General features: G+C 32.4%; 3 protein-coding genes and 1 long non-coding RNA gene across 8 annotated transcripts; 3 read left to right on the top strand and 1 right to left on the bottom strand.

The window, feature by feature from the left end:
- The first annotated feature begins 12,560 nt into the window (after window positions 1–12,560).
- LOC110671660 (pentatricopeptide repeat-containing protein At5g25630) lies at window positions 12,561–19,771 on the top strand. 4 transcript variants are annotated; one of them, XM_058129903.1, is made up of 6 exons: window positions 12,561–12,746; window positions 14,004–14,131; window positions 15,188–16,099; window positions 16,663–17,539; window positions 19,243–19,516; window positions 19,633–19,771. In XM_058129903.1, exons 2-6 carry the CDS (start codon window positions 14,027–14,029, stop codon window positions 19,703–19,705), a joined length of 2,241 nt encoding a protein of 746 aa, XP_057985886.1. In that variant the 5' UTR covers window positions 12,561–12,746; window positions 14,004–14,026; the 3' UTR covers window positions 19,706–19,771. The 4 variants fall into 4 exon arrangements, with proteins under 4 accessions (XP_057985886.1, XP_057985885.1, XP_057985888.1 ...); XM_058129902.1 differs by having other exon boundaries at window positions 13,925–14,131; XM_058129904.1 differs by lacking the exon at window positions 12,561–12,746 and adding an exon at window positions 12,853–12,871.
- On the bottom strand, window positions 17,854–19,865 carry LOC110671661 (uncharacterized). The gene is made up of 3 exons (XR_009141369.1): window positions 19,726–19,865; window positions 19,267–19,377; window positions 17,854–18,953 (listed from the first exon to the last, which is right to left on the bottom strand). It is a non-coding gene; the product is annotated as an uncharacterized LOC110671661 (long non-coding RNA).
- A 9,125-nt stretch (window positions 19,866–28,990) lies between these two features.
- LOC110660533 (sulfite exporter TauE/SafE family protein 3) lies at window positions 28,991–33,069 on the top strand. 2 transcript variants are annotated; one of them, XM_058129900.1, is made up of 12 exons: window positions 28,991–29,304; window positions 29,584–29,743; window positions 30,221–30,421; window positions 30,506–30,570; window positions 30,714–30,741; window positions 30,851–30,933; window positions 31,017–31,103; window positions 31,218–31,268; window positions 31,500–31,721; window positions 32,204–32,297; window positions 32,449–32,589; window positions 32,707–33,069. In XM_058129900.1, the coding sequence occupies exons 1-12, from the start codon at window positions 29,089–29,091 to the stop codon at window positions 32,790–32,792; spliced, it is 1,434 nt and encodes a 477-aa protein (XP_057985883.1). In that variant the 5' UTR covers window positions 28,991–29,088; the 3' UTR covers window positions 32,793–33,069. The 2 variants fall into 2 exon arrangements, with proteins under 2 accessions (XP_057985883.1, XP_057985884.1); XM_058129901.1 differs by lacking the exon at window positions 30,221–30,421.
- Window positions 33,070–34,109: 1,040 nt separating this feature from the next.
- Window positions 34,110–38,087, top strand: LOC110660526 (uncharacterized). The gene is made up of 6 exons (XM_021818870.2): window positions 34,110–34,419; window positions 35,218–35,345; window positions 35,675–35,778; window positions 35,877–35,964; window positions 36,205–36,266; window positions 37,631–38,087. The coding sequence occupies exons 1-6, from the start codon at window positions 34,307–34,309 to the stop codon at window positions 37,781–37,783; spliced, it is 648 nt and encodes a 215-aa protein (XP_021674562.1). The 5' UTR covers window positions 34,110–34,306; the 3' UTR covers window positions 37,784–38,087.
- Window positions 38,088–62,133: the final 24,046 nt, after the last annotated feature.

The following is a 62,133-nucleotide window of genomic DNA, read 5'->3' as shown; positions in this document are numbered from 1 at the left end:
CCTTAATGAAAATTGTGTCATTTTATGTCTATTTTCATCCCCAATTGGTGGCATATCAATTGGACTTGTAAAATTTCCGTTTTGGTCCTTCAAAGTTGGCTTGGTCATGCTGCTAGCAGCATGACCATTCAACCTACGAATTTGACTTTCATTCTAATAATTCCCACACATCTCCTTTGGTTATTATTGACCATTTTTCACTTCACAATAGGTCAAACATGCCATTTACTCATTTTTCAAAATTTTGCCTCAAAACCCTAGGCCTCCAAACCCTAATCACACTAAAATGTTGCATTTGATTGATTCCATGCATACATACATGTTTCTTTATCTCAAACAAGCTCACATATGTATTTAAATCTATCAAACCATGCAAATATACCCCTATACACATGCTGGCCGAATTTCAATTTAGTCCCTCACACATATTTTTTTTTTATTTTAAGTTTATTTACAAGTAATTCAAGCTAAAAACACAACAAATAATCTCAAACTTTCAAATTGATGTGTTTACCTCAACTTGGAGTTTCCTCTTCCTCAATTCCTTCCTTTTTCTCTTTTATTTCCTTGCTCAAACTTCTTTTCTAATTGCCCAAATAAGGTTTAATCAACAAAATTAGGGAATTTATGGGAGATTTTTAGGGTTTATGGAGCTTGAAATCAAGCTTCAATGGTAGATTTTGAGAGAGGGGTGAGAAGTGACGGGAATGGAGAAGAAACCAATTTGTTTGTTCTTTTCTTTTTGTTATTTTATGTCTTAGGAAGACCATAATTCTAATTAAATAAATTTTTAATTAAAATACTTATGGCATCATGCATGTGTCACCACATGATGTCATTACCTTTTTAACTTTTTCATTTTCCTTTTTTTTTTCTATTTATTTTTCTATTAGTTCTTTAATTTAATTCTCGATTCCGAAATTTTCTTTTCTCCGATTTTATTTGACCGTTAGGTCAGGAGTCAGCTCTCGGGGTCAATTGACCAAATTGCCCCTCGTCGGTTCATCCCGGTTTGCAAATAATTCCATATTTCTTCCGGCTCCCTGACCTAATTATTTGACTGGCTTAACAGTTCTTTATCGTGATTTTCTCTTTTCCACTGTGTTCATAAGGGTCCTAAGGACCGCAGCGTCACTTTTTACGGTTCGAAATTTGAGTTTAAAATGACTTCGCAGTCGTTCCCGAGAAGGTCACCCATCGTTGTGACTCTCGGCTCGTTTAACTTCTTATGTTCTGTTTTTCTTGTTTATACTTAACTAATTGAACATTACTAATTATTTGTGTTTATGGCTTCTCTAATTATCTTAAGTGTGGTTCTAATCCCCTTAATTATTCGGACCGACACCGGTCATCGGAATAAGTACTGGTAAAATTTCTGGTAATTACTGGTAAAATTTCAGGTCATTTTGACCTTCCTAGCTCGAGTTATGACCAAATGAACAATTACTGTTCATTTGGTCAGTTTGTGCAGTAGCAGCCTGCTCTCATTTCACTTTGGTCAATTGGTTCACCAAGTTTTGGTCAGTTTTTGGGCATGGTTCCTTAATGAAAATTGTGTCATTTTATGTCTATTTTCATCCCCAATTGGTGGCATATCAATTGGACTTGTAAAATTTCCATTTTGGTCCTTCAAAGTTGGCTTGGTCATGCTGCCAGCAGCATGACCATTCAACCTACGAATTTGACTTCCATTCTAATAATTCCCACACATCTCCTTTGGTTATTATTGACCATTTTTCACTTCACAATAGGTCAAACATGCCATTTACTCAATTTTCAAAATTTTGCCTCAAAACCCTAGGCCTCCAAACCCTAATCACACTAAAATGTTGCATTTGATTGATTCCATGCATACATACATGTTTCTTCATCTCAAACAAGCTCACATATGTATTTAAATCTATCAAACCATGCAAATATACCCCTATACACATGCTGGCCGAATTTCAGTTTAGTCCCTCACACATATTTTTTTTTTATTTTAAGTTTATTTACAAGTAATTCAAGCTAAAAACACAACAAATAATCTCAAACTTTCAAATTGATGTGTTTACCTCAACTTGGAGTTTCCTCTTCCTCAATTCCTTCCTTTTTCTCTTTTATTTCCTTGCTCAAACTTCTTTTCTAATTGCCAAACAAGGTTTAATCAACAAAATTAGGGAATTTATGGGAGATTTTTAGGGTTTATGGAGCTTGAAATCAAGCTTCAATGGTGGATTTTGAGAGAGGGGTGAGAAGTGACGGGAATGGAGAAGAAACCAATTTGTTTGTTCTTTTCTTTTTGTTATTTTATGTCTTAGGAAGACCATAATTCTAATTAAATAAATTTTTAATTAAAATACTTATGGCATCATGCATGTGTCACCACATGATGTCATTACCTTTTTAACTTTTTCATTTTCCTTTTTTTTTTCTATTTATTTTTCTATTAGTTCTTTAATTTAATTCTCGATTCCGAAATTTTCTTTTCTCCGATTTTATTTGACCGTTAGGTCAGGAGTCAGCTCTCGGGGTCAATTGACCAAATTGCCCCTCGTCGATTCATCCCGGTTTGCAAATAATTCCATATTTCTTCCGGCTCCCTGACCTAATTATTTAACTGGCTTAACAGTTCTTTATCGTGATTTTCTCTTTTCCACTGTGTTCATAAGGGTCCTAAGGACCGCAGCGTCACTTTTTACGGTTCGAAATTTGAGTTTAAAATGACTTCGCAGTCGTTCCCGAGAAGGTCACCCATCGTTGTGACTCTCGGCTCGTTTAACTTCTTATGTTCTGTTTTTCTTGTTTATACTTAACTAATTGAACATTACTAATTATTTGTGTTTATGGCTTCTCTAATTATCTTAAGTGTGGTTCTAATCCCCTTAATTATTCGGACCGACACCGGTCATCGGAATAAGTACTGGTAAAATTTCTGGTAATTACTGGTAAAATTTCAGGTCATTTTGACCTTCCTAGCTCGAGTTATGACCAAATGAACAATTACTGTTCATTTGGTCGGTTTATCTTGATGTGACCGCTCTCATTTCACTTTGGTCAATTGGTTCACCAAGTTTTGGTCAGTTTTTGGGCATGGTTCCTTAATGAAAATTGTGTCATTTTATGTCTATTTTCATCCCCAATTGGTGGCATATCAATTGGACTTGTAAAATTTCCATTTTGGTCCTTCAAAGTTGGCTTGGTCATCTTTGCCAAGAAGATGACCATTCAACCTACGAATTTGACTTCCATTCTAATAATTCCCACACATCTCCTTTAGTTATTATTGACCATTTTTCACTTCACAATAGGTCAAACATGCCATTTACTCAATTTTCAAAATTTTGCCTCAAAACCCTAGGCCTCCAAACCCTAATCACACTAAAATGTTGCATTTGATTGATTCCATGCATACATACATGTTTCTTTATCTCAAACAAGCTCACATATGTATTTAAATCTATCAAACCATGCAAATATACCCCTATACACATGCTGGCCGAATTTCAATTTAGTCCCTCACACATATTTTTTTTTTATTTTAAGTTTATTTACAAGTAATTCAAGCTAAAAACACAACAAATAATCTCAAACTTTCAAATTGATGTGTTTACCTCAACTTGGAGTTTCCTCTTCCTCAATTCCTTCCTTTTTCTCTTTTATTTCCTTGCTCAAACTTCTTTTCTAATTGCCAAACAAGATTTAATCAACAAAATTAGGGAATTTATGGGAGATTTTTAGGGTTTATGGAGCTTGAAATCAAGCTTCAATGGTGGATTTTGAGAGAGGGGTGAGAAGTGACGGGAATGGAGAAGAAACCAATTTGTTTGTTCTTTTCTTTTTGTTATTTTATGTCTTAGGAAGACCATAATTCTAATTAAATAAATTTTTAATTAAAATACTTATGGCATCATGCATGTGTCACCACATGATGTCATTACCTTTTTAACTTTTTCATTTTCCTTTTTTTTCTATTTATTTTTCTATTAGTTCTTTAATTTAATTCTCGATTTCGAAATTTTCTTTTCTCCGATTTTATTTGACCGTTAGGTCAGGAGTCAGCTCTCGGGGTCAATTGACCAAATTGCCCCTCGCCGGTTCATCCTGGTTTGCAAATAATTCCATATTTCTTCCGGCTCCCTTACCTAATTATTTGACTAGCTTAACAGTTCTTTTTCGTGATTTTCTCTTTTCCACTGTGTTCATAAGGGTCCTAAGGACCGCAGCGTCACTTTTTACGGTTCGAAATTTGAGTTTAAAATGACTTCGCAGTCGTTCCCGAGAAGGTCACCCATCGTTGTGACTCTCGGCTCGTTTAACTTCTTATGTTCTGTTTTTCTTGTTTATACTTAACTAATTGAACATTACTAATTATTTGTGTTTATGGCTTCTCTAATTGTCTTAAGTGTGGTTCTAATCCCCTTAATTATCCGGACCGACACCAGTCACCGAAACAGTGAAATCTACCAGGCTATGCAAACGGGGTGTTACAATCTCTGTCAATAGCATTATAACTACAATTGCAAGATGACAGAGTACCCGTTATGCTGTAAAAGAGATAAACTTTGCACAGCAATCCGCTAAACCAAGTTATTACAGTCCAATCTAATACCACAAACGACACTTGGCATTCCACTAATAACTTAAAGGTCAATATATAAGACATCGCTTCCTATAGGTAAAACATTCCAACATTCACATTCTCTTTGCTATTATTCTTTTCAGCTTTAATTCATCTCTTCCGATAACTAACTTAAGTATCAAAGGCCAAGTGAGAAACATCCCTTAGCCTCTGACCTTTTGTTATCTTGTAGAAAAGGAGCACATGTACCCTTCGGATCCATTTGAAAAACAATCGGATAAGCTTTATAACCACTTGTCTACCACATCCGACACCCGTATACCCTACAACATACCTTTGGACACTACTCCATGTGTTAATCATTAGTAGTACCTCCTGTACCACTAGTTATCACTTGGCTCTGCTCTAGCTTCTAGGGTTGGTGAAATGGTTGATAGGGATATGGTAGTAATAGTCATATCTTCTCTTGTACCTATTTTGTAGTATGTTATGTTGACTTATCTTCTTGTTTCCAACTTCATTAGAAATTATATATATTGTAACCTTTACACATCAATATAGTTGACTGTTCAACAGTGCATATGGTGTTACATGGTATCGGAGCAAAAAAGCATTAACATAACAGCCCTTAAAGATGTCATCTTCTGCTTCTTGAAATAGTTCCTCTACCATAGTAACTCATTATGTCACCCAAACCTTAACACTTTCTTTACCTAATACTGCTCACTTTTTGTCCATAAGACTTTCGTCCAATAATAACTTCTTATGGAAGGCTCAAATTATGTCATTGCTTCATAGCTAGAATCTTGAGAGCCATGTTTTAGGACCTCCTTTTTCTTTACCTAAAACATTTGATGATGGTTCTTCGAATCATAAATATGTAGTATGGTTTCATCAGGATCAAATCATATTAAGTTGGTTATTTTGCTCAATATCTGAACCTTGTTACCTTAAATAATTGGTTTAAGCACGGCAAGGGAGGTGTGGTAAAAGTTAGCCACCATCTTTTCTTCTAGATCTTGAACTTAGGTGCAACAATTAAGAAAACAGTTAAAGCACCCACGTATAGGGAATAATTCAATTGATCTGTATATGCAACTTGCTAAGTCACTAAGTGATCAATTAGTGATGCTGTAGTGTTCTGTTCCTAAAGAGGCACTAATTAGTGACATACTTGAAGGCCTGAGGCCTAAGTACAAACCTTTTACATGAGCAATAGACGCTCATAATGCTCCTTTATCATTCAATGATCTCTATGCATTGCTTAAGTGAAGAAAATTAAAAATGGAATATTTCCAGCTTAATTCTTTGGTCCAGCCTGCCCATCTCATAGCAAAGCCTCCACAAGGATGAGGCCAAAATAAATTATCATCTTGATCTTTACCTTGTGCGTTCTTGGGGTATAGTAAATTGCTTAAAGGGTTTTATTGCTTAGATACTATTAATGGTAAGATTCACATCTCACACCATGTTTTTTTCTATGAACATGATTTTCCATTCTCAAAACAAGGTGATCATATGGCTCTAACTGCTTAACGAAACACATAACAACACATTGCATTACTGCCTCTCCCACCAATTATTATACCAAATATCACCACTTCTACCCATGTCCAAAATCTTGCAATCTGTGCAACCTGTAGCTCATCCAACTCAGTCCGTGCAATTAGGAATCCTAAGACCTATCCCTTTCCAAATTAACAACTTCTCTCCACCGAACTTACAAATCCCAACATATGACATGACTCCCACCTCCGCTCCAACATGTGATCCAACTCCACTTATCCAAATTGTAAAACATTTAGCCATAACACACATGTGTCCCACTCAAACACAACAACTAGCTCATCTACCAGCTCCACTTATCCAAACAATAATACCTATGTCCACTACCCATATGGGTCTTACTTTAACACAACAGCTAGCTCCCCTCATGCAAAGTCCCACCTCAACTCGTCCTCCTATCTCAAATCCTATCCCAATATCATAAGACTATCATGAACCTTTAAGTCAATCCTTTTATCTTATCCACCAAAGTTCCACACCTCCAACGTGTCCCACTTGTAATTTAACTCCTTCCTAAAATGGTTTACCTCTTGCCATTAACCTTACCAAACATAACCAATGACCACCTGTCCAAATACGACAACCTCAATCCTAACCAACCCAAGCTCTAAACATTCATCCAATGACCACTCGATCCAAGATTAAAAGTCTAAAATTGAAACTTTATGCTGTTGTTACCTCACTTCCTTTGGTTCCCACATGCTGTGAAGCCTCTTTTGATCCCATATGGTGTGAGGCAATGAGTGATAAATTTTCGACCCTACTTTCAACAGGACCATGGGAGCTTGTTCCTAGGTCACAAGTATATAATGGTGTCAGGTGCAAGTGGGTGTATTGTATTAAACAAAATTTTAATGGTGCAGTAGATCAATACAAAGCTTGACTTATTGCAAAGAGATTTCACCAAAGATCAAGAATAGACTTTGTTGAGACTTTTTCGTTGGTGATCAAACCAACTATACTTTCAATTATTCTCTCTATTGTAGTTTCCCATAGTTGGCCAATTAAACAACTTCAATGTCTCTAATGCCTTCCTCATGGAATAACCACCTAGTTTATGGACGTTGACAAACCTAATCATGTGTCTAAGTTGAAATGCTTATTTTATGGTCTATGTCAGGCACAATGGTATTGTAAATCATTCCTTTATCTTCAATTTCAAGCATCACTTATAGATTCATCATACTTGTTCTATTATTTTCAAGGTTGAACTCAAGTATTTTGTCTTGTGTATGTCGATGATATACTACTCAAGGGTAATGATGTCAAATTTTTATACAATGTTGTTGCCACTCTTAAGCAAAAATTTCTACTCAAAGATCTTAGCATTATTGATTATTTTCATGGTTTTGAAGCCATAACTACACCCAATGGCTTGCTTCTCACTCAAAGCAAGTACATTGGCAATCTTCTCTCTAAGGCTACCGTAACCACTTGTAACTACATCTTTACCCCTGCAGTAACTAAAGTGAAACTTCATTTGAAAGATAGTGAAGCAGCACTGGATCCTCATTTATATCATAACATTGTTGATGGATTACAGTGTTGGTCCTTTACTCGGCTTGACATTAGGTATTTGGTGAATAAAGTCTCCCAATTTCTTCAAGTTCCCTCGTTGAATCAATGGACAACTATTAAGCGCATTTTGCACTATCTGAAGCATACTCAAACATATGGTCTTTCTTTTTTTTTTTTTTTTTTTAACAAAGTCATGTAGTCACCACATTAATATCTACACTGATGTAGATTGGGCAAGTAACATCGATGACAGAAAATTCACTTCTGGCTAGGTGATCTATATGGGCAGTAACCTTGTGTCTTGGTGTTTCATAATGAAAACCATCGTTGCAAATAATTGATTGAAATTGAATAACGAGCAATTGGCATTGCAACTACTGAAATAACATGGCTTCAATCTCTACTTCAAGAAATTTAGTTTCGATTGCCAATAACTCATTTCTTATTTGTCTCAAAAACTCACATTCTCGTCTCTTTTCTTCTCTTTCTTTTTCTATATTTTGATGTTTGGTCAATTGGATGAAAGTGTGAAATGAAACCAGGAGAGACAAAGAGATGATGCATGTCTACATATAAAGAGAGCACATGGATATGTAATGTAATGCAAGAGAAAAATGTTTTTTCTTTCTAAGAAAAATGAAAGAATTTTTAGAGAGGCTATGTGTGGAGGAAGAAATATAAAGAACGCAAAAATTATAATCGTTATTCTCTGTTTTCTCATGTATTTCATATGGTCATTTGATTATAGGAAGGAAGTTTGTAAAATCATCCTCATAACTCACATTGAATAGTTTATCAAAACAGCATCTTTATCCCTTTGATCTCACTATTTTTTGACAAAACTTATTGATTATCATTTTAATAAACTTGACTTGATTTAGATCTATACTCCTCTTTTCCTTCAGTTTTGTTAGCTTGCACATCTCTTTCTTCCCTTTTTTTTCCTTACTGATAATGTTCTTGAATTATAACTGTAAATTAAAAAAAAAAAAAAATCAAAGCTGGAAATTCTGAGTCCTCAATGAATTTTTTTGTTTCACCCATGTTGCATTGTCCGTATATCTATCAAGATCAGTGTTGCTTGGAGAATAAAAGATATGCAGCAGGTGAAAATGAGAAAATCATCCATCCTGGGCTGGCATAGATCTCACGAGACCCGCCCACTATTACTACAAAAAAAGCTCTGCCCCTTTTCCTTCACCACTAGGGAGTGTAAGCAATCTCTATTAGCACTAGACCGAATTGATCGTCTCATGTACAACGTCCATCAATGATGGTTCATTAATGTCCATAGATCTACACTACCTCTTTTGTCCTTCAAAGGTTGAAAAGATTTATTACAATTCAGAAGTCTAAAATCTAACTGCTCAACTAGCAGATGTTAAACTTAATTAGTGTTTTTTATGTGATTTTATTTATAAACATCTTAATATACTTTTATCAAAAGTTCAAAAAGTATTACTCTTCTCTTTAAGGTTCAATATATATTTCATTTAATTTAATATTAGTTGATTTTTCAGAAATTATAAAATACTTAAAGTGATTGTAATAAAAATAATTATAAAAAATATAAGTCCACGAGTTTTTTTTTTTTTTTTGCATGGTAATATTTGTATTTTAATTTATGTTAAAACATAAATAGGAATAACAATGGATAAGATTTTCACTAAAAATTACTATTTTTGAATTCAGTTAATAATTTTAATATGTAAATGGCTAAATCACTAAAAAAATTAATCCCTTATAAGTTTTTCTTTTTTATTTTAGTCAAACCTTTTAATTTTATCAATTCTGTCTTTAAATTTTTATATTAGTTTCAATTTTAGTAATTAACTTAATTAGATTATTTAATTAAATAATTTAAATATTTGTCTGCATTATTAATATTAGTCAATCTTATTAAATTTTTTATCATGTTAGCAATGATTCTTAAATAAATCAAATATATAATATTATTTTACTAAATCAAATATTTATCGTTTTGTAAGTTATAATTAGATTTATTTTAGTTATATTATTTATTAATATTTCATGTTTAAACATTTGAATTTTTCCATTTGTTAGGCCTTAAATTCGAGATAAATAATGAGAAGTGTGTCAATTAAAAGTATGATGGAGAAAGAAAAATTAAAAATTAAAATTAAAATATTAGATATATTATTCAATTGTTATAATTTTTTATCAATTTGTTAAAATTAATGAAAATATTAAAATTGTTGAAGAAATTAATAAAATTAAATTGATTAACTAAAATTGATAATGAATAAAAAGATTTGAATTATTTCAATTAATGAATACAATTGTTTTTAAATAAATTTATTGCTAAAATTGAAAACAATATAAAAAATTTATGATTAAATTGATAAAATTAAAAGATTTGACTAAAATTTATAATTGATATAAAGATTTCAATATTTTTTTATCATTTAGCCTACCTAAATAATATATGAACCCAATTAAAATTTATTTTAAAATAAATGTATTCATCTCAAGTCTTATTATCATTACATGAATATTGTTTAAATCTATTCTTAATAATTTATAAAACTATCTTTTATTAAGCAAGTAGGTTTTCCTTAGTGCAGCCACATAAAATTTCAAATGAATTACATTTATTGATGACAATTTTTTTTAAAAATAAGCTAAATTGAATTTATTGAATTTCATATAGTATTTATAGAATATTAATTTTTCATACAATGATAAATTATTTATGATATCCTATAAGGTTTTAATATATAATTGCTATTTAATTTTAATTTATTTTTTTAATTATAACCCAAAAGAACTAAAAAAAATATTGAATAGTACATAATATATTAATTTAGCATACTAAAATTAAGAAAAAGAATTTAATATACCAATATTAATATATATAAAATTATCAATTGCATAACATAAATTTAAGTTTTTTTTTCAAAGAAATTTTTAGTAAATAGTATACAAAAGAATAGTCAATAGTATACTTGTTAAATTTTATATTAGCTGGAAATAGCAATTAATATCTACTTCCCTAAACTGTGTCACTTGATTTTCTGGACAACCCTGCTGTTATTGTGGCCAATGGTGCTACTAGTGAGCTCTCTCGAGGCAACAATGAAATGCATACTTTTGATCTGCCTTCGAGAAGTGGCAAGTCAAAATAAAGCAAATTCATCACCAAATAAAAACCAATTGTCCCTTTACATTATGATTTTCAACAATGCCTCATAAAAAAAAAATTTATCTATAATTTCAATTTAATTATCTAATTAAATTCCAAATTTCACTCATAAATTAACTTTGACCTTTTAATTTTAAATAATTTAATTTAATTACCTAATTAAAATTTAAATATCACTCGTAAATTAATTTTGACCTTCTAACTCTAAATTATGGTAAATTATTTTAGTATTTCCTAATCAGTTGTAATATATAATTATTATTTAATTTAATTTTTTAAATATAATCTAAATTTTACTCTTTAATTAATTTAACATTTTAAATTCAAATAATCTTACCATTTATCTATGAAAATTAAATATTTAAATGAGAAATTAATTATTTAAATTTTTTTAAAGATGCCTGATTATTAGAGGTAATGCAACATCAAGGTGATTTTGGGTATTTTACTAAATAAACAAAATATTATAAGTAAAGTACAATTACTTTCTAAATATAATGTTTCCTTATTAAAATTTCAAAAAATATAATTTTTTAATCCATTTTTCTTAAAAATAACAATAATTTTATTAATTAAAGATTGATTATTAAAATGTAAAAACTTTCATCAAAATTTGGTCAATCTCTTAAAAAATTATGTTGTGAAAATTTAGTGTTTTAATTATAATGACTAAAAATTTAAATGTTTACATTTAATTTCAATTAATTGATCTTTTAATTTTATTAGTTTTATACTAATTTAAAAAATTGATAATAATTATAACTAGCCAATTAAAATTATAAATATATAATCCTCTTCTTGAATTATATGGCAATAGTAATTGTTGCTAATTGGGAATTGTAACTATTTCTTTTTTATTTTTTTAATTGGAAGTTAATTATTCACTAACTCAAAAAGTTGAAAATCAAAATCTTGAGAATTTATAAGAGTTAATTGTTTTTAATTTAGATAGTTAACTATAAACTAATTTTTAAATTTTAAAAAATCAATAATTATTTTTTATATATTTATAAATAATTATAATATATAATAATTATTTAATTTAATTTTAAAATATTTTATATATTAAAATTGTTATTAATCACATGCAAAAGCATGATTATTACCTAAGATTAGAGAGGTAAAGTATCCGCGAAAATCACCCTATTCGAATCCGAATCCTATTGATATTATTAAAACTCGAATCTTTTCTTGATTAATATTTATTCTCAACTACTCAAATATGTCTCAAGCTCGAGTATTATTATTAAAAAACCTGAACTCATTTAATTTTATATATTTTAATTAATAATTTACATAAAAAATTATTTTGATTAATAATTTATATTTGAAAATTTTAACAATTTCATAAAATATTTAAATTTTATTTTATATAAAATAAAATATATAAAAATTTAAAAATATTAATATAAAAAATATATATTTTATATTTAATTAAATATTTATATAAATAGACCTAGCTAATAGATACCCAGTATATAAAATTTGAATTCAATCCAAATTTATTATGAATATTATTTTTTAAATTCGATTATATAAATCTCAAACTTATTCTATTAGAATTCAATTGAATCAAAAGCTCTAAAAAATTTAACCCATTGCCATCTACCCATTACTATAAAAAAAAATAAAATAAAATAAAAATACACCCGTTTCATTGTTCTATTACAACTAATATTCTAAATAATTATAAAATAATTGGGAAAATGGGAAAAAGATAAATGAGAAAGCAATTTCTCAAAAATCTGAGCACCTCACTTTTTTGGGCTTCCTTATCGGCTGTTCTAGAATGCAAATACTTTGTGGACAATATGTTTATCAGGACACCATTCACTGTTCTGTACCTCTATTTTTCCTTTCTCCATCTCAAATTCAAAGTTCATCCCTCTCTCTCTCTCATTTACACTATCTGCTAGTGCTGAACTCAAAAGCTACAAGGTGACGACCTTATGATGTCTCTTCTTTTATTTTCTTTCTTTTTTTTATTTGTCCCTTCCTAACCCACAAGCACTTCTTGGTTTCTTAAATGGCTGTTGTGACTTATTTTCTTAAAGTTGAAGTGGGTAATTCTCTGATTCTAAAATTGTTGGAATTTACTTTTGTCCTTGAATTTAAACCTTTTGTATATTTCCTTGAATTGTTACTGCTTCCCTTGAAGCTCTTCTTTCTTTTGATTTGTCTATTCTCACTGCTTTGTTTTGCTATTGCTTTGATTTCCTTCTCTGTGGACGTGCTGACGTGCTGATGTTTTGGAGGATTCAGATTTTGTTTTGGTTTATGGGTATTAGATTGACAAAATGATGCATTACAATATACCAGATGATTTGTTGGATTAGGTTCTCAAATTCATGAGTCTCTGTTTAATTGATTGCTGCGATTATTTCTGACATTGGAAGTAAAGCTATTTCAATTTTTCGGCCTGACTTGTCATTTCCTGTTTTTTATTGAAGAGAAGTCATGTTCTCATAATTGCTCATGGAATTCTGCAAATCTTAAAAAAGAGGATTTTATGTGAACAGCATCATTTATTAACTAATAAATTTGAGGATTGTTTCAAATCTTAAGCATGGTCAAAACTTATGGAAGAAACCTGTTTGGTGGGTTCACATACTTGATCAATTAACATTTAGTTTAGCTGCTGGATTTTATGAATTTAATATGCTTTTCTGAAGGTAACACACCAACACTTAATGACTTGATTAACAGCAAGGTATTGTTTTACTCTGGATTTCAGCGTTTTATTCTATTGTCCTTTTCACATTCAAAACTATTTTTTTGCTTTGCATTAGTTGATGATATGTTGGCCCAGCAGCAGCACTTATAGTGCTTTTGTTTGAGTTTATCAGTTTTGATACTTTCATGTTGAGGAATTTATTACTTGTTTTGTTTCATGATCCTTTATTCTCTAGTTTGACTTTTATGCTAGTTTTAATTATGTAATTACTATAGGCATGAATAACACAGTGATTAGCAGATCATTATATTTATTTTTATTTTATCATTTGTATGAAGATTGAATGGTGCTGTCTTATTTCATATGTATCAGCATTTCATGTCTACAACTATATTATAATTGACCCATTCATTTGGCTTTTTTTTTTGTTTGAAATTTCCAGGAGAATTATGAAAGTCAACAAAAACTTGAGCTATAAGTTTTGTTTGCAGTTGGTCTAAAATAAAATTCAAAACTTTCAGGTTGACAAGCACGTGTGGACCATATGGGAGAATTTGGAGACGAGAAGGCTGTGTCCAGAACCTCCGGCAAGAATGAAGTGGAAACAACCGCTATCAAGAAAGGATGGGTGCAAACATCACCAATCAAGGTACATCTAACTATATACTGATATGTTTATCTTACATCCATCATATACTTGTGGGTATAGCTTTACTGGGTAAGACCTTTGACTCGAGAAATCAATTTTTTATTTTCTCATTGTCATTTTGCCTATACGTTTAGGTAGTGAGGAATCCTCAACATGGATCAAAGTTTGTAACCTTATTCCCCTACTACTGGCAAAGCCTCTAGTACTGACCATAATTCTAATATAGAACCTAGTGGAATTCAGTTACATGAAAAGAATTTCTAATTAAGATACACTTATTCCTCATTATTGAATGATATCTTTCTCTTCATTGGATTATTTCCACTTTTGACATTCTGTCTTCCTTTTACTTGCTGGGAATGTAAAGATGTACTTTGGTTTTATGTAATCATCACATGCTATATCTAGAGAATTATTATGAAATTAATGGATCTTAAAATTGGGGAAAAAAAAAAAAAGATCCATACTACTTTTCAATGACAAGTTAGCAACTAAGAAATATGTGACCGCATTATTACCTACACCACAGATGGTGAGATGGACAGCTGGAGAGATGTGAAAAGATGGTACCATATGTGTATAGGAAAATAACACAATTAGTTTTATTAAGGAGCTATAGAAACAGAAACTATTTTATTTATTAAATATTTATAAAATGATTTAGATTAGATTTGCGATTGCTTAGGTTGTTGCTTAAATGTCAAAATTTTCATCAAATGCTAGTTAATCATGTTGCCATAAAATATTAAGAAAATAATTCGATAGCATTTATTAAGACCACTTTATAGGTGTATGTCATAAACAGATGTCTAACAATTTACAATTTGCTCTTTTAATCTGCCTGAAATGGAAAAGTTAGACCAGAGATGATACCTAATATCCTATGGTTTTTCTATAATTGAAGTTCAAATTTAGATGTATTAGTGAGTCACTGCATGTGATCCTAATTTGTATTGTCCTACTGATCAATAGTTTTTGTAAGAGCAGTTAATAAGAAACTATGGAAGAGTTTGGATTTGTTCAAAAATGATAATTGTTTTTTCTTTTCTTTCTTAGGAGAATAATCCAGATTATAAGAACAAATTTCCTCCAACTTCAAAGTCTAGGGAGTATCAAAATGTGGGCAGTTGTGTGTTCTGCATGACCAAAGATGGTTGCAGAACTGTGCGATCAAGGTCAAAACTAATGAATATTCTGGTAGAAAAAGGAAAACCCCAGGAAGCAGAATCCATTTTTGATAGTTTAATAGATGGAGGGCATAGTCCATCTCTAATAACATACACGACACTCTTGGCTGCCTTGACCATGCAGAAGCGTTTCAACTCCATACATTCGATCATCTCACATGTGGAAGAAAATGGAATGAAACCTGATTCAATATTTCTTAATGCTGTTATAAATGCATTCTCTGAATCTGGGAACATGGAGGAAGCCATGGGAACCTTGTGGAAGATGAAGGAGATTGGAATTAAACCTACCACTAGCACTTACAACACTTTAATCAAAGGGTATGGCATTGCTGGTAAACCTGAAGAATCTGTGAAACTGCTAGACCTTATGTCCCAAGAAGGGGATGTCAAACCCAATCTCAGGACTTATAATGTTCTTGTCAGAGTGTGGTGTAACAAGAAGAACATTGCAGAGGCATGGAATGTTGTGCATAAGATGGTAGCTTCTGGGATGCAACCTGATGCGGTTACTTACAACACCTTAGCCACAGCTTATGCTCAGAAAGGAGAGACAAATCTGGCTGAAGAGATGATCTCAGAAATGCAAAATAATGGTTTGCAGCCTAATGAGCGAACTTGTGGGATAATTATAAGTGGATATTGTAAAGAAGGAAGAATAAAGGGGGCATTGAGATTTGTGTACAGGATGAAGGAACTTGGGGTGCATCCTAATCTTGTTGTTCTTAATTCACTGATCAAAGGCTTTGTGGATATTATGGATAGAGATGGGGTTGATGAGGTGAGCTCTGAGCGTTGCTTAACATTAATCTTTCATATTTTTCTTTGTGCAACATTTATTGATTACGCAAATACTAATTGGTAACTAAAACTGTTATGACTCTTTTATAATTACAATTTGAGCTCTCAAATATTTACCAGTGTGAAGGTTGGCACATTTGATCAATGCAGTCATTTGCCTCAGAAAATATTTTTGGTTGTTCACCAAAATTAGTAGTTATATAGGTTATGCATAATAGTGCAAGGAATTATTATTATTATTATTATTATTATTATTATTATTATTATTATTATTATTATTATTATTATTATTATTATACATTTTAGCAGTGATTTTAACTTTTTTCCTTGTGAAATCACAAAAAGCATTTATAAAAAGTAAGGGGAGGAAACTATATGGGGACAAAAAATCAGATCACCTAATGGAACCCAAATGGTCCCAAACACAGGATAGTGAAAAAATAACTTACCCTTCTTAAAGGTTTTTGTTTGATCTTTTCCTAGAGAATTTATGCCTTCTGAGAAAGCAATGATGCTATGTTAATATAGTATACATCATTTCAGGTTCTCAAGTTGATGGGAGAATTCAATGTCAAACCAGATGTCATAACATTTAGTACTATCATGAACGCATGGAGCACAGCAGGATATATGGAAAAGTGCAGGGAAATCTTTGATGACATGGTGAAGGCTGGTATAGAACCTGATGCACATGCATACAGCATCCTTGCTAAAGGTTATGTACGTGCCCAAGAACCTGAGAAAGCCGAAGAACTCCTAACAACCATGATTAAATCAGGATTCCACCCAAATGTTGTGATTTTCACAACTGTGACTAGTGGATGGTGCAGTGCTGGCAGAATGGAGGATGCAATTAGAGTTTTTGACAAAATGTGTGAATATGGAATTTCTCCTAATTTGAAGACTTTTGAGACATTAGTTTGGGGATTTAGTGAAGCCAAGCAGCCATGGAAAGCAGAAGAAATTCTCCAGATTATGCCAGCATTTAAGGTAGAGCCTGAGAGATCCACCATGCTGCTAGTTGCAGAAGCGTGGCGTGCCATTGGACTGACAAAGGAGGCTAACAAAATGCTTAGCACCATAAAAAGAAAGGAAATGACCAGTAATAAAGATACAGCTGAAGAAGACATACCGGTTGACAGCCTAGAGAAAGTCTACGAAAAGCAAAACTCTGGTGTCTCACATTCCAATCTCTTACGGATACCGAGTACTGTTACAAGTGATCAGAGAGGGTCTACTGCAGCCCTTAGAAAAGGTAGAATGGTGCTGAGAGATGCTGAATTTTCAATGGCATACTCTTGGCTTGCTACGAAATCCATGTGTATCTCTCATACTTGTCAATTTGGAGCAAGGTCACCAATCATTTGCCATAAGCAGTACCAAGGGCAGCATGGTATGTATGGTCAGCTTGCACAATCAGGTACAGCAGTGTTCTTGAACTGAAAGGAAAAGAAATTGTCCTTTCTTTTCTTTTTTTACTTTTTATGGTGTAACTTTGTTCACATTCCTTACTGAAAAGAAATTTGTCATTATATTTGCCGTAGATAGTACAGGGAGTTCATGATATCTGAGAATTGTTGCCTTTCCAGGCTCAATGATAATGCAAGTCAAATTTTTATTTTGTATTTGCTGTTAATTTTTAGTTATTTGAGGAAAGGAAAACCAAAAACTTGCTGCCAGACAATTTGTGTTTCTCCCTCCCTTTCATATCCATTTAAGTGGCATGAGCTGGAGTTGCATAGCTAAATGGTTTATAACCTCATAACATTTACATTTCATATCAACATGAATACCTCGGCCATGACTATGGCTTATAATTAAATCAGACTCTGATGCATCACTAGCAAATGCATACATAGCAAAATATCCATGAAATTCACAAATCTCCAACAAATATAAATCATCATAAGAAAGGAATTATGTAATGAAATCCTTCTGTTTATACACATTTATGGGATACACATCTTGGAAGTTTCTTATCGACCTTTGCTTTATTTTCCATGAAATGTTGATGCTTCATGGTCTGAGGAGGGAATTCTGCTGATATGCCATACCAAAACCACAACAGTAAGAGCACCAGATAGATGTGCAATATGATTGACACTCTGAATAGGGTAGCCTCCATGAAAAGTGCCTAAAAATGTTGCTGAAGATTGGGTTGCCTTCATTACTTGTAACATAAGATGTTTAAGTTAAATCTCCACCAAACAAACATAAGAATGCATGCGTTTGAAGTCAGTTTGATAGTCAATGGTGATAATCAGTTTAATTAAATGACTGTTTTAGTTTTAGGAACATCAACCATGGCCAAAGGCTCAACTTCATGTCTTCTCAAAGGAGCTATCAGCACTTGTAATAAAGCTCAGATTGAACAATGCATACATTTTACTTCCCCTCGCATCCATCTTTCGTGGGAAGAACAATTGTCAGCATACACTTTGTCAACTCCCTGGGACTTGCTTGTTTCTTATAATTTGTAATTCATATGGAAATTCTAATTTGTAAAGGTACCGGAAGTGCTCACCATCTCTAACAAACTGGCCTAATATAAGCACTTCAAGGATCTTTTTCAAGTTCCATGTTATCTACAATAAAGAAAAGGAGGTTAGAAAGTTCATGCATGATGCATTTTAATTTCAAATAGACATGTGCATTCAAAACATTAGTTACCTTTACAAGGACACTGATCACAAATAATCCAAAAACAGCACAAGAAGCTCATACAGAAACTGCATTTCTCAGTAAAACTAACTGTGAAACAAGGTTTGCTCCAACAACTGTCAGAATATAGGAAAGCCACAATGTAAAATTCCCCTCTTCTTCAACAAGTTTCCCTGTTCGTGAATAATGGTGCAATTAATCATCATATACTTGATTCAGACAGCATCATGTTAAAAAGGAAAACAGAAACTCTATTATTGACTTACACTTGGGCTCCGTTTGGGATTGTGGTTGGGAGGTCAAAAAGCCTCTTTTTGGAAAGCGTCATTTTAGATTTTGTTGAAAAATACTTAATTAGTTATTTTGAAGTTCTAATAAATAAAACATGTCAAATTTAACTTTAAATCAATTTTTAATAGCTTCTAACTAATAGATTTAAGGAGGTATTTTTCTTAATGGCAGCTCCAACAATAATGTCAAACACACCTTTCAACAGCATGAAGACCTCACCAGCTAGCATGGAAGAATGTTGCTGTCACAAACAGGTATCAAGAAGGCCAGTTGTGAAACATATTCAGAGATTTGATGCAACGCGACCTGTGCAAAAAAGGAAAAACAGAAACTCTATTATTGACTTGCACTTCTGGAGACCCTCAGAAATAGTTTCCATATGGCCACAAAAATTCAGCCTCAAAACAACTTCCAAGTCTCTACAAATAATCGCAAATCAACATATGTAAGTGCAGACGTTACTATATAAAAAATGAAACAGAACTACTCCTTAATTATGCGGCTTAAATGATTTCTGTGGTTTCTCTAATTCTTGTTCTGCAACTTAAATTTCCATATAAGATGGATTAGGTGTGAAAAACAAATCGTCAATTTAGTCAGCAGAATATTCAATAGCATGGAATCAATAGCATGAAAGCAAGATAGTTAAAGTACCTGAAAAAAGTGATCTGCAAGACATATTCCAAGATTGAGAAGCATAATCCTGAAGACACCATTTGCGTGTTTCTCTGGTTCCCTTCTCCCTTACTGGCTTATCAAGTTCGAGTATAGAAATAACAAACAGCTGCTTAAATATCACCTTGCTCTACACAGAACTGACCAAGCTTCAAGTGCATTCATTTTAATATAAAGCCTAGACTCTCAAAACTCTGTTCATATCATTAAAACTCATGAACTCTCACGCCAGGTGTTTGTAAAAATTCCCAAGAGAAAATATCTCTCAAGTATAAACACTCAAAGAGTCAAGACTGAAGAGGACCCAAGAGTTTCTCGTTAATCCAAATGAAAAAGCAGCTTAGGTAATTGTTTTCAGATAGCGAAATAGCCTTACAAGAACAGAGCCAGAATTCACCTGAGCCATTCATCGTGCACAGAAAAAGCGAGATCGGACAGCAGAGAAAGAAGGAAGGAAACATGAAGAATTCGCAGTGGGGATCAGTTTTGGATAAGCGGATAGAGAAGCAGAAACGGTGGGAGACTTTGAGAAAGGGCTATAAGAAGCCATGGTCATGCAAGTGCATGAATAACAAGGTTTCACCATCCAAAGTTGCTGCAACTTAAGTTGAAGGAAAGAAACCAAATTCCCGCATGATTTGTTTTACACCAGTTTTTGGACCACCGAAGTTTAGTAATTTAGGCCTGTTGTGTGGAGATTTTTGGGCTCTAATTACTGTTGTTTAATAGGTCCAATAGGTTGGCTGGGCCTAGGACAAGGGTGGGCTGTTGCCTCTTGCCCTCTTTGTAAACTATGTTTAGAATAGATTTTATTAAAAGCAATGTAAAGTTTTTTTTTTTTTTTTTAAAGGTTTTGAAGCATAAATTTATATTTGAGATTATTCATGATTTTTAAAATAAGGTTTATTGAGATTTTTTAAATATTTTTATTTTTTAATCTATAAAATTAATAAGTTGAGAAGGTTTTCAATTTAAAATCTCTAAATCCTTTTAAAAATATTTACTCTTTCAAACAATAAAAAATTATAAAGATTAAAAAGTTAAGAAAAATCATATATATATATATATAATTCACACAAATGATTCAATCACTTATTAATAATATCAATATAAATATTTAATATACATGAATGTTAATTTAACAATTATTATGTAAAATTAAACTTATATTAAATGTAATATTTATTTTAATCAACAAATCAAGACTTTTGCCTCTATGCTCTGCTCCTGAAATATATCTCTTTCCTTTCAACCACTGGAAAGAAAATTTCATGATTTTGATTTTGATCCATTATATATATATATATATATATATATATATATATATATATATATATATATATATATATATATTAAATTTTACAAAATTTAATAATAAATATTTAGTTAAAATATTATTTATGAAAATAAATTTATTATAGCAGCGACTTACCCATATATTGACTGTCTATATTATTATTTATTTGTAAAAAAAAATAATAATAATAATCATGAGTAAATATACTGAGAATTACCAAGTGAAATACGTGTGGCTCGAATAATTTCACACAATTAAATTTATTTTGTATTTATTAATTAAAATTAAAATTTTAATATCAAAATATATTTCTTTTTCTTTTTTTAAATACATGGTCTATTGAGAGAACACTTTAGCAAAACAATCATATAATTTTGCTAGATTTGATGTGGGTTTTGCAGTTTTCTTTTTCCCCCTAACAAAGGCATGCTCCTTTCTTCTCTTTTTCTGGGAATGAACGCAGAAGAAATCAAATAAAAACAATTATTAAATGGGCACTTTAATTTTTTAGATAATGGCCACTTTATTACTCCCAAAATATCCCAACGTACAACATCTTCCTTTTATCCTAGATTTTAAATTTCACTTTAATAGAATTTTTTTTTAATTCATTTTTTATCAGATTTTTTTAAATATATAATATTTTAAAATTCTATCGAGTTTCATATACATACATAAGAGTCTAACCCTTTAAATCTATTATTTTTCTTTATTAATTATATTTTTTTTTATATTTAAAAAATTATTATTAAGAATATTTCTAGTAAATATCTAGTTTATTTATTCTCTGTTTTATAAATTATAACCACAAGAGATTTTTATTGATCATAATAATAATAATAATAATAATAATAATAATAATAATAATAATAAAGTCATAAAAGATACCTTACTAAAAAGGAAAAAAATCTGCACATTATCACACTTACTTACGCTATCGAAATCCACATTGCCAACTCCTTATTATATTATATTATATTATAAACATAAAAATAAAAAATAAAAAATAAAAGGTGAACATAAGCAAACGAGCTAAAATATTAACCGATCATTTATATAAATTTAAATTAAAAATAAATTAATATATAATTTATTAAATATTTTTTTTAAATTTAATACGATATTAGATCTTAATTTGAATTATAAGGTTGTAATTTCAGTCGATATAAGATTATACAATTGAATTTATATTAGATTAAATATAAATTAATTATCAAGTGATAAGTATATAATTACACTTAATTATTTTAATATACAAAATAAATCAATCACTTATATAATCCTAAATTAAAAATCACAATCTTTCTCAAAATTTAACATATAGACAATAATATTTCTATCCATGTTTGCGCATTCTCTTTTTATTTAATTAATTAATTAATGTATGGTCAAATTTTATGGAACATGGCTACATTTATTTTAAAATTTAATTAAATAAAGATAATTTAGAAATTAATATTCAAAATATAACAAAAAGTATAATTTAATCTCTTTAATTACAAAAAGCAAAATAAATAAATTTTAATTTGTATTTTTATTAATTGAATAATTTTCATTAAAATTTACAGTTTAATTTATCATATTTCATAAAAAGTGTAGTTTTTAAAGCTTTTATATTTCTAATAACTTAGTCCATTTGAATTGACTGTTACTATTTATAGTTTGTTAATAGTAAAAATAATTTTTAATGAATTAAAAATAAAATATTTACACTAATATTATGATACTAATAAGATTATATATATATAAAGTAAGCTACTTATTATTTTATTTTCTTACTATTTTAAAGGAAATTACATTAATTATAATTTTGAATAAAGTTAAAAATAATTAATTGAGATTTACTTGAAATGATGAATTTATATTTTTTAAATTTATTATATTTTTTAATTAACAAAACTCATTAAAAAAATAAAAAAGGAAAACTTTGGACCATGGCACCTTCTAGTCCACCCTACTACTCTCCACATTTTTAGAATTATGAAATTATGGGTGGGTTCCAAGCTGGTCTGTTTGTGTGTGGGAAATGTACCAAGAAAAATCAAATAATTTTTAATAAATTAATGGGCATTATTTTAATGCCAAATAATAATAATAATAATAATAATAATAATAATAATAATAATAATGGGCAGGTCAGACTTAAACAGCTGTTATTATATAAAACAAGAATGGAAATTAGTTGAATATGCCTTCAACTTCAAGTGATCAAATGTGAATATACCTAACCTAATTTTAAAGCACATAGTTTTAGTTTTGGAGAATCTCTACATCCAAATCACATTGCTAAATTTAAGTTTTGACTTTGAAACACAATAATTTGGATCCTCAGCAAAAAAAAAAAAAAAAAAAAAATCATTTGATGCCATCTAATATGATTATTTATTGAATGGTGCACTGAAGAATGCCATAAAAAAAATAATCATTTTCTTGACATTTTTTAATATTTATTTATTTATTTATTTATTATGGTAAATGAAATTGCTCTGTTGGAGTGAAATGGCAAAAATTAAATAAAATTTGATTTTTCAATTAAATTTAAGATTCCATCTTGTAATTTTTGAATAAAAGAAAAAATTCTCTTATTTTAAAAAATAAAAATAAAAATAAAAATAAAAATAGCTAATGGAAACATGGTGGTTTGGAAGGGATCGAAGTCGACACACCAAGAGGATGCGTGAGAAATTGTTAAAGCTGACAAAGAAAGTGACCATCAAAAGTAATCTTAATCTTATCCTCGCCGCTGAAACGTTGACAATCTGCTTAATAGTATCAAAATGGCAAGATTTTAATTTCAAATTTCAAATAAAATTAATTTAAAAAAATTTATTAATCTTAAATTTATTTGATTAGACAATTCATAATTATCCGATAAAATAGAGATCACAAAGGATTGAAATTGGTTAATTATAGATTCCAATTATTTTGAAATGATAATTAATTCAAATTATTCTTTAAATTGAGCTAAAAAATTTAATTAAATTTATTATTTGTATAAATTAAAAACCATTCATGTTTTAGAAAAAAAATATTATTTTAATTTTTAAATTAAAATATTAATTAATTAAATTATGTAAATGACTCAGTTTTTTAGTCTATCCCATGCCTTCAAAGTGTCCGAATTTTGACACTTTTCTACAGATGCGCATTAGATTTAGACAAGTATTAATATAGTGTCGGATGCATAATAAAATGAAATCCCTAAGGTCTTATTTAACGTTGTGTTTATAGGTTTAAAATTATTTTGTGAAATAAAAATATTATTTTAAATGTTATTAAAAAATAATTTAAAAAAATAATTTTATTATTTTAGCATTTTTATAACTAAAATTTATTAAATTTAATTTTAAATTTAAAAAATTTTAATTTTAAAAATAATTTTATATTATTAAATTAAAATATATAATTAAATAATTTTGTTTTCAATTATATAAGCAAAACTATTTTAATATTAATGCATATATTCTTTTAATTTGTAGCTTGAATTTATTTTCCAAATGCCAAAATTGCATGTCTAGTCTTATTTTATTTTTCAAATCAAGGAACTAAAATAGAATAATTATCAAAATAATTAAAAAAAGTATTGATCAAAATAATGTGAAATTTAAACTAATTATAAAAAAGTGTGAGGCTGCAAGAGAGGAGAATTATGGACTTGGGTAATAAAGCATTTAATTATGGGCATTAGTTGAGATTAATTAAAAAAAATGATCACCTGTTTGATCTTAATTAAGATTAAACAATTATATAATTAATCTAAATTTTATAGTTATATAAAATTATATAATTAAAAAATTATATAATTAGTTAAGATTAGTTAACAAACAATTAATATTAAACTTTTTCTAACTAATCTTAACTAATTAATTGATTAGATCATTTTCTTAATTTGTCTAAAAAATTACTGTGATTAAAAAAATAATTTAAATGTATATTACCAGCACTTATAAATTAGGGTAAATTGTATAGCTAAAATTTAATGCCTGCAATAATAAGGTATCAAAATTTTATTTTGTAATATAAAATATTTATCTTTTAATTTAAATAATATAAAACTTTTTATTACTTTTAATAACAAATTTTTAGATTATTTTTATTGTCAGAAAAAAAAGCTTTTAATAATTTAATATTTCATTTGTAAAAAAAGTTAATTAATTAAAAATAATATCTTATAATTAAATTTTTTCTAATTTTTTCATTATTTTGATTTAAATTATATAAATTGTCACTTTAATAATTCAAAATTTCCTACTCAAAACTATTCATTTATAAAAATATAATTTTTTTAATTTAATAAATATTACATTATCATAAATAATTTAAAATTGATTATTAAAAATTATTGAGAATTTTTATATTATTTAAATTAAAAAGAAAAATTTTATGTAAATTTACAGCACATATAAATATTTAAACATAATAATATTATAATAAAAAATTAATATCAGGCGTGAAGCTAGATCTTACATTCCTTGCGCTAACAGCTGCTGGGGTGTGGGCCGAGTGGCTACGGAGGAGACACAGTGAGCTGTCAATTGTCAGACCAATTCATCCGCATTTCATTACTCAATTTCCTTATACAGACACAGAAACAGTTCCACGGAAGCTGGAATTTTCTATAAGCCCATTGGACATAATAATAAAAATAAAAATAATATAATAATAATAATTTTTGCTACAATTTGATAACTAGTGGGTTTTATTAAATAAGGCCGCTGGGATATCAGAATCATTGCTTTGATCCACTGTCATCTGCTTTGTTATATAGCCACACGTAATTATCTTACTGTAATGATTTGATCTAGGGAGCTCACCAGAGCCTAGAGAGAAAATTTTTTTATGGGTCTTCTGGAAAAATGATATCGAAAACATCACATCACATCACATCGTCTTAATATAATAGTATATGAATAATTCATATTTATATACATTTTAGGCTCTGTTTGGGTGGGTGAAAGAGGAGTAATTAATGGAAAAATAAAGAAGGGTAAAAAAAAAAAAAGATAAAAAGAGTTACAATAAAAAAAATATTATGCATAAAAAGAGGTGAATTAATGAAAAAATAAGAAAAGGTAATGTATATTTTTCATATTTGAAAAGAGGTGAAATAAATAATTATTAAAATTATAAAAATATATTTTTTTATTAGATAATTTATTAAATGATAAACTCATTATGATAAATCTTAAATTTATAAATAATAATGATTCACTATAAATAAATCATAAAATTAATAAATCAAAATAATAATTCATAAATCTAACAAAAATTGAATAAAAAATGAATTATTTAAAAAAAAATGATAATTGAAGCATAATAATTGAAGCAAAATATTAAAATAACAAATAAAAAAATTATAATTGAAGTATAATAATTATAGCAAACTATTTAAAAATAAATGATTAAAAATATGAGAAAATATTTATTTATGGTTTATTTTTAATTATAATTAGATTTTTAATAAAAAATTAAGGATCTGATAGAAAAAAAAAAAAAAAAAAATTTTTTTCTCTCTTCTTCTCTACCCCCCTTTGAAGTGTAAAAAAAATTAGAGAGAGAGAGGGAGGGGAGAGATCCTATTTTTACTACTTTTACTTTTATTTAATAATAAGCATCTTCCCAAAGATAATAGTATATTACTTTTCCTCTCCTCCTTCTCCTTTTTACTCTCCTGTTTAATATAAAATATTTAATACATATAATTTTAAAATTTTAGAAATTATTAAACTAATAATTTAATATCATAATTGTACTGCTAAATCACAGGAGCTGAGCTCTGGCCATTTTTATTTTGTCGTTTTAAAAGAAAAATATTTTTATCAAAATTCATATTAAATATCTTTTACATAGCACTTCATGCAATGTTTTAGAAAAAATAATCTGTCCGTGTTTTATTTTGACTTTCTGATGGACAGTTACAACCGCGTCCTAATTTTTGTACGACTAACGCTGAAAATGAAAATTTTAAAAAAATTAATAAAAAATTTATTGAAAATATGTAATTGTGATAGTCTTTTTTTTTTAGAAAAATTTATTAAAATAAATATAAAATTTCAACTACAAATCATTAAAAATAAATTCAAAATTTTTTTTTTCCAAATTTTAATTTTTATTAATTATAAATTAAAAATATAAATTCCTGTAATATTATACTAAACTTTTATTTCTTTCATATGCTAAACTTTTATTATTAAATATTTTAATTCTTATTTTTATATTTATGACATATAAATTTATTAAATAAATAAGTTGTGTGCATACACATGAATAAAAACAAGTGATTTACTATGTTAATAAAAATATTAAATTTAGATGTTAATTTATATATTCAATCTTAATTATATATCTAAAATAATTAGTTTAAATTAGAGATGACAATAAGTCGAATATTTATAGGTATTTAATCCAATCGAACCTTAATAATACAGATTTGAATAATATATAATCTAGTTTAAATTTAAATAATAATATCTGTGACGAGTTTCAGTTGAGTCTGAATTTTATATGTCGGGTAGTTGAGTCTGAATTTTATATGTCGGGTATTCATACCCAAATTCATGTATATAACTAATTAATTAAATATAAAATAAATATTTTTATAATAATATTTAAAATTTTTTAAATTTTTTTATGTTACAATAAATGGTACATATCAATTGTTATATTATCTTTATATTTATTTTATATTATAAAAATAGCAATAATGACCTATTATTTTTGGGTATTATATTTTTTATTTTTATCAAAGTAGTGAGTATCATACATTAAATTTCACCAAATAATTTCTCTTTTAACACATATCTTCTGTTTGAATGGAGGGAAATAAAAAAAAAAATTAATTTCCTTAAATTTTCTTATTTAAGTATTAAAAGAAAAGAGAAAGAAAGATAAAGAGGATAAATTCCATTTTTTAATTTCTTGTAATTAATCTAAAATATTTCCTTTCAAATTAGAGAAAGATAGAGAAAATTGAGTATTATTTATATTAAAATATTAATTTTTTTTATAATATAACAATAAAAAAGTATAATAATTATTTTTACTAATTTTTTTTAAGAAAAAACTACATCTTTTCATATTGTACTCATCCATCCAAATAACACAAAGCAAAATAAGTGTTTTTTTTTTTTTTTAATTTCTCATATTTTCACTATAAAATTAAGTACCCAAACAAAGGATAAAGAGAAAGGAAAATCCTCTGCATGCTTGTATTATATATCTATAATTTTTTTAATTCATAAAAATTATTATTATACAATATTATGAGATTAACATTGAATTATGAAAGTATTAATTTAATATAAAAATGGTGGTGGGTGGTGGTGGCTCTTATTAGGAAAACGTTGGCTAGTGGGTGGCGTAATGCAAATTTCTCATTAATCATTTATTGGCATCCAAACAAGCTTATTTAAGTAGGCAGATTCATTCGCTTGCTCTCTCCTCTCTGATATAAAAATGGTGTAATGTTTGTTTCTTTGTTCATTAAAGAGATAGGCATAGATAGAAAAAGGAGAGACTTTCTCACAGAAAGCCTCCTAAGAATATTCACAATTTTCTTTTGCTTCTTGCTGCTCAGTTGCTGTCTCCAAATCACACACTTTTCCTTTTCTCTAAATAAATTTTCTTTTTGATCTTGTTTTCCCGGAAAACTTTCTCGGTCATAACTGTTTTTTATCCAAGGATCAGCATATCTCGCGGGAACCAATCACACACGCATCGTTACTTCTTTGTCGTCGTCGTCGTCGTCGTCTTTTCTATTTCCCTTTTTGTTTCTGTGGGTTTCTTCCAAGGCAAACACCTTCAGAAGCTATATTACGTGTAAAAGAAATTGCTTTTTTTTTTTCGTGGGATTACTCTTTTGGAACTGAAAAGATCAGGAAAGAGAAAACTTGTGATCTGTTGTTATAGATAATAGCTTGTCAAGTTTGAGGTGGTTGAGAGTTTGAGCTAATCCCAGTGAGAAAGCAGAAAGGATTTTTTCTTGTTTGAGAAAATTCAGGACAAAGAGAAAAGGCGTGCGTAGTGGGTGCTAAATTCAGGATCTGATGGCTGAGTTTGGAGGGAAATGGCAGGGTTTGAGATCAGTGTTAATGCTGTCCTTCAACTTTCTGTTAGCTTTCGTGCTTGTTTCAGCCGAGAGAGGCTTGAAGCGAGAATTTGCTAGAGTCCCTGAAACAGAGGAGGGTCTATCAAGCTATTTTCTTAAAGCCGCTGATTTCTTATGGCAGCCTGATGAATCGGGGTATCAACACGTTTGGCCGGTAAAATTCTGATACTGTTGTCCCTTATCAAGAGTATTTTGCTACCTTTCTCTTTCATATATAATTAGAATCCTCAGGACCCATTTGTTTCTTAAATAGTTGTTTGAGGTAGTATGGGTTAATGCAAGATGTACTTTTCTTTATAGATTATGTGATAAAAAGTGTTTTTTTTTTCCCCATTTTTTTTATGGAGATTGGGGAGTGTTAAAATAAAGGTTACCTTTTGGCCTAACTAATCTTGTTTTGTTTTTATTACTAATCAAGAGTTTTTGTGCACAGGAAATGAAATTTGGTTGGCAAATTGTTTTAGGTACTATTATTGGATTCTTTGGAGCAGCATTTGGAAGTGTAGGCGGCGTTGGTGGGGGTGGCATTTTTGTTCCCATGCTAAGCCTAATTATTGGGTTTGATCCCAAATCCGCAACAGCAATCTCCAAATGTAAGACACTCTGCTATGCTATCTTTGCAGTAGGAATCCCCATTTCATTTTTTTTAATTATTAATAAGAAAAGGATTCTCTCTCTTTTTTTTTTTTTAATTTGCTTCATTCGAGATGCATAAAGGTAACTAAAAAAAAAACACATAAAAAGATAGGTCAAAAGAAAAAGTGAGGGGTGGAAATAATTTTTCCGAAAGGAATATACTCTTATTTTTAAGGATTTTTTCCCCTTCATTTTTCATTAGTAAATGTTAATTTCATTTATTTTTTTTTATTTAGGGTTTAGTACGGGTGTTTGGTCGATCTACTGGATTAGTTTGCTAGTTGAATTATTAAGCCGTTCATCAGTTTTGTAATGTGTGTTGAACAGTGATGTGTGGCACTATCAATTATTGGGAGTTCTAAATTTTCATGGTATCAGAATTGAACTGGACAGTTGTAATAAGTGATGAATTATGGTTGTTTTGTTTTTGTTAGGTATGATTATGGGTGCAGCAGCATCAACTGTTTACTATAACCTTAAGCTAAGGCATCCTACAATTGACATGCCCATCATTGACTATGATTTGACTCTGCTCATCCAGCCAATGCTCATGCTGGGAATTAGTATAGGTGTTGCTTTTAACGTTATATTTGCAGACTGGATGGTCACAATACTGCTTATTATTCTCTTTATGGGTAAATTTTAGTTGGACTTCACTTGCTTTTGCTAGCTATTCTGCTCTTGTAAACCCCTTTGTGAGCTAATTTCATGATTTGCAGGTACATCAACAAAGGCATTCTTCAAAGGTGTTGAGACATGGAAAAAGGAAACAATAATGAAACAGGTAATTTTATTTTACTTAGTTTTGAATTCAAACATAAAGTTTGGTTCTGGAGCAACTTCATAGTAAAACACAGAGAATCCTGTGTGGTTGCAGTTCCTATTATATATTTTCTAATTGCATTGTTTTTTTTTTCCTCCCATTAGGAGGCAGCTAAGCGTTTAGAGACAAATGGTGAGTTGAATTGCTGTTGCTTTGATTCTTTGAATGGCCATAAAGTGATCTCTAATAATTTTATAAAAGCTCTGGGACTCGGCTTATATTTGTTGTCCTGTTGTATCAGGTACTGGAGGGGCAGAAGTGGAATACAAGCCTCTTCCTAGTGGCCCAACCAGTGGCCCTGAAAAGGACACTAAGGAAGCAGAGGCAAGTCTTAACTCTTAACCCCATCAGATGGAATTAACATCAGAGAGTTCTCAAGACTAATTAATGAAGGGTGATTACTGCAGGTTACTATTCTTGAAAATGTTTATTGGAAGGAACTTGGGCTTCTTGTTTTTGTCTGGGTTGCATTCCTCGTATTGCAGATTGCAAAGGTTTTAATTTTCTGCTTTTCTCATTAAATACTTGCTTTATGCCGTTTTTAGTGGCAATATATCATAGCAAGGGCCAAGTGATAAGAAATCATTTTTTCCCTTTTTGTGAAACAGAATCATACGTCTGCTTGTTCAACAGAATATTGGATAGTAAACTTGTTGCAGGTACGTCATATTGATACAAGTAATAATTCATCTCTGTTTATTGTGTGCATAAATGTTTTTGTCTCTTTTTGTACTCGCATACCATGCGCCACCTTGTGAGAGATGGAGAGAGCTAAGGGAGGTCTTGCATGATTGAGATTTAGTGTCCGAGTAATATTGCATTTAGTTCTTATGTTTTAACAAAAGAAATCTGAGAGAGCTTGTTCGGTGTGTCCATTTCATGTTCCACAGATTCCAGTTTCTGTTGGGGTGACACTGTATGAGGCAGTGAGCCTTCACAAGGGAAGAAGAATAATAGCATCCAAGGGAGAAGATGGCACAAATTTCAAAGTGCACCAGCTTGTACTTTACAGTGCCTGTGGTGTACTGGCTGGAGTAGTTGGTGGGCTGCTTGGACTAGGCGGAGGTTTCATCATGGGTCCACTATTTTTGGAGTTGGGAATCCCGCCTCAGGTGAGCCAAAAAAGTGAATGAATTGGTTTTTGATATAGTTCTGAACTTGATTATTTGAGTCTCTCTCTCTGTTTTTTTTTTTTTCAAATCTCAAATGTTTTGCCTTGGCACTATGCATGATCAAGATTTTCCTTGTATTGTATTGCCTTCAGATGTTAATTTTACCATCCATCTTGTGATTTGACAATGTGGGGCATGGGCATTAATAACATGTGATAAGATGTTAAATTATACAGGAATTTTTTTTCCTGACTTTCTGGTGTTTGTGAACATATTATGAACTTACAACTAAACAAATTTGTCGAGTGCCCTAGACAAAGGGAAGTTCTGCAATAGCAACATGTTTACATGAACTTATGTGAATTTACCTTCTTGTTATTTGAAGGATGATATGTTCTGTCATTTGACATTGAAAAATAGAAGGCAAATGTGTCGTCATTGTGATTATGTAATCGTTAACTGCTTAATGACTTGTTACGCAGGTGTCAAGTGCAACAGCCACCTTTGCAATGACTTTCTCCTCATCCATGTCTGTTGTAGAATACTACCTTCTGAAACGTTTTCCAGTTCCTTATGGTAAGTTAGAGCCCACAGGGCCACACCACCTAAACAACTTTGCCTGTAAAGAAACAGAATATGTTAATCTTGTCTCAGGAGATTGGGAAAATAGTTGTTTTTATCTGTGTGTAAACTCGACCGGATTTACATATTCGATTTTTTCTGGCAGCTCTTTACTTCGTAGCTGTGGCTACACTTGCTGCCTTAATAGGACAGCACATTGTGAGAAGGTTGATTATTGTGTTTGGAAGGGCATCCCTCATCATCTTCATTCTTGCTTTCACCATATTTGTTAGTGCAATTTCACTAGGTAAGTTTGGTATTTTCTTCCCAATTATTTTGATTGGAAGAGTTGCGCTTTTCAATAAGTTACGGAGCTATTAGATCTCCATGGATTCTCACAGAGGTCTATCGCTTGTTTTGATAGGTGGTGTCGGCATATCAAACATGATCGGGAAGATAGAACGTAATGAATACATGGGATTTGAGAACCTCTGCAAGTATGAGGGGTAGAATATAGCATTTTTCTTTACAATTTTTTTCATATTACTTTGTTTCTGTGTTCAAGGTTCCCAGATGCTGTAATTATTTGTTTAAGCTACAAAAACATGCCTCATGCTTTGTAAAAGTTATTGGGCTTAGGTTAGGCGGAGAAAAGGATGATTACCAACCTGATTTTAATTCTCTTCTTAGAACTTTATTGTATAAGCTTTCCATTCATACCTTTTTTGATTTGTTACAATCGGCTTTGATAAGATTTGAAATTGTGACTTTAAAGTTCTAGAGACAACTCAAGTACCATTGAATTAAAACTCATTGGTAGCTTTCAATTCATACTTTACAATTGCTTTTTGTGACAAAATGTGGCAGTAGTTATGATGAGGAGTGGAAGGCATGACTGATTGGATTTTTATTTATTTATTTGTTCCCTTTTCCTTTGACCTGAAATTACCTTTAAAAAATGTGTCAACAAACCGATTTCTGTTGATTGGGTTGAATATTTGTAGTTGCAAATGGTAGCAACAACCATCCCAGGAAGTAAATGTTTTCCTCAAATGACCAAACATTTGTGGTACGCAAAAGGGTATTCAGATCCTCACCATACACTTCCTTGGCCATCTATAATAGATGCTTATTTTGATTTGGCTCGCATTGATTCATATAGGCTGAATGTATTTGCGGGCCTAGAGAATTGCATGAATGTCCAATTTGATTTTTCAACTTTATAAAATGTAACTATTAAATCTATAAACTTTATAAAAGTGTAATGAAAAGTTAAAGTGGGTATAAATTTTGCTCATTTACTAATTACAGAGATTAAATAATTATATTTTATAAAATTTAAGTTTTAAATGAGATATTAAACGATCATGTAAAGGTTAGAGTTCAATATTTTTTTTAAAAAAAATATTTAAAAAGTAATTCATTTGAATTAAATAAGATTAAACTTTACAACTTTATTTTAGATTTATTAAATCTTTTATAAATACTTCATAATATTGATAACAAGTCATTTCATTTCAATAATACTAAAATAGATGCTCTTTTATTTTTTTTTTAAATCATAAAAAATGCAATTTATCTGATCATAAAAAATACAATTTATCGGATGAGTCGAAATGAATGAGAAATGATGTATATGTGAGAACGGTACACTGGATAATTTTTCCAAATTAAATTAACAAAGTTGATGAATAGATGATGACTCAAGTCGTGTTGTCTTCATTTTGGGCCAATCACATAACCCTACTAGGGCCAATTTTTTCCAAACTTGTACATGGTTCAAACTTCAAAAGTGTTGTCGTTTTCTAAAGCTGAAAGTGCCTTGGCCAAAACAGCGTTTGGATTACGCACAGCGCTAGTGGCGTCCAATTCCGCTTCTTCTATTCTCCAAAATAAAATAGAGAAAACCCTAACGAAACAGCATTCAGAGATTGGGAATTTTGATTTTCAAAAAGGACACCGAAAGTGAGAGAGAGAGAGAGAGAGAGAGGAAGAGGTGCAGAAGGAGAAGGAAAAAAGGAAAAATGGTGTTCTATTTCAAAGCTCGTCCGGAGGTAGGAGATTACACCATTTTTATGGGTCTCGACAAGTACGAGAACGAGGAGCTTATCAAATACGGTTTCCCCGAAGACATTTGGTACTTCTATCAAATAATTTATTATTTTTTAGAAATATTCATTGCATTTTTTAATCTGTTTGCGTTATAGCTATTTGGTTTTGTGATTTTTGGATTTTACTTCTTAATCACCTTTTCTTTTGGCGAAATTTTTATTTTTTATGATGTAATAATCTTGATTACATTATCAAATGTGATGTTTTGATTCAATTTACTGAGGTACTGACGTAATTGCCTCTTTGTTTTTGTAAGATATTGACATTAAATGGTTACCCTTTTAATCTTTTATCATGATTATTAAAAAATTCAGGTTTTAATAATAGTTTTTTAGCTGGTCATTCTCTTATTAACTAGAGATTAGATATAAGAGATGGTGAAAGGGACATAATTTAAGGGAAAGTAGTAACTCTATCAACTCAATTTCAAGCCTTTCATTACAAAGCGTCCAATAATTGAAAAGGGAAGTGATTGAATTAAAGAATCAAGGGAAAGAGATTACAACATTTCCAAAAGCCAGAAGACAAAGTTTGGAGTAGGAAAATTTTTGGCTTGTAATTAGAAAACTGAGAATCTTGGAAGCTATAAATGTCTTTCTAAACACATGGGCTTGGATCATTTTGAACCTTGGGGCACATGCCTGCATTCATGTTCAAATTACAAGTAGGAGTCGAATCTTGGGTTCCTCTTATCTGGTTGTTTTAATGACTGCTTTTAGAGGACTTTTTGTTCGTTAGTATTCATACCTGCTCTCCCCTTTCTCTCCGTCCCATTGGCTAAAAGAGTAAAAGACCCTTTCTTGATGTTGTTTATTTGTTTCAGGTTCCATGTGGACAAAATGTCTTCTGCTCATGTTTATCTAAGACTGCACAAAGGACAGACAATCGATGATATAAGTGAAGGTTTACTTGAGGATTGTGCTCAGCTTGTCAAAGCAAATTCAATCCAAGGCAATATTTCTAAAAATTCTTCTCATTGTACTATGATTCCATTAATCACCCTTCTATACACATATAGTCTATCAAGTAGCTTCTACTCCCCCAGTGTAGTTTTTTCTGCTTTATAATTAATCATAATAGACATGCTGATTTTTTAAAATCCGTACCAAGTTTGTAGCAAATAAGCTCATCTTACTAGCATGAGGTAGTAAGACCGTTGTTAATTATTATCTGTTCCCTTAACAATGCATTTCCTTTTCCATTTTAAAGAAAGAGTAATGCTAACGCCCACTGCATTATGACTTAGTGCCATTTGAAGTTGTTCCTCTATCACATTGCAGGCAACAAGGTGAATAACATTGATGTTGTTTACACTCCCTGGTCCAATTTAAAGAAAACTGCTTCCATGGATGTTGGCCAAGTTGGCTTCCACAATCCAAAGATGGTGAGCCATTTTGTAGTTTATTTTCATATGCTTTTTAGAATAGTATCATGCAGATGTGTGAATGATAGATTTTTCTCCTATTTTGGTGCGTTGTTTAGGTTCGAACTGTGAGAGTGGAGAAGCGGATAAATGAGATAGTTAATAGACTGAACAGAACAAAAGTTGAGAGAAGGCCTGATTTGAAAGGTGAATCTTTGATCTCAGCCTCCTTATTTGGATAACTTATGAATCTAAAAAATGCAGGGAATTTTTTTTTAATTATTCTTTCTTTATGAAGGATCGAGAATGGGGACTGATAACTCTTTCTAATTTTAACAATATTTATTGTTTCCTACTAATCTTTCTCAGCTACATGTGCTACACAAATTCTCTTTGTTTGTCTTGATGATGCTTATATTAATAGCTATTCATTTCATATCACTGCAGCTGAGAGAGAAGCTGTCAATGCAGCTGAAAGAGCAGAGAGAAAGCTTCAACTGAGGGATAAAGTGAGTCTTATATATGAGTAGTAGATGATTTTTTCCCCCTTGTTTGCTCAATTACAGCATAAGAGATTTTTTTAATATATGGGTAGTATGCACTATAGCATTGAATGACTACAATGCTTTGAATTGAGTTCTGGCGCATGAGATACTAATATGAATTAGACTTGGTAAAATAGACAGCTTTTGAATAGCAGCTGGCTGTTGATCTGAAATTAGGTTGATTGTTGCATTAAAAATTTGGACATCACATTTGGGAATTTAGCTTGAGGTCTCAATGTTAGTCTCCTAGTAATTAACATGCTTGAATTAAGTTGCTGACATTTGAAATTCCACATATGCAATGTCAGTTTGTTTATGTATCGTTTGATGTTTAAACCTTATTCATGCCTCTTCTATCATTATTTTGCTTTCTTTCCTCAGCACAAGAACTAGTATCAGAAATTAGATGCCTGAATTTTAAGTGAGATTGCAATAGATAAACTTTCACAACTCTCAAGAAGTCTAGTAGAGTTTGTTTAAAATATGCTAAATGTGTTTCCAACAATCTCATAGCACAATATAAGCTGTGCATGTTCTTCTCTTCGCATTTCTTGCAATCTTTAGTTTTTAGGATATGATATGATGAAGACCATTAGTTCAGAATTGTAGAATTTTGGTGCTATATCATCACTTCAATGTCTCTATTGCTGTTTGATTGCTCCTTTTTTATTCTATCAGTATTTACACTCTTGGCATGGCAGAATACACACAGATGCTTCAAATGTTGATAAATTTGTTCTGAGTGCTCTCTCAGCTATTCTTTTGACAACTTTGGCCAAAAAATATTTGAAAGGTTAACTTAATGAAATATGAGATTGCATCCATACCGATGTTTGCTTGTTTGTTTTTTATGCCTTGTTCTCTTCATTGTTTAGAGAAAATTAATCTCGACATAAATGTTGATGCTTGGTAGATCTCTCAGTTTTTCATCTTTCACGAATTTGAAATGTCAAATTTCATTTTCCCATCCATGATTGTTAGGATAGAATAGATTCTTGAGTTTCTAGGCTTGATTAATTTCTAATTTTTGTTCTCTGTATTTGACTGAAGCTTGCTTATGTCATATGTCTATAAGGATTCTCTATCCTATCCTCTTCCCTTTCATTTGTCAGCATTTGATTGCAAGGTCTATGAGATAAGAACTTCTATTTGGCATTTGCTCTAATTGTAAAGTAGCATTTGTTTTTAAAGGAAAATGTAACTTTTTCTTACTTTGCCGCATGAAACTTAACTGCATGGAGATGGAGGATGGGAGGGCACGTTGGAACCATCTTACCTCATTTTCTTTGTTGCAAGTTTTGATAAAAATCTAAAATTTCCTTTTGCAGAAACGACGGGAGGAAATGGAAAGGCTTGAAAAAGAGAGACAGGCAGAAATAAGGAGCTACAAAGGTTTGATGGTTTCTGAAAAGATGACATCTAACAAGCAGATTGCAGCTGAAAACAAGTCCTTGCAGGAACTGGAAGAGGACTTTATGTAAGCACAATAATATTTAGCTGTAAAGCCAAACTTGCTGCCCCTTGAAGAAGTGGGTTTGTCATTCAGTTGTAATTCTAGACAAGAAGTTGTTTCCCCTCCTACAAACAAATCACCTCAGTTTCGTGCCTGTAGTTCTATGCTATTGGTAGGAAAAGAAAGAAAAATGGCTAATGTTGGCATAAGGCATAGGCTGTGGTAGGGGGAATAACTTCCTTTATACAGACGTAAATTGTGATTGGATGATGATGATAAACGAGCTCAAGATTCACATTAATGATTAATATGTGATAAACTTCTTCTTCTTCTTTTTCTTCTTATTTTTTTTTTTTTTTTTCTTTTTTTTTTTTTTTTTTTTTGCACTTGTGGCTTGTCATTAGAATGACCTTTTGGACAATGCACAAGTGTGCATGTCCTTGGGATGTAATGTATCAAAGCATGTTTTCTTCATGCATAGAAGTACATTGCTATTGTTATCCTTAATATATCAAAATGATAATCAAGGATATGATTAATTTATTTTTAAAGATATATTCCTCTATTTGATATAATATTTTGATGTGTTTGCACGCTAAATGGATTTTTGATTTACTAAGATTTGTTTGGCATTATTGTAAACATTTTCTTAAATATGTTTGTTAATATTAAATATATTTTAATAATGAGAATGTCAAAAGAGTAAAAATATCTTTTTGTAAATTAATTTTTAATTGCATATAAAATGTTTATTGAAAAACGATTTTGCAAATTATTTTTAATGGCTTTTAAAATGATTATTGAAAAACGTTTCTTTACCTTGAAACTTGATGTTAAGTGGGCATCGAGTAAGTGTCCAAAGATTGATGTCATTTGTTTTTTCTTACATGTTGATGGATTGCAGGCTTGGCAATGATGCTATGATCCTAATGTGAGATGAATAAATGTGACTAATGACTTATGTTTAGAAATATAGTTAAGTGAGAAACAAAGGACTTTGTTTTCCTAGGCTTTCTTTACTCCACAAGGTACATTTCGTCAAAAATATCTGTAATGTCACTGTTCTCAAGAAAATATAAATTGATTAATTGCAAGAAATGTAAATTGAGTGGGCTTGAGAAGTGAATTATTGTGCATTGAAATGTTTGACTAATCGCAAGAAATGTAAATTGAGTGCGCTTAACAAGTAAATTACTATGCATTGAAAAGTAAATTGAGAACTTCGTAGGAATTGAGAGCTTTGTAAGAAATGTAAAGCATTGCTTTGAAAAGTGAATCAATTATTTGTTTGCATGAATAGTAAATATGTGTATTTAAATTGCAATTAACCATGCCAAATGTTGGACGGGTATGATTAAAGTGCTTCCAAGGCTTAGAATCAGATGGATGACATATAACATCATCTTCCATGTTATGCTTGTCATGCCATTAAATGTTTATAGCTATTGTCTCCAAAGCATATAGTCTCTGAACCTTGGTGTCAGAGGAAAATAATACATCTTTTATATGCAACATGTACCTTTTTTTGACTCATTTCGATGCTTGTATTTTGCATAGCCAAAAAATTTGCATTCCATCAAATAATTATCTTTCCCTTAATAAATCATGCAACCTAGCTTGCAACAATCAATTTTCTGAGCTGGTAAACCTAACTCAGGTACAATATTCTTCGCCTTGTCGATAAACTTATTATCATTCGATAATACTTCCTAACAAAATTCACAATTGCATCGTAGCATCTCTCAGACAAATGATGCTCGAACTTAATATTCAACATTCGAGCAATGGTTGACAATTGCAAATGGCTTATATAATTAGGCTACAATTCCTTTTCAGCGGCATTTAGCATGTCATAAAATTTCTATGCATCTAGATTAGGAGGTTCTTCCATATTCTCATATTTAATATTAAGAGAAGGAGCATCATCCAAAGGCATAAGTTGCTATTGGGGACCGGTAGGATCAAACACACTTTGCCTATAGGGATTGTTGTCACCTTAGACAAATTTTGTAACTGGAACTATCCTTTTAATCAAGATGTTGAAGAAAAATATAGTTCACCATATCTATTCCATTTATAATAATCCAGTCTAAGCCCCCACTTCATAAGATGTAATTGATATTAACTAGTACATGGTCTATCACATCCCCTCAATTAGAAGACAGTGAGGCTCGAATTGTTAGCTAATCCTAAAGGTCGTGTTCAAGTGAGAGGTTTGGTTAAAATGTCAGCCAGTTGATTCTTCGAAAAAATGTAACAAACTTATATTTTTTTCTAAGCAACTTTATCTTGGATAAAATGGAAATCCACCTCGATGTGTTTGGTTCGTGCATGAAAAATTGGATTAGTTATCAAGTATGTGGCACCAATGTTGTCACAACATATAGTAGGAATGTGCAATAGACTATAACCAATTTCGCTTAAGAAATTTGGATCCATGTGACTTTAGTAATATCAGAGCCTATAACGTGATACTTGGCTTTAATAGAGGATCGAGTTATAGTTTTCTACTTTTTGATTACCGAGAAATAAGATTGGAACAAGGAAAGATAGCATACCCAATTGTGGACTTTTGATCATCAAAATTGGTTACCTACTCAACATTCGAATAAACATGCAAAGCGTTGCTAGAGGACTTAGTTAGATGTAGGCCAAAAGTGCTCGTGGCTTGAAGATATCAAAGAATCCATTTTACTGTGAACCAATGCAGATCCATGGGATTGTGAAGGAATTGCACCACTTTGTTTACAGATAATGTAAGGTTGAGACGTGTAAAGGAAAGGTATCGAAGCCCTCCAACAATGTTACGAAATAAAGTTTGTTGCTCTATAGGTGTCCCTTTAGCAAGAGTTAGTTTGTCATTAGCAGAGGCAAGAGTGGAGATTCAACGACACATTGACATGTTTGCTCTTCGTAATAAGTCATTGACATACTTGTGCTGGGTGAGAAATTGACCTTTGGTAGTTTTGAGAATCTTAATTCCCCAAAAATAATCAAGATGGCCCGAGTGTTTGACTTTAAAATGATGTGGAAGGGATTTTATAAGAAAATGCATAAAGTTTTAATTGTTACTCGTTAGCATAATGTCATCAACATAAACAAGGTAAAAAATTTTTATTCCATAACATTACTGGTGAAAGAAAGAAAAGTTAGCTGCAAAAGCTTGGATGCCATGACTTAATAGTGCTCCCGTTAATTTCTTATGCTAGTGCCTTAGAGCTTGCCGAAGACTATAGGAGACCTTTACAACTTGCATACATAATCAGATTTGTCTGAATTAATGAAACCTGGCAGTTGTTCTATGAAGACAGTATCATCAAGCTTGCCATTTAAGAAGGCATTCAATACATCAACTTGATGAATTTCCCAATCATGAGACACAACGATGGGTAAAACTGTGCAAATAGTTGTAAGCTTGACCACAAGAGAATAAGTTTCAAGAACTTCACACCTAGTTTTTATTGGAAGCCTTTAGCCACTGATAAGCCTTATATTTGTCAATATTACCGTCAGGCTTTTACTTAATGTAGAAGACCCATCTACACTCAGTAATGTTATTTGCAAATTATCGTGGTACCAGCTCCCATGTTCCATTTTGGATAAGAGCATTAACTTCCTTATTCATTGCTTCTCTCAATTTCTTATCAATAATTACCTTGGTATAGCATGTGGGAACAATTATTGAAGTAGTGGAGGCCAAATGGGTTTTTGGTTTTAAAATGCCTATTTAGGATCTAGTGATCATAGTATGTGTTTTAGTTGGTTGGGGTGGCTGGGATGGTGGTTGAGTTGGAGAAGGATCGATTGAGTTTGGATAAAAGGTGAGATCCATTATGAGGGAAATACATTGTTGTCTCAAAGTGGGACTCGATTGAGGTGATCTTGTAAAGAGGTGGTTCAATTGGGTCGGATGTTATTGGGGGTGTTAGAGATGGACTTGGAGATAAAGAATTTGGATTAGGTTAGGGATTACGACGTGGTGTGGTCGGAGTAGGACATGGGCGAGATGGTGTAGTGGTAGGGGGAAGGGGAATTGTACTTGTTTCAGTTCCCAAAATACCTACTTGTGTGATGGAGGTACGACTATTAATAAGGATAAGAAATGGAATGGGTGGACTTGGTAGCAAGGCTCACGAATATTCGTACTGGTAGCTAATTGATCACCTTGTTACAAAAAAGGAAAATCTTGTTCATAAAAACAAACATGATGTGAGATATACAATTTACCAGTAAAAAGTTCCAAGAAAAAAAATACCTTTTATGAATTTTATTATACCCAAGGAAAAGATGTTTGCTAGATCTTGGAGCTAGTTTATTTGGGGCAAATGGTTTGAGCTAAGGGTAACAAAGACAAGCAAAGACATGTAATTCATGATAGTTGGGTTTCATTTTAAACGATAATTCATATTGTGTAGATTTTTTAGTTTAATGAATTGAACTATGATTAATTGCATAAACTCCACAATCAAAGGCATTATTCCAAAATTTATCTAGAATGTTGGAGTGATGGAAGTAAAGCTCTCCTTGTTTCAACAATAACCAATGTTTGCTCTTAGTACAACCATTTTGTTTGGGTGTATGTGGATAAGAAACATATTGCGTTATATGTCATTATCACACAAATATTTGGTTAAGGCTTGAAATTCACCTCCCTAATCTGCTTGAAAACTTTTTATTAGTAAATTAAAAAACTTCTTAAAAATGTGATGAAATATAATAAAAGTATTCAACACTTTAGATTTCTTTTTGAGAAAATATACTCAAATATATTTACTATAATGATAAAAGAATAAGACATAACAACAAGAACAAGTTGATCTTGTTTAAACCATGGATTTATACACTATATTAGGAGTGTCATCAGCGTTTTGTTATGGTGGTGGAATAGAATTCAGCACAATATGAGACGCCAAGTTGTAACTATGCAGAATGTGAAGCAGTGGAAGCGTGAATAAAGGGCATTAGAACCTTGAATTTCAAAAATTATATTTAATGTTACATGCACCATACCAAGTGTCTTATGATTCTAATCAATTTCCAATGCCCAATTGCATACCAAAACACATTTTAGCATGCATTAAAATTTCATTTGCCATTAAAGATTGTGAATTAACATTTAATTCAATTAAACCCTGACTAAAAAATGGATTTTTAGGTACTAACCTCTTGATGCACAATTAAAGCCTCTTAGGATGTTCTTAGAACCCCAAATGTTCTCCCTCTATTTTGTCTACCACAAGCACACACCAAAGATGCAATGGCAACCCCTAGATTGGCTTCTCAAGCCTTGTCAACCAATTTTGAGATGGGGTTTATGCTTTGTGAAGGTTGTATGAATGCATTGAGTGTTAAAAACACTTTCTAATAATTTTAATTCAAGAGAAAATCATAGTTTTTCCCTTGAATCAATTGAGAAATTGAAGAGGAGAGGGAGAGACAAAGTTGTCGTCCAACTTGAGAGAAAAGAGAGAGGAGGTTTTTTTTTTTGAAAATCATAGTTTTTCCCTTGAATCAATTGAGAAATTGAAGAGGAGAGGGAGAGACAAAGTTGTCGTCCAACTTGAGAGAAAAGAGAGAGGAGGTTTTTTTTTTTTTTTTTTTTTTTGTTTCTTTCTAACTTTTCTTTATATACTTAGGTCAAATCCTAACTTACTCCCTTGCCACATGTCATCACAAGATCCCATCTTGTTATTGTTTGATTTAATCCTATTAAGCCAAGTGTCAAGCTCCATTTAAATCATGACATGTGGTCTTCCATCATAGGAAGACAAGTGGCAAGATCATATGGTGCCCTGTGTCACCATCTCATGGCGCCACATGTCACCATGTGAAAAGAACAAATTGTCCTTACTTTTTAATTTGAGTTCTCAACCCAAAATTATAATTTCTCCTCTTTAAATCAATTTATATCAAATATAATTTAATTAATTAATTAATCTCTATTAATTAATTTCTTATAATTAAATTCATATTTAATCAAATTAAATATAAATTTAATTTATACTATACATCAAATAACCTAGATTTGGTTTCAAGTCATGTTAGGGACTTTGCAATCTTATTACAAACCAAACCTCTTTAATTAATTAATTAAACTCTTTAATTAATCAATTAAATCACATTTTAAATATTGATTAGCTTGTGTAGATGTGTGACTTGCTAGGCCCATTACTTATTAGCAATGAGAAATAATATTAACTCTTAATATCGTTAGAACTCTTTTTTAACGTAAAAAATTTTTCTAGATCATTTCAGACATCTTATAGACCATGGTTGACACCTAGCATAGTATGTTATGGCCACCCAATCAGTAATAAGGAATACCTTAAATGAACCTTTAATCATATGTTACCATGCACTAGAATCTCTCCGTTATAAAATCTCAATTCGAGCTGGAGTCATGGTTAATGTCAAACTCCATTTGCTATGAACATTATGTTTTCTTTTAATTCCAGTTATTTATTAATTAGATTTTCTTGTTAGAAACTCTTTTCTGACTAAATATGTCTGTCCTGACCAGGAACTTGAAACATTAAGAACAATTAAATGAATATAGGATTTTATCTCTATTTACTTAGGATAACGGATTCCATCTTGATCAAAACCTATCTCTATATATAACTAGTAAGAGCCAACACATGCCCATATACCCATACACAGTATAAGTATGAAAGTAGTGTCAAACTTAAACTACCTATATACAAGATAACTGTGTTATCTCAGGTCTAAAGATTATATGCACTGATATGATATATGACAATGCATTGATAAGAGTAAACTCCATATGCTTATCATAAGCGTCACTAGTTCGGCCTACTTATCATGTATAAGTGCCTATCATGTTTGTTATGTGGCATGAGACTCACCACTCTATCTTATTTATATCTCATATAAATACCTTGGGAACAAACATGATTACAATCTTTCTGGATAAGTCATGTCCTTTGTGAAGTATCCTCGATTGTGAACCAATTTATGATGCTCTGTGCTAGAAATACTGTCACTCATATTCTTAACAACTTAAGAATAGAATTTCTAACAAAACATCAATGGACCTTTTCTATTACACATAAATATATTATGTAAATGGAAAAGTAAAATTGCCTTTTATTAATATGATATGTACAAGATACATACAAAATGATATGCTTTAGGGCATACTGCTAACAATCTCCCACTAGCACTGTCACACCTTACCCCTCCGTAAGGCATAACATGATCCCGTAGAATACTTAATGAACTACTGAACTTCACCTACCGATAACTCATTAAGTACCCTACAAGGGATTTTAAAACAGTTTTCTTACATTTTGGAAGTGGTGAGCATTTTGGTAGGAATTAAAAACCATTTATTCAAAGTTTAAATATTAGTAAAAATTTTTGTCCATTTTAATTTTGCCGCAAATTTTATAAAAATTTTGACAGAGTTCTCTCTGTATTTTGAGAAACCAGTTCTTCAAGACCTGTAAAAAGCACTTCCAAAAATATTTCACAACTCCCAACCTTCAATAACTCAATCATCTCAATTCAATGCACTTCAAAATAATTTCACAATACAAATCAAGTTTTCTCATCTCAAAATATTTAATATTTCCATTCACCAAGCATAAAGCAGAAAATCCATATGTACAAATATTAAATTTACAGAAGAGAATCCAAAATAATATTATTACAATTTATTTACAACTGCTCAATTACATTTATACATACAACATTTTTATATTTACATCAAGATTATCTACGAGGGTATAAAATAATACTCGTACAAAATGGTCAGAGAAATCCTTGATTTAACAGCAGCTCACTCTGCTGTTTTCTCCTTGCTCTTATCTGCGACAGCAAAATAAGCCATCGCTGAGTATAAAAATACTCAGTGGTGCACAATAAAAATTTAAAATGTAATAAATAAATCATTCATTGCCAAACACAATTCAAATGTTTCTCAATCACATTTCAATAATGATCAAAGTTCATAATAACACCATTTTGTCAAATAATCCATTAAACACAGTTAGTCAAACAATTTCATAAACACAGTGTTGCCAAAGTCATACACAACTTAAGCCATGACACAAAATTTCCGATCAATGCCGTGTTGTACACCACGACAAAGCAATCTCAACCCCACTAATCAAAATCAATGAGGAAGGTGGCTAGCTAGCTAATGAGTACTCATCCGATCTACAACCTCAACTGGCAAGCCAGAGAGGGAGGAAAACAAACGATCTCAACCCCATGAATGGAGGAGGAATAATGTGATACTGTCATGCTAAGTGTGAACATAAAATCCATTCAAAACAATTTATGCAAACAATTTATGAGAAATCTGATTACTTTCCAAAATCACATTTACGATTATAAAATGGCAACAAAATACAAAATTAATCAAAGAAGTCAAATTTTTGAGATTAAATATTTAAACAATTATTATTGTGCACAAACCTGACTGGAGTCGCCTTGAAGCCTTGACTCAGTCTCTTTGAGTTTCCAAGTCTTTTTCAGCTGAAACACACAGTTTCACAGTATTTCAGTACCATAACTTAGCATAAATCCAAAAATAAATTTAACTTCATTTTAACTAGCTCTATTGCGTTAAATTCGACGTTCTCGAAGTTTTGTGTTTCGGGTTACTATTCACTATACTATTCAAGTCAAATTGTTGACTTTTTAAGGCATAATAGGTATGGGAACTCCAACTTCACCCACATACCACATTTTGGTCATTAAACTTGTTGGTTTTGGTCATTTTCTCAAAGCTTAGGTCATTTTGGCGAAATTGCCAATTTTCGGTTTTGGTGCTCCGAAGTTGCACTGTTCCATTGGTCAATCTACTGTTGGAATTTGGCAAAACTTCCTTCATAGAAAATGTTCCTTATTGTCTTAAGTGTATTCTCATTTTTGGATCACCTCAATCGGAGTTTTGTGGCTCAAGTTATAGCCAAAATACAACTACTGTTCACGTGCACTGTTCATGCTGAGATTTTGGTTCTGGCAGATTTTTGGTCCAAATTTGTTTAGTAATTTGATCAAGTTAAGTTCATAATTTGGTCTAACTTTCTTCATATGAAATATTCTACTATGTCTTAGGTTTCCATCGGTTCAAGAATCACCTAAATCAGAGTTTCCTAGAGAGAGTTATAGCCCTTCAAACATTACTGCTCAATGGCAATTCTGTAGAATCACAGGTTCAGTAACTCAACTTTGCTCAATAATTTGAATGGGTTAATGGCATAATTTGGGTTGGTGTTCTTCATGAAAGTTTTAGATCTATATCTTATCTAATTGCTGGTAAACTTTCAGGTCAATTTGACCTGTCTAGCTCGAAATATGACCAAATGATACTGTTCATTTGGTCATTTTGGTGCAGTGGCAGCCTGCTCTCATTTCACTTTGGTCAATTGGTTCACTAAGTTTTGGTCAGTTTTTGGGCATGGTTCCTTAATGAAAATTGTGCCCTTTTATGTCTATTTTCATCTCCAATTGGTGGCATATCAATTGGGTTTGTAAAATTTGAGTTTTGGTCCTTCAAAGTTGGCTTGGTCATGTTGCCAGTAGCATGACCATTTACCTCCGAATTTAGCTTAATTTCCTATCATTCCCACACAACTTATTTGGTCGTAATTGACCATTATTTCACTTCACAATAGGTCAAACATGCCATTTATGCATTTCTCCAAATTTTGGTTCACAAACCCTAACATTCAAACCCTAACTTCTAATTTATTAAAATTCATCAAATCAAAGTGTGCCAATCACATCTACTTGGCAGCATGACCATTTACCTCCGAATTTAGCTTAATTTCCTATCATTCCCACACAACTTATTTGGTCATAATTGACCATTATTTCACTTCACAATAGGTCAAACATGCCATTTATGCATTTCTCCAAATTTTGGTTCACAAACCCTAACATTCAAACCCTAACTTCTAATTTATTAAAATTCATCAAATCAAAGTGTGCTAAGCACATCTACTTGCTCAATTAGGCTTGTATACACATTTACTTGAACTAAAACATATCAACACTTCACAATCCCATGGCTGGCTGAAATTTACATCTTTGTTCTCATACATAATTTTCTCAATTTTTCATGTTATTCTATCCATTTCTACTCTAATTCAAACATTTTTACTAAAAAAAAAGGTTGGATCAACTTACTTCAATTGAAGTTTTTTCAAAAGCTCCAATTCTTCTAATTTCTTCTTTCTTTTTGTTCTCAATAAGCTTGTCAAGATCCAACAATAAGATTTACATAAGAAATTTGTGGGATTTATGGGGTTGATTCAAGCTTTAAAAGCTTGATTTTTCATGGCTATGGAGGAACAAAGGAGAAAAGAGAGAGAGAGAGAGTGTGGATGGGAAAGTGGGAAGATGACCATTTTTTTTTCTTTTATTTTATAAACTTGGCTTATGGAAGACCACAAATCAATTTAATAAATAATTTAATTAATTCTTTTATGACATCATGCATGATGTCATCACCTTTGACTTTTCCATATTCTCTTTTTTTTTTTTCTATTTATTTTTTTCTATTAGTTCTTTAATTTAATTCTCGATTCCGAAATTTTCTTTTCTCCGATTTTATTTGACAGTTAGGTCAGGAGTCTGCTCTTGGGGTTAATTTACCAAATTGCCCCTCGCCGGTTCATCCTGGTTTGCAAATAATTCCATATTTCTTTTGATTCCCTGACCTAATTATTTGACTGACTTAACAGTTCTTTTTCGTGATTTTCTCTTTTTCACTGTGTCCATAAGGGTCCTAAGGACCGCAGCGTCACTTTTTACGGTTAGAAATTTGAGTTTAAAATGACTTCGCAGTCATTCCCGAGGAGGTCACTCATCGCTGTGACTCTGGGCTCGTTTAACCTCTTATGTTCTGTTTTTCTTATTTATAGTTAACTAATTAAACATTACTAATTATTTGTTTTTATGGCTTCCCAAATTGTCTTAAGTGTGGCCCTAATCCCATTAATTGTCTGACCGACACCGTTCTGAATACAGTTGAAATCTACCAGGCTATGAAAACGGGGTGTTACAATTCTCCCCCCCTTAAATAAATTTCGTCTCGAAATTTTTACCTGGTATCAATCTCTGAACAGCTGTGGGTGTTGTCTCCTCATGTCCTCCTCTCGTTCCCAAGTAGCTTCTTGTCCTGAATGATGGTTCCACAGCACTTTTACCAATGGTATCTGCTTGTTCTGTACCTACTTCACCTCATAAGCCAGAATCTTTATGGGTTCTTCTTCATATGTGAGGTTTGGATTTACTTCTATTTCTTCTACTGGTGGTACATGAGATGGGTCTGATCGATACCTCCTCAACATAGACACATGGAAGACATTATGTATCTTTTCTAACTCTGGAGGTAGTGCCAAACGATAAGCCAAAGGACCCACTCTTTCCAATACCTCATATGGCTTGATAAAACGAGGACTTAGTTTCCCCTTTCTGCCGAATCTCATAATCCTCTTCCAAGGAGAAACCTTGAGGAAAACTTTCTCACCCACTGCATACTCAATATCCCTTCTTTTCAAATCAACATAGGACTTTTGATGGTCTGATGCAGTTTTAAGTCGATCTCTGATCACCCTGATTTTCTCTTCAGTCTGTTGAACAATTTCGGGTCCGATCATTTTTCTTTCACCCACGTCATCCCAACACAACGGGGTTCTACATTTTCTGCCATACAAAGCTTCATATGGAGGCATCCCAATGCTTGATTGGTAGCTGTTGTTATAAGCAAACTCAATCAAAGGCAAGTGCGTATCCCAACTGCCCTCGAACTCAATCACACAAGCCCGTAGCATGTCCTCCAAGATCTGAATTACCCTCTCAGACTGGCCATCTGTCTGCGGGTGGAATGCAGTACTGAAGTTCAATCTAGTTCCTAGGGCTCTCTGAAGACTACCCCAGAATCTAGAAGTGAACCTAGGATCTCTGTCTGATACGATAGATTCTGGCACTCCATGAAGTCTCACAATCTCATCGATGTACAACCTGGCCAATCTGTCCAAACTGTAGTCCATTCGAACTGGCAGAAAATGAGCAGACTTAGTCAGTCTGTCAACAATGACCCACACTGTATCATGACCCTTCTGTGTCCTCGGAAGTCCCATTACAAAATCCATCGTTATTCTCTCCCATTTCCATTCTGGCACTGGTAGTGGATGTAACAACCCAGTTGGTACTTGATGCTCTGCCTTTACTTGCTGACAAGTTAGGCATTTAGACACAAACTCTGCCACATCTCTCTTCATACCCATCCACCAGTAATGCTCCTTTAGCCCTCTATACATTTTTGTACCACCAGGGTGCATAGTAAAAGGAGACTCATGTGCTTCCTTCAAAATGATCTGCCTCAAATCAACATCATTAGGAGCACACATTCTACCCTGGTGTAGTAATAGACCATCATCTCTGATTGAGAACTCTGGTTTCTTGCCCTGTTGAACTTCTTCCAACAGCTTCTGATACTTTTCATCATTCTAAGCAGCCATTCTGATCTGATCAATTAACATTGGCTGTATATGCCATGCAATTGCTGTCTGCCCCTCATCATTAATCTCTAAGCTGGCATGCAGTGACCTTAACTCATGCACCAAAGACAAGGGAGTAACTTGTAGACTTGCCATAGTCTTGCCACTTAAGGCGTCAGCTACAACATTAGCTTTCCCTGGCTGATAGTCTATCAGACAATCATAGTCTTTTATCAACTCTAACCACCTCCTCTGTCTCAAATTCAGCTCTTTTTGGGTGCCCAAATACTTCAAACTCTTATGATCTGTGTAGATGTAACACTTCTCCCCATACAAATAATGTCTCCAGATCTCAAGAGCAAACACAATAGCTGCAAGCTCCAAGTCATGTGTTGGATAATTCCTCTCATGCGATTTTAGCTGGCGTGATGCATAGGCAATGACATTTCGATCTTGCATCAACACACAACCTAACCCATTATGAGAAGCATCGTCAGAATCAGTATATTCTTTACCCGGTGTAGGTAAAGTCGGACTGAGCCTCGATCAAACATCTCTTCAATTCATCAAAACTTTGGCATTTGTCCGTCCACCGAAATTTCACATCCTTTCTAAGCGCTTGGTCAATGGAGATGCCAACATGGAGAATCCTTCACAAATCGGCGGTAGTATCCAGCTAACTTGAACTGCGAATCTCTGTGACATTTCTGGGTGGCTTCCAATTAAGGACAGCTTCAATTTTGCTAGGATCTACCTTAATACCCTCTTCTGATACTACATGCCCCAAAAAGGATATCTCCTTCAGCCAAAATTCACACTTCGATAATTTGGCATATAGTTGTTTCTCTCTCAAAGTCTGCAGTACAATCCGCAGATGTCTATCATTCTCTTCTGCATTCCTCGAATAGACCAATATATCATCGATAAATACCACAACAAACTGGTTGAGGTATGGTCTGAAGATAGTGTTCATCAGATCCATAAAAGCAGCCGGAGCATCAGTTAACCCGAATGGCATGACCAAGAACTCGTAATGGCCATAACGGGTTCTGAAGGCAGTTTTAGTAATACTCTGCTCTTGTACTTTCAACTGATAATAACCTGATCTCAGGTCAATTTTGGAGAATACAGCTGCACCCCTTAACTGATCAAACAAGTCATCAATGCGGGGTAATGGATATATGTTCTTTATTGTCACCTTATTCAATTGCCGATAGTCAATACACAAACGGAGAGTGCCATCTATCTTCTTTACAAACAACACTGGCGCTCCCCAAGGTGACACACTAGGGCGGATAAAGCCCTTGTCAAGCAATTCTTGTAATTGCACTTTCAATTCTTTCAATTCTGCTGGTGCCATTCTGTATGGTGTTATGGAGATTGGGTCCACACTAGGCATAACATCAATTTCAAACTGCACTTCTCTTTCTGGAGGTAATCCTGGCAATTCATTAGGAAATACATCCGGAAAGTCACATACAGTAGGAATGTCCTCCAATGCTGGACTCCCCACTTGGGTGTCTATCACATGTGCCAAGTATGCCTCACACCCTTTCCTAATCATTTTTCTGGCCAGTGCAGCTGAAATGATGTTTGAAGATAATAACTGCCTCTCCCCATTTATTACTACATCACCATACTGAGGAAGACAAAAAGTGACTGTCTTCAGTCTACAGTCAATCATTGCATGATGCCTGGCTAACCAATCCATGCCCAAGATAATGTCATAATCTCTGAAGGGCATTTCAATTAAGTCAGACAGAAAAGTGTGTCCTTGGATCACCAAAGGACAGTCCCTATATAGCCTATTTACCCTGACCTCCTGGCCTAATGGACTAGTTATTAGCACATCATAGTCCATTGGTACACACTGAATAGCAGTAGGACACATCACACTATCACTAACATACGAATGTGTGGAGCCACGATCAAATAACACATACACATCTTGGTCAAGGATAGAGAAAATACCAGCTACAACATCTGATGTTTCAGCCTCTTCCCTCTGACGCATGGTATACACTCTGACTGGTGCGCCACTAGGTACTGGCTGGTTAACAGTGCTCTAACTTCCAGGGGTGTTACCAGGACCCCTACCTCTGCCTCTACCTCTAACAACTGACGGTGACCCTCTAGGTGCAGAGACTTGGCTTGATCCTTCAGATGTGGCAAAAGATCCAGACCGGCGCGGACTAGTGCAATCCTTAGCGAAATGTCCGCTTCCTCCACAGTTAAAACATGCACCGGTGGCCTTGAAACAAACCCCACCATGAGTTCTACCACAAGTTTCGCATTGCCGTACTGATAGAGATCCTCGAGAAACTTGTTGGGTTGGCTGACCAGACCGAGGCGGTCTTTGGCCAGAAAATCTGCCTCTGCCTCTACGGGAGCTGGATCCCCCAAACTGTTTCCTCTTGCCAGAACCACTTTCAGATGCTTGTCCAGTAGTCTTTTCAGCCTTCTCTTTCTCTTGTGAACCCTTCTTCACTGCCCCTTCGGATTCTATCCTTTCTAATTCCAAGGCTTGTGAGATCAATTCAGCAAAATTTTGATGTCTGAAACCCACAACTTGCATTCTCAGACTCTGCCTTAGCCCGGACTCAAACCTCTTGCATCTGTCTCTGGGGGTGGAGACTAAGCTTCCAGCATAGTGGCTTAGCCTTGAGAAATCTCTCTCATATTCTGCTACCGTTCGGTTCCCTTGTTTCAAACTCAAAAATTCTTGCAACTTCATGTCCACATATGCATCGGGAACCCATTTCTGTCGGAACTCCCTCAAAAAGTCTGTCCATGTCAGCACAGGTGGCTCAACCAAGCTGTGGGGGATGGTCTTCCACCATTCATAGACATCCCCTTGTAATAAGGAAACAGAATATTTGAACTTCATCTCTTATGTACACTGCAGCTTCCTGAAAACTCGTTCCATTCTTTCCAACCACTGTTCTGCCTCCAGTGGATCCACAGTGCCTTTAAACTCAGTGGCCCCAAATTTCATCAATTTTTCATACTGCCAAGCTGAGGGCTGTGGTTGTGTTACAGGTACTGGCATCTGAGCTTGGGGTGGCACATTACTCACCATTTGCTGAAAGAAGGCAGCCATCTGCTGCATAAATTGAGAAGGAAACTGCGGTGCTGTAGCAGGAGCTGGAGTGGCTGACCCACTCACGTTCTGGAGTGCTGGGGCTTCCCCTTGAACCTCAGCCTCAACAGATTGTTCTTCAGAACAATCTCCTCCTTCCATTCCGTTATTCACAATTTTCTACTTCCTGAGATCAAACACAAGGAGGTTGGCCTCCGTTAGTGCATTTTCATGATGTAAATATGTCATATGTATCAATTAAAGACACTTGAGCAGTTGTACTTATCAAAGAAATATTCACATGCATAGTCAAAATTTATTGCAAAACCATGCTCTGATACCACTAAAACATGTCACACCTTACCCCTCCGTAAGGCATAACATGATCCCGTAGAATACTTAATGAACTACCGAACTTCACCTACCGATAACTCATTAAGTACCCTACAAGGGATTTTAAAACAGTTTTCTTACATTTTGGAAGTGGTGAGCATTTTGGTAGAAATTAAAAACCATTTATTCAAAGTTTAAATACTAGAAAAAAATTTTGTTCATTTTAATTTTGCCGCAAATTTTATAAAAATTTTGACAGAGTTCCCTCTGTATTTTGAGAAACCAGTTCTTCAAGACCTGTAAAAAGCACTTCCAAAAATATTTCACAACTCCCAACCTTCAATAACTCAATCATCTCAATTCAATGCACTTCAAAATAATTTCACAATACAAATAAAGTTTTCTCATCTCAAAATATTTAATATTTCCATTCACCAAGCATAAAGCAAAAAATCCATATGTACAAATATTAAATTTACAGAAGAGAATCCAAAATAATATTATTACAATTTATTTAAAACTGCTCAACTACATTGATACATACAACATCCTTGATTTAACAGCAGCTCACTCTGCTGCTTTCTCCTTGCTCTTATCTGCAACAGCAAAATAAGCCATCGCTGAGTATAAAAATACTCAGTGGTGCACAATAAAAATTTAAAATGCAATAAATAAATCATTCATTGCCAAACACAATTCAAATGTTTCTCAATCACATTTCAATAATGATCAAAGTTCATAATAACACCATTTTGTCAAATAATCCATTAAACACAGTTAGTCAAATAATTTCATAAACACAGTGTTGCCAAAGTCATACACAACTTAAGCCATGACACAAAATTTCTGATCAATGCCGTGTTGTACACCACGACAAAGCAATCTCAACCCCACTAATCAAAATCAATGAGGGAGGTGGCTAGCTAGCTAATGAGTACTCATCTGATCTAAAACCTCAACTGGCAAGCCAGAGAGGGAGGAAAATAAACGATCTCAACCCCATGAATGGAGAAAGAATAATGGGATACTGTCATGCTAAGTGTGAACATAAAATCCATTCAAAACAATTTATGAGAAATCTGATTACTTTCCAAAATCACATTTACGATTATAAAATAGCAACACAATACAAAATTAATCAAAGAAGTCAAATTTTTGAGATTAAATATTTAAACAATTATTATTGTGCACAAACCTGACTGGAGTCGCCTTGAAGCCTTGACTCAGTCTCTTTGAGTTTCCAAGTCTTTTTCAGCTGAAACACACAGTTTCACAGTGTTCCAGTACCATAACTTATCATAAATCCAAAAATAAATTTCACTTCATTTTAACTAGCTCTATTGCGTTAAATTCGACGTTCTCGAAGTTTTGTGTTTCGAGTTACTATTCACTACACTATTCAAGTCAAATTGTTGACTTTTTAAGGCATAATAGGTATGGGAACTCCAACTTCACCCACATACCACATTTTGGTCATTAAACTTATTGGTTTTGGTCATTTTCTCAAAGCTTAGGTCATTTTGGCGAAATTGCCAATTTTCGGTTTTGGTGCTCTGAAGTTGCACTATTCCATTGGTCAATCTACTGTTGGAATTTGGAAAAACTTCCTTCATAGAAAATGTTCCTTATTGTCTTAAGTGTATTCTCATTTTTGGATCACCTCAATCGGAGTTTTGTAGCTCAAGTTATAGCCAAAATACAATTACTGTTCACGTGCACTGTTCATGCTGAGATTTTGGTTCTGGCAGATTTTTTGTCCAACTTTGTTCAGTAATTTGATCAAGTTAAGTTCATAATTTGGTCTAGCTTTCTTCATATGAAATGTTCTACTATGTCTTAGGTTTCCATCGGTTCAAGAATCACCTAAATCAGAGTTTCCTAGAGAGAGTTATAGCCCTTCAAACATTACTGCTCAATGGCAATTCTGCAGAATAACAGGTTTAGTAACTCAACTTTGCTCAATAATTTGAATGGGTTAATGGCATAATTTGGGTTGGTGTTCTTCATGAAAGTTTTAGATCTATATCTTATCTAATTGCTGGTAAAAGTTCAAGTCAATTTGACCTGTCTAGCTCGAATTATGACACTGTTTATTTGGTCAGTTTGGTGCAGTGGCAGCCTGCTCTCATTTCACTTTGGTCAATTGGTTCACTAAGTTTTGGTCAGTTTTTGGGCATGGTTCCTTAATGAAAATTGTGCCCTTTTATGTCTATTTTCATCCCCAATTGGTGGCATATCAATTGGGTTTGTAAAATTTGAGTTTTGGTCCTTCAAAGTTGGCTTGGTCATGCTGCCAGCAGCATGACCATTTACCTCCGAATTTAGCTTAATTTCCTATCATTCCCACACAACTTATTTGGTCATAATTGACCATTATTTCACTTCACAATAGGTCAAACATGCCATTTATGCATTTCTCCAAATTTTGGTTCACAAACCCTAACATTCAAACCCTAACTTCTAATTTATTAAAATTCATCAAATCAAAGTGTGCCAATCACATCTACTTGCTCAATTAGGCTTGTATACACATTTACTTGAACTAAAACATATCAACACTTCACAATCCCATGGTTGGCTGAAATTTACATCTTTGTTCTCATACATAATTTTCTCAATTTTTCATGTTATTCTATCCATTTCTACTCTAATTCAAACATTTTTACTAAAAAAAAAGGTTGGATCAACTTACTTCAATTGAAGTTTTTCCAAAAGCTCCAATTCTTCTAATTTCTTCTTTCTTTTTGTTCTCAATAAGCTTGTCAAGATCCAACAATAAGATTTACATGAGAAATTTGTGGGATTTATGGGGTTGATTCAAGCTTTAAAAGCTTGATTTTTCATGGCTATGGAGGAACAAAGGAGAAAAGAGAGAGAGAGAGAGTGTGGACGGGAAAGTGGGAAGATGACCATTTTTTTTTTTTATTTTATAAACTTGGCTTATGGAAGACCACAAATCAATTTAATAAATAATTTAATTAATTCTTTTATGACATCATGCATGATGTCATCACCTTTGACTTTTCCATCTTCTCTTTTTTTTTTCTATTTATTTTTTTCTATTAGTTCTTTAATTTAATTCTCGATTCCGAAATTTTCTTTTCTCCTATTTTATTTGACAGTTAGGTCAGGAGTCAGCTCTCGGGGTTAATTGACCAAATTGCCCCTCGCCGGTTCATCCCGGTTTGTAAATAATTCCATATTTCTTTCGATTCCCTGACCTAATTATTTAACTGACTTAACAGTTCTTTTTCGTGATTTTCTCTTTTCCACTGTGTCCATAAGGGTCCTAAGGACCGCAGCGTCACTTTTTACTGTTCGAAATTTGAGTTTAAAATGACTTCGTGATGCGTTCAGGAGGTCACTCATCATTGTGACTCTACTCGTTTAACCTCTTATGTTCTGTTTTTCTTATTTATAGTTAACTAATTAAACATTACTAATTATTTGTTTTTATGGCTTCCCAAATTGTCTTAAGTGTGGCCCTAATCCCATTAATTGTCCGGATCGACACTGGTCACCGGAACAGTGAAATCTACCAGGCTATGCAAACGGGGTGTTACAAGCACTAGAGCCATTTATTAAATATCTTAGAACCATCTTCTCAAGATGTTGGTGCAACTGAATTTGTGATATAGGCTTTGTGAATGGATCGGCTGGATTTTTGGCTGATGCTATTTTCTGCATGGCTACATCACCTAGCCCAACTATCTCTCTAATAATGTGGTAGCGCCTTTCTATGTGTTTGGATTTCTGGTGAGACTGGGGTTCCTTAGCCTGTATGACCGCTCCATTGTTGTTACAGTAGAGAGGAACTGCTGACTCAATGAAATGAACTACTGCAAGTTCTGTCATGAACTTCTTTATCCAAATAGCCTCTTTTGCAGCATCTGATGCAGCAATGTACTTGGCCTCTGTAGTGGAATCAACAGTCGTACTCTGTTTGGAACTCTTCCAATTGACTGCACCTCCATTACAAATGAACACAAACCCAAAGGTAGACTTTCTATCATCAATATCTGATTAAAAATCAGAATCAGTATAACCATCCAATTGCAAGTCACCACCTCCATAAATCAAGAATAAATCCTTAGTTCTTCTTAAGTACTTAAGGATATTCTTGACAGCTATCCAGTGTTTCAAACCTAGATTGGATTGAAACTTGCTAGTCAAACTAACAGCATATGCAATATCTGGCCTAGTACACAACATTACATACATTAAACTTCTAATAGCCAAAGCATATGGAATCCTGGCCATTTTATCTCTTTCTTATGGTGTCTTTGGAGACATCTCTTTAGAAAGGTGGATACCATGTCTTACTGGTAACATTCTTCTCTTGGAATCAAGCATGTTAAACCTCTTTAACACCTTTTTTAAGTATAGATTTGGGATAAACCAATTATTCTTTTCTCTTTATCTCTATAGATGCGAATTTCAAGAATATAGGTTGCCTCTCCTAAGTCTTTCATGGAGAATGTATTTGACAACTATACCTTGATAGTTGTCAACATACCTATCTCATTTCCTATCAATAAAATGTCATCTACATATAAAACAAGAAAAGTGACAACACTCTCACTAACCTTCTTATATACACATGGCTCATCCATATTTTTGATAAAACTAAATGATTTAATGACTTCATCAAAACGGATGCTCCAACTCCTCAAAGCTTGTTTCAACCCGTAAATGGATTGTTTTAGCTTGCATACCTTAGAACCATCTTGGGATTCAAAATCCCTAGGTTGTTCCATGAAAATGTTTTCATCAATGTTTCCATTGAGAAAAACTATTTTGACATCCATTTGCCAAATCTCATAATCATAGTATGCAGTTATTGTTAATAAAATCCTAATTGATTTAAGCATGGCAATAAGCTAGAAAGTCTCCTCATAGTCGATTCATTGCCTTTGGGGAAACCCTTTCGCAACTAGCCTTACTTTATAGGTCTCTATCTTTCCATCAGAACCAATTTTTTTCTTGAAAATCTATTTATTCCCTATAGGTACAATACCTTCAGGTGGGTCAACAAGGTCCCAAACTTGGTTCTTATACATGGAATCAATTTCGGATTTCATAGCTTCAATCCATTTTGAAGAGTTTATATCTGATATAGCTTCTTCATAGGTAAGAGGATCATCTCCATGATCTATTTCTTCATGAGTAAACAACTCTTGTTCATCTTCATGAAGAAAACCATATCTCTCTGGTGGGTGAGATATCTTGGTCGATCTGCAAGGAATTACTGTAGATATTTCTCTAATTCTAACTCTATTTGCCTTCCTTTGCCACCTTCTTGAATAAACTATTGTTTAAGAAATATGGCATCTCTGCTTACCACAACCTTTTGTGATGTAGGAAAATAAAAATAATATCCAAAACTTTCTTTTGGGTATCCAACAAATCGACCTTTTTCTGATCTGGTTTTCAATTTATCAGTGTTTAGCTTTTTAATATAAGCTGGACAACCCCAAATCTTAACATGCATAAGACTTGGTTTTCTTCCATGCCATATCTCATAAGGTGTGGAAGAGACTGATTTTGATGGAATCCTATTCAGAATATGCAAAGCTGATTCTAATGCAAATCTCCAAAAGGAGACTGGTATATCAGTATAGCTCATCATACAGTGTACCATATCTAATAGGGTACGATTTCTTCTTTTAGATACACCATTCAGTTGTGGCATTCTTGGAGGAGTCAGTTGGGAGACAATGCCATGCTCTTTCAAGTATTCATCAAATTCAGTACTTAAGTATTCACCTCCACGATCTGATCGAAGAGTTTTAATACTTTTTCTTGTTTGATTTTCTACTTCACATTTAAATTCTTTGAACTTTTTCAAAGGATTCATGTTTGTATTTCATCAAATACAAATACCCAAACCTTGATTTATCATCAGTAAAGGTAATAAAGTAATGAAAACTGCCTCTAGCCATTTCCTTAAATGGACCACATACATCACTATGTATAAGTTTCAAAATATTTTCAGCTCTTAACCCTTGCCCAAAAAAAGGTGATCTAGTCATTTTGCCTTCAAGGCAGGATTCACAAGTTGGAGTAGGTTCAGAACCCAATGAGGATAAAATCTCTATTTTCTCCAGCTTTGCAATCCTATCTTCTACAACATGACTTAATCTTAAGTGTCAAATATATTTTGAACTTGAGTTGATTTTCATCATGGCATTACATTCATTTAGATTGCTTGTATTAGATTTGTTTTTAACATTATTATCTAAATAATAAAGTCCATCATGTATATAACCCGAGCCAACATATTTATTTCCAAAATAAATATTGCAAATATCATTTGTGAACTGAAATTCATAGCCATTTCTAGTCAAATTAGATATAGAAATGATGTTCTTAAAAGCATCAGGTACATGCAAAACATTATTTAAATACAAAACTTGTCTATTCATGTATAAAGATTTAGATCCTATGGCTAAAGCTTCAATAGTTGAGCCATTGCCAACCTGGAGTCTAATATCTCGTGACTGCAAGCTGCTACTACTTACTAGTTCCTATATATCAAAAGTAATGTGAAAACTAGCACCAGTATCTAAAACTCAAGCTGTAGATGAACTATGAGTATCATCAGAATCTAAATAACAAGACACAAACATACCTTCTGAAGGTCTATCCTTGTTGTCCTTTAGAGAAGTAAGATACTCTGGGCAGTTCCTTTTCCAGTGCCCTTCCTTCTGGCAGTGGAAATACTTTCCTTTGCCTTTGTCAGCTTCGGTCTTGCCTTTGGCTATCTTCTTGGAAGGTCTAGGAATTTAAGGTTTCTTATTCTTATTGCCCTTCTTCTTTTTGGACTTTCCAGTAGAAGAAGAAAATGCAATCAAAGTCACCTCTTTTCCTTTATTGCCCGACATACTCTTTTGGGCAATAACCAGCATGTTAAGTAACCCAGCCAAAGTACACTCTTGCTTTGTCATATGAAAATTTATCACAAAATTCCCAAATGACTCAGGCAGGGACTGAACGATCAGATTCATCTGCAGTTGGAAATCCATGTGAAAATCAAGATGTTCCAGCTGCTCAATAAGCCGAATCATCTTGTGGACATGATCTCCTACATTCTGTTCCTCATACATCCTCATGCGGAATAGCTGTCTAGATATCTCATACCTAGCATTCCTACTGTGCTCACCATACAACTCTTGCAGGTGAAGGAGGATCTCACTTGCATTCTGCATATTTTCATGCTGCTTTTGTAACTCATTAGTCATAAAAGAAAACATGTAACATTTGGCTCTCATATCATGCTCCTTCCACTTGTCCAAAGTGTCTAGTTCCTCTTGAGTGGCCTCTGGAGGTAAGGACCAGGAACCTTTGAGTCTAAAACATATCCAATACGTTCTAGGTTCAGGACAAGTTTTAAATTTTTGAGCCAATCAAAAAGATTAGGTCCCGTCAACCTATTGTGATCAAGTATGCTCGCAAGGATATTGGATGGTGGTGGTTGTTATGTGCTCATTATTATTAAAAAAATTAACTGCAGAAAATAACTATATTAACTAGTAAATGTATCAAAGTAATTAACCAAAATGATTATGGTCTTTTAATCAAATTGGTCCTCCCACTAACTTGGCGAATCCTACACTTCCAAAGTAGGAAACAGAAATCCTTGTTCGATGGATTTCTAGTGGGTGATTGAATTCTTATAATCTTATTGATCATCCTCAGGCACATCCATTATTGAAATTATAATAAACTATAAGAGTGCAATTTCTTGCCTATCACATCTCATGTGAGACTCAATAATTAATTTAGCCCCTAATGCTCAAAATCTCAGGCACATCTATTATTGATTTATCTTGCATTAGTTAAGTTGATCCCATTGAGCCAGTAAACATGCAAATAATTTTAATGTCCTCAGACACATCCATTATTCGCCATCAACTATTTACATATTTGCAACATCTTATACTTAACAATTATTCTTAAGAAAATCTCTTAAATAAACGCATCACATATAAGTATTTAAAATTTCTTAAAATAATTGCCTCAATGGAGGGCCATGATATAATTACTTTAATTATACCATTTCCAACTTAATCATTTGTTTGGAAGATTTTGTGGTCGAATTAATTACTATTATGGTCTCACTTTGCACATTATCTAATTGGCATGCATAGATCATATACTTACATACATTCATACACATCTCATGCATACATGGAAAAAAAAATGGTATGAACATGAACTTTCTAAGGGATTCAATTCTGAGCCACTAAGAATTGAATCAGGGCATTTCTATGTGTATTTGATTCATTCATTTTACAAGAGTTGCTGAAGGAGTATATAATCTACCCTTGATCTTGATTTCCTCCCACTAGTCCCACCAATGTTCTTGACCTCTTTGTTCTTCTTGCAATCCAATTACATTGTAATGCTTGGCATACCAATGCAAGTTTACAAGAATATGGACTTTGAAGTCCTCAAATAAATGAAATTACAACCTAAATTATTACA

This window comes from Hevea brasiliensis, chromosome 11 (assembly GCF_030052815.1).
Source record: "Hevea brasiliensis isolate MT/VB/25A 57/8 chromosome 11, ASM3005281v1, whole genome shotgun sequence".
NCBI lineage: Eukaryota > Viridiplantae > Streptophyta > Magnoliopsida > Malpighiales > Euphorbiaceae > Hevea > Hevea brasiliensis.
The sequence above is the reverse complement of the archived record's forward strand: the minus strand, read 5'-3'. Positions and strand labels throughout refer to the sequence as shown.

Bases quoted from the DNA above. Each gene is read 5' to 3' on its own strand.
- LOC110671660 (XM_058129903.1), top strand. From the start codon at position 14,027: ATGGGAGAATTTGGAGACGAGAAGGCTGTGTCCAGAACCTCCGGCAAG. The intron at 17,540-19,242 runs GTACAGCAGTGT...TCTTAATGGCAG, and splicing joins TGGTCAGCTTGCACAATCAG to CTCCAACAATAATGTCAAAC. The intron at 19,517-19,632 runs GTAAGTGCAGAC...TTTCCATATAAG, and splicing joins ATAATCGCAAATCAACATAT to ATGGATTAGGTGTGAAAAAC.
- LOC110660526 (XM_021818870.2), top strand. From the start codon at position 34,307: ATGGTGTTCTATTTCAAAGCTCGTCCGGAGGTAGGAGATTACACCATT. The intron at 35,346-35,674 runs GCAATATTTCTA...ATCACATTGCAG, and splicing joins CAAAGCAAATTCAATCCAAG to GCAACAAGGTGAATAACATT. The intron at 36,267-37,630 runs GTGAGTCTTATA...TTCCTTTTGCAG, and splicing joins AGCTTCAACTGAGGGATAAA to AAACGACGGGAGGAAATGGA.
- LOC110660533 (XM_058129900.1), top strand. From the start codon at position 29,089: ATGGCTGAGTTTGGAGGGAAATGGCAGGGTTTGAGATCAGTGTTAATG. The intron at 29,305-29,583 runs GTAAAATTCTGA...TTTTGTGCACAG, and splicing joins GGTATCAACACGTTTGGCCG to GAAATGAAATTTGGTTGGCA. The intron at 30,742-30,850 runs GTGAGTTGAATT...CTGTTGTATCAG, and splicing joins TAAGCGTTTAGAGACAAATG to GTACTGGAGGGGCAGAAGTG.